The 72,089-nt window shown below is 37.9% G+C and overlaps 3 protein-coding genes and 1 non-coding gene across 7 annotated transcripts; 2 read left to right on the forward strand and 2 right to left on the reverse strand.

Annotated features, from left to right (window-relative positions):
* Positions 1-10,137: 10,137 nt before the first annotated feature.
* LOC139725007 (exosome complex component RRP45-like) lies at positions 10,138-23,111 on the forward strand. Its single transcript, XM_071636097.1, has 12 exons — positions 10,138-10,200; positions 11,929-12,023; positions 12,850-12,969; positions 13,390-13,492; positions 14,406-14,543; positions 15,386-15,468; positions 17,413-17,545; positions 18,928-19,016; positions 19,546-19,692; positions 20,306-20,500; positions 21,411-21,485; positions 22,967-23,111. The coding sequence occupies exons 1-12, from the start codon at positions 10,138-10,140 to the stop codon at positions 23,109-23,111; spliced, it is 1,386 nt and encodes a 461-aa protein (XP_071492198.1).
* Trnaf-gaa (transfer RNA phenylalanine (anticodon GAA)) lies at positions 13,911-13,983 on the reverse strand. Its single transcript has one exon. It is a non-coding gene; the product is annotated as a tRNA-Phe (tRNA).
* A 7,976-nt stretch (positions 23,112-31,087) lies between the features above and the next one.
* On the reverse strand, positions 31,088-40,063 carry LOC139725033 (high mobility group protein 1 homolog). 2 transcript variants are annotated; one of them, XM_071636122.1, is made up of 5 exons: positions 40,004-40,063; positions 34,116-34,337; positions 33,269-33,423; positions 32,806-32,980; positions 31,088-31,930 (listed from the first exon to the last, which is right to left on the reverse strand). In XM_071636122.1, the coding sequence occupies exons 2-5, from the start codon at positions 34,266-34,268 to the stop codon at positions 31,808-31,810; spliced, it is 606 nt and encodes a 201-aa protein (XP_071492223.1). In that variant the 5' UTR covers positions 34,269-34,337; positions 40,004-40,063; the 3' UTR covers positions 31,088-31,807. The 2 variants fall into 2 exon arrangements, with proteins under 2 accessions (XP_071492223.1, XP_071492224.1); XM_071636123.1 differs by lacking the exon at positions 40,004-40,063 and adding an exon at positions 39,695-39,714.
* Positions 40,064-46,503: 6,440 nt separating this feature from the next.
* On the forward strand, positions 46,504-71,295 carry LOC139725023 (histone deacetylase complex subunit SAP30L-like). Of its 3 annotated transcripts, none has more exons than XM_071636112.1 (5): positions 46,504-46,533; positions 67,926-68,183; positions 68,780-68,908; positions 69,320-69,418; positions 70,284-71,295. In XM_071636112.1, exons 2-5 carry the CDS (start codon positions 67,953-67,955, stop codon positions 70,398-70,400), a joined length of 576 nt encoding a protein of 191 aa, XP_071492213.1. In that variant the 5' UTR covers positions 46,504-46,533; positions 67,926-67,952; the 3' UTR covers positions 70,401-71,295. The 3 variants fall into 3 exon arrangements, with proteins under 3 accessions (XP_071492213.1, XP_071492211.1, XP_071492212.1); XM_071636110.1 differs by lacking the exon at positions 46,504-46,533 and adding an exon at positions 56,794-57,232; XM_071636111.1 differs by lacking the exon at positions 46,504-46,533 and adding an exon at positions 56,794-57,232 and having other exon boundaries at positions 67,929-68,183.
* Positions 71,296-72,089: the final 794 nt, after the last annotated feature.

Consider the following 72,089-nt stretch of genomic DNA (forward strand, 5'->3'; position numbering starts at 1 on the left):
TGAATGTGAATAAGTTTGAGTCTAACAGGGAGATTGCTCTATGAATCATAACGACATGATCATCTAAATATCACATAGTATAGTAGGCACATATTGTGAATCGAAATCTAACTTGCTTCAATTCGAAAGTCCTTCAATTTTTCCTTATTCGGATTTTTAATAATCCGGCCTCTTCAGTTCAGGCCCAGGTGCGTGCCGTGTCCCGCTATGCATGAATGCACAACAAACATGGTCACAACACAACACATCAGCTCATCAGGCACCCGGCAGCCGACGTAAGGCCGCCCACGCCGCTTCTTTCCCTTCCTGCAAGACACGGATGTTCGCTCCACTGTGTGAGACTCGGATACGGCCTTGCAATGAAGCGGGCTGACCGTTCAAGCGGTCTCCCGTAAGCTACACAGTGTCACACACAAATGCACGAGGGATGTAATGTCCAAATGCTATCTACCACATTATCATTATTTCGAGGTAACATACTCACCTCGTAAACGGGAGAAATCGGTCATTGTTTTGAGTTGACGCCGGGTGGACAGTCTACTGGGTTGTACGCTCTAAACACACAATCTGATCCTCCACAACTATCCCATCTAGTCAGTTATAAGCTCTATTTTGTCAGCGGATTCACGGTCACTCAACGTCTATATCCCTAAAATGTGAATGATGGTAGTAATTGACGGCCGATGTCATAATGTAGGCGGGAGACTACAGCCAACAAAGCAAGGCTGGTTTTGAAATGTAAACCGTCTACAACTTCTTATTTACATTTCGATATCAGAAAGAGGAGTTAACCTAAAAAATTATAATGCTGATGCAATGGTACTCTTCTTCTTCAAACCAGAACTATAAACCAGTCGACAAGTGTCTGCAAATACCCCCACTGCTAATTTACTCCCCCCCTTTCTACAATGTAGTCGTCCAATTTCAGCTGGATTGAAGTCATCATGCCTAATTTTATTTTTATTGACAGTATGATCGAGCCATGTACACGCGGAACGATGGGCATGGCGCTCTTGAACAAAAGCGCTCTCACGCTGTACTTGTTTATTGACAGTGGATATTAACTGCATCCATCAGTGATAAAGAGTTGATCGATTAGAGTAAAGTAGGCCTATATTCTATAAATGAATCAAACAGAAAAATATAACATCATAAAAAGTGAGAAAGTTCAGTCCATTCGGTGACTGTCGTAACATTTAATTTCACTACAGACATTAATTGACTTTTAATCATTTTGTGTGGAAATTAATACCTCACTTATGCTACTTAAAATTAAAGAAATGTAAAAAAAAAGAAGAAAGAAAATAGGGGTGAGCCCCCCTTTAAATTTGTTTACCAGAAAATTGCTCTGAAGTGTTTTTTTTTTTCTTTTCTTTTTTTTTGCTTCTCAGCCGATGATACCCGGAAGTGGCTTTTTTTTTTTTTTTTTTTTTGCTGCTTGTCAGCTGATTAAACCTGGAAGTGGCACTAGAAATATTTGATCCGCCCCTGCTATAACAGAACATATTTCTTGAGGATTGGGTCTGCTTTTCTCTGACACCAGTGTGTTTTCCCAAGCCAAGGAGACAGGGCACTGTAAGCCCGGACTGTAAGAAGAAAAATAAATCATATTCTACTTTTTTCTATCATTCTTTAAATATTTTCCTCCATTTATCCTTTGTACTGTTTTGTTCTCCCTTTATTTATCTTTAATTCAGAGGACATACATCTGTGTGAATGTGTGTGTGTGTGTGTGTGTGTGTGTGTGTGTGTGAGGGAGAGGGAGGGAGGGAGGAGGGGAGATAATCTGACATCTCTTTTGGAAGGTAACAAGATGGGATAAGGGAAGGGTTAGATTTAGGGCATACAATGTAAGTGGGCAGGGGATTTTTATGGGTTTTTTTTTTCTCTAAAGATGGATTTCGTAAAGGTATGTGTTTCTTTGTTGGTCATACCTATACCTTATCATGATAATTTAGTATCAAAATCATGGGAAATATTTTCAGCTATTTAAAGTAATAAGTTGATTGGTAGGCCTACATTCAAACAAAAATCCCTAATTGTTTGGTTTAATTTGTCAATACGCTCAAAGTGATTGCGTATATTTCATTTGCATCATGTGGAATCAGTAATTAAAAGCATTGTGTGTGTATGTGTGTGTGCCTGTGTGTGTATCATTTTTGTTCGTGGGGGGGGGGTGTGGTTTGAGTTTAGGTAGTAAAATATTATTCAAATACAATATACTTCCATTTTTTCTTCGGTCATTGGTATACTTTTGCCATTTAATTTGTTATATTGAAACATAAAAATGTATAATTATTTCAGTTACCTTTAAAAGAATCATTACCTTATGTTTGTGCAGCAACATCTAAGAGAATTGATGTATTCTTATTATTTGATTGGAAGTGAATAAATATCAATTGAAAAAAAAATAGTGGGGGATGACACGATTGTTATGCATTCAGAGGTATATGGATGAGAGCATAGCATGTTTCTACCGTATCCGTTTATAAATATTGAATCAGAGAAAAAGATAACAGAACAACTAAACTACAAAACGACTCGGAACAAAAAAAAAATGAATTTCATAAGAAATTAGTCAATGAAATCGACAGTTTAATCAGTTGAATCATGAGTACGTTAAATCTTCAACAATCAATCTGTAAACTGACATGACTCTGTGCGGATGACGTACAGGGCTTACACAGTCAAACCTGTATAGCGGCCACCTGTCTATAGCGACCACCTGCTTATAGACGCCACTGAAAAATCCCCCGCAAGTAATTGCTGTATTAAAGACCCTTTATATAGCGGTCACCTGCCTAACGCAGCCAGCGGCCACTCATTTTGTATCCCGTGTCGTAGGCCTATAATAACTGCGTATACAGTGGCCACAAAAACTTAGCTGAATTTAGCCATGAATACGTGATATAGCTTTTACGTTCATTGCGTGAATTCTACCGAGTCCTATATCAAAAGAATAGAAGTAGGCTATTAAAAGAAAATCTAAAATGAAGTAAATTAAAAAAAAATCCCCATATTATTTTAGCTCCGTATGCAAACTTATTTGCTGTTTTTTTTAAGAATAACATGCGATATTATTAATTGATATGGTACAATGCAAGTGTTGAAATGCAAAATGGCACCAACCTGTCTATAGTGACCACCTGTCTATAGTGCCCACTTTAGTCGTTTGCCGCTATTAGACAGGTTTGACTGTATATATTCTAATGTTTGAGATTTATATTTCTGTCTGCTGAGATTGGGGGAAGAGAATAATTTTACGTTCATTTATGGGAATGGAGGAAACATCGTTAATAGCACGAAAGCATCAGGATTGCTGAATGGGGCTATATACACACTCTATTCTAGGAGTTGGTTAACGGTGATGGGGATGAATGAATGAATGAATGAACAAATGAATGAATGAATGAATGATCTAATGAAAACATGACTAACGTATAATAGATTATCATAACATTGATCCATAGGCAATCACTCATTAGTCCTATGATAATGAATGAATCAGTCAATCAATCAATTAATGAACAAATGAATGAATTAATAAATTGATAAAAAACAAAGAAAGCAACATAATATTACAAAGACGTGGTTGCAATATTAGGGCAAGCAATGTATGGACAATGTGATTTGCGAGCCACGCGGGTGGTGTTTAATTACCTCATAGAAACGTTGATAATTCATTTAGTTATTAAGTCATGGGCGTCACCAGGGGGGGTGCGTTGGGTGCGAACGCACCCCCCTTCAGATCCTTTAAAAAAAAAAATCAGTCTGCGAACGACCTCAACGCCGGACGCTAAATAATTATTCTTTTCTATTTTTTTATATATTTGACACCAGGGACACACACACACACACACACACACACAAAGAAGAAAATCGTCGGCAAAAACAATTCGCACCCCTGGTTCTGGCAGCACTGATTTTATACATATCTATTAGTATTCTACAGTGTTTACTATTTATCGACCGTACTGTATATCCGTGCGATACGGAGCACTTATACACGTTTGCACGTACGTGTGCTACTTACAAGTATGTAGGGTCTATGTATACGTTACTTCTGACCAATCCATATTGCCAGCCCAAGAGCGAGCCTTAGCCTCATTTAAAAAAAAAATGAAAAAAAAATGGAGGGGCAAGCATATCACTTTGCCCATCCCCCCCCCCCCCTCCATAATTCCAGAGACGAGAAGATTTTCTTTTTTTTTGACAGAAAAACAAAATGTTACCCCCAAAAAAATATTGGAGGGGCAAGCATATTTTAATCCCCCCCCATAATTAATAATTCCCGTAATGAGAGAAGATTTTCTTGCTTTTGAAAGAAAACAAAAATGTTGCCCCCATAAAAATATTGGAAGGCAAGCGCACCATTTGCCCCACTCCACAATATTATAATCATAATTCCCGCTATGAAAAGATTTTCTTGCTTTTTTGTTAGAATTTAAGAAATCTGTCCAATTATTTCACCCCAAAGCAGTGGCGTAACTACGGATGGGGGGGGGGGGGATGCGCCCCCTCCCAATCCGCTGGTAAAAAAAAAAAAAAGAATACCGAAATAGTAGTTTAAGTGTTAGTAAACTGCTTTTTGAATGAAAGGGTGATCAAGAAATAAGATATTTTTTCTTTGATTTCTTTTAACCATAATTAAATAGGTATATAGTGTGAAACATTGTTTAAAAAACCCTAACCCGACAAAAGATTGTGATTTAGCGTGATTCCTGGTTGGCATTCTGCATATTATAAGCAGTGTACTCAGTACATCCGAACGAAGAGTCGCTACAATGTTGCGCAATGTGATGTAGAATGTACACCTTTGTACCTCACGCTTCGTTACATCAAAGGTAGATCATCGATTTTGCAGTGTTGCTTTACATACTAAATGTCTTGCATTGCCAATAAAAAGACTTGACCTGGGCTAATTCCTAACTTTTCCATGTATATAATACACACACACACAAACAAACACGAACAATTAGTTTAGGGAATGCTCTAAAGTGCAGATTTTGGACATCCTTTCCACGACGCCACCTCGCTGGTCATAGCTCCCCCAGTCATGAACATAAACCCACACCCTTGACTACAGTGGCGGATCCGGGGGGAGGGGCGCACCGGGCATTCCCCCCCCCCCCTTTAATTTCCAAAGCGAAAAAATATATGTATATAGCTACAAACGGCAGTTTGGGGACTGTAAAATGTCAAAGTTTTCAAGCTCGCTCGCTCCGTTCGCTCGCATTTAATGTTTATGCCATTCTTCTGATGTTGCTGCCAGTAATTGCCTGCAGTTTCGCCCGGTGCGCCCCCCCCCCCCCCCTTAATTTCCAAAGCGAAAAAATATGGCTAAGAACGGCAGTTTTTGGACTGTAAAATGCAAAATTTTCAAGCTCGCTCTCTTCGCTCGCTCGCATTTAATCGTTATGTAATTTACCTGATGTTGCTGCCAGTAATTGCCAGCAGTTCCGCCCGGTGCCCCTCCCCCTTAATTTCCAAGACGAAAAAATATGGCTAAGAACGGCAGTTTTTGGACTGTAAAATGTAAAATTTTCAAGCTCGCTCGTTCCGCTCGCTCGAATGTAATCATTATGCTCTCCTGATATTGCTGCCATTATTTGCCAGCAGATGCGCCCCCTTAAATTCTAAAGCGAAGAAATATAGCTACAAACGGCAGTTTGTTTGTTTTTTACTGTAAAATGTCAAAATTTTCAAGCTCGCTCGCTCGCTCGCATTTAATTGTTGCTGCCAGTAATTGCCAGCAGTTAGGCCCGGTGCGCCCCCCCCCCTTATTTCCAAAGCGAAAAAATATGGCTACAAATGGCAGTTTGGGGACTGTAAAATGTCAAAATTTTCAAGCTCGCTTTCTTCGCTCGCTCGCATTTAATTGTTATGCCATTCACCTGATGTTGCTGCCAGTAATTGCCAGCAGTGGCGCCCGGTGCGGTGCGCCCGCCCCCCTTAATTTCCAAAGCAAAAAAAAATATGGCTACAAACGGCATTTTTTTTACTGTAAAATGTCAAAATTTTCAAGCTTGCATTTAATTGTTATGCAATTCTCCTGATGTTGCTGCCAGTAATTACCGGCAGTTGCGCCCGTAGCGCCCCCACCCCTCCTTTATTTCCAAAGCGAAAAAATATGGCTCCAAATGGCAGTTTTTGGACTGTAAAATGTCAAAATTTTCAAGCTCGCTCTCTTCGCCCGCTCGCATTTAATTGTTATGCCATTCACCTGATGTTGCTGCCAGTAATTGCCAGCAGTTGCGCCCGGTGCGCCCCCTCCCCCCTTAATTTCCAAAGCAAAAAAATATGGCTACAAACGGCAGTTTTTGGACTGTAAAATGACAAAATTTTCAAGCTCGCTCGCTCGCTCGCATTTAATTATTATGCAATTTTCCTGATGTTGCTGCCAGTAATTACCGGCAGTTACGCCCGTTGCGCCCCCACCCCTCCTTTATTTCCAAAGCGAAAAAATATGGCTCCAAATGGCAGTTTTGGGACTGTAAAATGTCAAAATTTTCAAGCTCGCTCTCTTCGCCCGCTCGCATTTAATTGTTATGCCATTCACCTGATGTTGCTGCCAGTAACTGCCAGCAGTTGCGCCCGGTGCGCTCCCCCCCCCCCCTTAATTTCCAAAGCAAAAAAAAATATGGCTATACAAACGGCAGTTTTTGGACTGTAAAATGTCAAAATTTTCAAGCTCGCATTTAATTGTTATGCAATTCTCCTGATGTTGCTGCCAGTAATTACCGGCAGTTGCGCCCGTTGCGCCCCCCACCCCTCCTTTATTTCCAAAGCGACAAAATATGGCTCCAAATGGCAGTTTTTGGACTGTAAAATGTCAAAATTTTCAAGCTCGCTCGCTCGCTCGCATTTAATTGTTACGCAATCCTCCTGATGTTGGTGCCAGTAATTGCCAGCAGTTAGGCCCGGTGCGCCCCCCCCCCCTCCTTTATTTCCAAAGCGAAAAAATATGGCTACAAATGGCAGTTTTGGGACTGTAAAATGTCAAAATTTTCAAGCTCGCTTTCTTCGCTCGCTCGCATTTAATTGTTATGCCATTCACCTGATGTTGCTGCCAGTAAAAATTGCCAGCAGTTGCGAACGGTGCGCCCCCCCCCCCTTAATTTCCAAAGCAAAAAAAAAAAAAAAAAAAAAAAATATGGCTACAAACGGCAGTTTGTGGACTGTAAAATGTCAAAATTTTCAAGCTTGCATTTAATTGTTATGCAATTCTCCTGATGTTGCTGCCAGTAATTACCGGCAGTTGCGCCCGTTGCGCCCCCACCCCTCCTTTATTTCCAAAGCGAAAAAACATGGCTCCAAATGGCAGTTTTTGGACTGTAAAATGTCAAAATTTTCAAGCTCGCTCTCTTCGCCCGCTCGCATTTAATTGTTATGCCATTCACCTGATGTTGCTGCCAGTAATTGCCAGCAGTTGCGCCCGGTGCGCCCCCCCCCCCCCTTAATTTCCAAAGCAAAGAAATATGGCTACAAACGGCAGTTTTGGGACTGTAAAATGACAAAATTTTCAAGCTCGCTCGCTCGCTCGCTCGCATTTAATTATTATGCAATTTTCCTGATGTTGCTGCCAGTAATTACCGGCAGTTACGCCCGTTGCGCCCCCACCCCTCCTTTATTTCCAAAGCGAAAAAATATGGCTCCAAATGGCAGTTTTGGGACTGTAAAATGTCAAAATTTTCAAGCTCGCTCTCTTCGCCCGCTCGCATTTAATTGTTATGCCATTCACCTGATGTTGCTGCCAGTAACTGCCAGCAGTTGCGCCCGGTGCGCCCCCCCCCCCCTTAATTTCCAAAGCAAAAAAAAAATATGGCTATACAAACGGCAGTTTTTGGACTGTAAAATGTCAAAATTTTCAAGCTCGCATTTAATTGTTATGCAATTCTCCTGATGTTGCTGCCAGTAATTACCGGCAGTTGCGCCCGTTGCGCCCCCCCCCCCACCCCTCCTTTATTTCCAAAGCGAAAAAATATGGCCCCAAATGGCAGTTTTTGGACTGTAAAATGTCAAAATTTCCAAGCTCGCTCTCTTTGCTCGCTCGCATTTAATCATTATGCCATTCTCCTGATGTTACTGCCAGTAATTGCCAGCAGTTGCGCCCGGTACGCCCCCCCCCCCCCTTAATTTACAAAGCACAAAAATATGGCTACAAACGGCAGTTTTGGGACTGTAAAATGTCAAAATTTTCAAGCTCACTCGCTCCGCTCGCTCGCATGTAGTCGTTATGCCATTCTCCTCAGTGATATCGTTACCAGTAATTTGTCGTTTCACACCGTCATTCCATAATCCATTTATAGGGGGTACAACCCCCTCCGGCACTTCCACACCCTCCCCCACCCTTGCTCGCTCCCTCGCATACTAACCCCCCTCCCCCCCCCCCCCCCCCCCCCCCCCCAAGATGAAATCCTAGCTACGCCGGTGCCCTTTCCCCGCTTGGTTTCCCTAAAAAAACACACACAGTAAAAGTCTAGGGATTGCGAGCTTCCTATATTCCAAATGTCTGTCCAAAAAATCTCGTAAACATTTTAGTGTCAAAACGCACCCCCCTTGAAAAAATGCTGGTGACGCCCCTGTTAAGCTTGGTTTGTTTGCCGCTGTTGTTTGTTTCTTTGTTTCGACCTGGCAGTCAATTATGTATATTTCACTGTAAAAGTAGGAAATTACACGATCGAGTCTGTAATCTGCATGGATGTATCAAAGAAACGTGATTTTTATTTTAATATCGAGGCCTTGACTTTCGTCACGTTGTGGAAAATCTATCCTGAAACATTTTTGCGTTGCTTAGTTATCACTAAATATAAGGTGCTAACCTTTCTTCCTTCTTTGTTTGTTTGTTTGCTATGTCCCTAATTTCTACAGTAAGTTATCACATGCTTATCAGCTGGGGCAACATATCTTAAATCGACGGCAGTCTCTGTAGCTATACATAAAAATATTTTTTTTTTGTGAAGTTTTCTTTCTTCAGATCTCAAAATGCCTATTAATTATATAGAGATACGAAGTATTGGAACAGTGCATTTGTCATATTTACAGAGTGAATTCTGCTACAATTTTCTCCCATCCAGATCTTTAGGCCTTCATCATCGGAGGGCTGGCTATCTGTCCAATGCTGAAAATATAAATATCATATACAAGAATGTATCTATTCATATGTTTTCATTCATTCATTTCTACTTTTAGCAAAACATATCATCAAAAAATATGCATATTCTCATTGTGTCAAATAAACACAATATAAGAAATTGTTGTTGTAAAACAAGGGTGCGGGATATAGGGCCTATTATCTGCTATTCATTATAGTGTCCATGGACCCGAGATTGCGTATTGACGTGGTGTGATGAAGCGATTAATCAGTGATAGGGCATACTGATAGGTTTGGAAACCATCGAGTTTAAAGTGACCATAGAGTTTTGGTTGAGACCTAATTGAGACCTAACTTCAGGTTTCTAACATTTTTGGATGAGATAATGGAAAACTACTTATGAAATATGAAAGAACATGTAATTCCAAAAATGATTCATAGTTTATTAAGAAAATTGGTTTTGAAATGGCTGAGATATGCAAACAGAGCGATCCGAATAAAAGGTGGAACCCACCTTTTATCGTGATCGCTTTGTTTCACTTGTTTTTGGATGTCTCAGCCATTCCAAAACCGAATTTTATCAAATAAACTTTAAATTCCTCTTAGAATGGTATGCTCTGTACTATTTCATAAGTGGTTTCTTGGTATCTCGCAAAAAGTTAAAAACCCAGTCCTCATCTCCACCAATACTAGTATTCTACCATTGCTGGATTTTTTTTTTTTTTTTTTTTTTTTTGGGGGGGGTACTTTTTATTTCTATTTTTTTTTCTCATTTCTAAAATGAAATCCTTCACAGTATACTTTTGTTTATCCTTTAAATCATTTAAAAATTTTATCGTAGTTAATTCAGGGCATTTTTTTATTGATTAAGCCCTACTCTCTTAATTTTTTTTTTTTTACATTGTAATTTGTAAAGCCGTCTGACAAACTCTGATCTGGATCATCCACACACCATATCGATACACGTACACACAAACATAATACACACACCTGCCTATTTTGCACACGTGAGTGCGTCAACGCATGGGACACACACTACCACCATGGCTACACCGCTGTCGAATTTAGAGCGTGACTTTATTTTAAAAGCCATCGAAGACTCACGGGTAAGCATATAACAACAATTTACTCTATTGAGTCGAAATGATATATTTTAGCAAAGGATCCTTATTAAGTTTAATGCATTATGATAATACACGTCAATGTAATGAACTCGAAGTTTGGCAAGAGACCACACTCACAGTCCCACATGTTCACGTTTATGTTTGTGCAGTTTCCCATTGCTGTCACTCGTGTTGTCTGTTTGTTACAGTAATAAATTTTATGTTTGTTTGTTTGTTCATTTCCATCTGAGAAGATGGCTGGATAACCCATATTCAGCTATGCTAAGCTGGTCTTCCATGGGGTCCAGTTGGATGTGAGGCGGGACCGCTTGGGTAACCGCAGCAGCGACCCCATACGGACAAATACGTACCGTAAAACAGCGCCCCGCGATGGGGTTACACTTGGGTGGTTGTTGGTCACTCACTGTTGCGTGTTGGTCTTTTTCTTTTTTAATAATTCAAAGGGCCACTAAAATTTACTAATTAATAGTAAGAAGGAAAGGAACCAAATGTGAACGAATTAGAACAGAACTTGTTTGATTTGATTTGAATTAGATGAATTAATAGAGACCACAGAATAGCACAGGCACAAAGCAGCAATCCTTCATTACATCCAAGAGCAAAGCAACTAGGTTTAGATTTCTATCTTCTCAATCTCTCTCCGCGCAATAAACACTGGTCAGCGCACCCCCTGTCCGGTTGGCCCCTACAAGGCCTAATAACTTAACCGCACCAGCGACCCCAACCCGTCTGGTTACAGCGCCCCGCACCGGGTTACTACTAATTAAGGGCAGTTGGACGTGGACAGTACCCAAGAAGAAGAAGAAGAAAGCTGATTTTGCTACAACACGCATTTCCCATAGACACTTGCCCGAGCCTTTCGAGTATACTCGGAACTTGTCCTCAACAGGTTTAAGTGGCATTGTATGATGTTTGAATATAAATTGACTTGAGAAGTTTATGGAACTAAGCTAAAAATGTAGTTGTTTTTAATCTGTTAGTTAACTAGGGGAACCTATATAGAAAGCAATGTAAATTTACAAAATAGAGGACATAAATCAGCATTTGCTCCAGTTGATCACTAAATAATAATTTTTTACTGGTCGTACCTATTGATCGATACTGGTACCGGTACACAGTTTGTTTTTTTAAGTGAGCTAATGAAGGAAAATTTTTTTCACCTTCAGATCATAGAATTCAGGACAGGAGTATCATTATCTTGTCAGCTGTCATGTGACATTAGTTGATTCAAATTGGATCATGCCTTGTTGCTGGGGATTTATGATTAATTTTGATAGTCAATTTTTTTAGCAATTGCTTAATGCTTTTCATAAGGGTGTGCTTTGTGTTCGTGGGGCATATACGAGAGTACAAGGTAAATGACACTGTAGAGCCAGCTGAGCCATTGTTGCATTTATAAATCAATTTCAATGCTCTAAACTAGTTCTGATCTTTGAAACATAAATTGGGAATCAACATTATGAGAATGTGGAGGTAGTGGAATGGTGAAAACATAATTCTAGATTAGATGAAGTTACTTACCTGAAGTGCATGACCATTAATAGTTGGTCATTTTGGAGTCCTTTGGGAATATCTAAATGATCAGCTGTGTAATGTCACGTGACTGTGATGTCATGTTCCATAATTCTTCCATTTTTTTAGTGTTCTTTAGAACTCTTAGAAAAGGGCACATAACAATCTTTGATGAATGTGATTATATTTTGTTCACAGCGACTTGATGGGAGGAAACCCTACGACTACAGGCAGCTCAAGATTGAATTTGGCGTAGAGCGAGGATGCTGCATGGTTCACATGGGTGACACAAGGTATTCTTGTGTTTTTCCAATCAAGTTTGTTATTCTAAATCATCATAAAATCAAAACTTTGATTCAGAGATAATGAAAATTAAAATGTGAACTAAACTAGGATCACCCAGATTCAGCTGCAGAAATGCAATGCAGCTGTTCTTCTTTGGGATCCCCTGTTCACAATATCAGCTTGTGTACAATGTATGCTGAGATCTCAAGAAGATGGCAATGATATGACAATGATGCCCCAACAAACAAGCAAATGATACCATGAGGTAACACTGGAAGAACAGATACAAATCACAAAGCTGCATTGTACTTGTCGCTGTCAAAGAGGTTAAAAAATAGTATGTTGGTCAAAATGCTTGTCCAGCAGTGACTGAACAGATCATAGAGTTGCAGCATTATTGTGAAATCTGTTTTCTACATTCGATGTCAGGTTATGTTATTGTTTTCTTAGTCTTTCATCTTTGCTACCCTGTTGAGCCTTTGTTTGTCACAGTAGCATGATATATCCACAAGAAAGATGAAATTTTATAATTTGTACTGATTGTAGCTTTTAGTATAACAAAAACAATTCTCTTATGAACTGCAGGATTACAAAATTTGTTTGTAGGGGATCATTTCCAACAAGCCTCTTGTGTGCTTTCTATGATCCCTCCATTCAAAATGTATAAATGTTCTAAGGCAATTGTATTTTGATATTTGAAGATGTTATGTTTTGATATGGAAATAAATGAATGAAAAATGGTACTCTGATTTGTGTGTATTTGGTATGATTTTTGTCACAGGCAAGTAGATTGAAAGTTTCGTCTAGAAATTAATTTTCTTGAAACTCCAACAGAATTCTAGCTCAGGTGTCGAGTGAGGTGGTTGAACCGAAGGGAAGCCGACCCAGTGAAGGTCAACTCTTTGTGAACCTTGAACTCTCGCCCATGGCCTCCCCAACATTTGAAGCAGGAAGGTAATGTCCAGTGGTCCATATGATTAGTCCACTGTTTGCATTGTAGTGGCCATACATACTGTAGAATTGAAAGCAATCACATTGCACACTACTGCAAAACCTGAAACGTTTGCAGCTTGAAGCTTCGTGAATTGGAGCCAATGGCATTTTTCACAGCATGAAACTTTCAGGAATTGCTGACCACAGCGGTATACAGCATTGTATCAGCAATCAATACATGAAATTTGCATTGTTCATTTTCGTTCATGTAATGTAAGAGAACCTCAGTTCTTTAAACAAAATAGTCTCCAGACTGATTGATGATCATTTGTTAAACATATGTTTGTGTTTTACTAGAAATTTTATAGATAGATTACAACTACATGTTGTGACTGCTTGGTCTTGTATTGAGTTTGTTGTGTCAATTTTTTTGCGTGACAGATTGTCTGATCATGGTGTGGAGCTGAATCGGTTGTTGGAGAGAACAATTAAAGACTCCCGAGCCGTAGACCTGGAATCTTTGTGCATCGTGGCAGGAGAAAGGGTAACCTAGCTAGATAGTATATCATTAGTATTATTTCAATATCATTTTCATAATCATCATTCAACAATATTTGGTTCAGAGCTTCAAGTTACTACCTGCTTGTCCTCCAAATATTTTTTCATTCATCTTCAAAGTTTATTTAAAAAGTGCACTGATAACTAAAAATAATAATTGAATAAATAGCTAAAAATTAAAATATCTAAAGATAAAAAACTTAATGAAATTGAAATAGATAAAAATCGTGACAAAGAATGAATAATAAATTTTTCAAGGAAGTAGTATATTGATTGTGTAGATGCTATATTATAACAAAATCAAACATCGCAACTGATTGACAAATTGCCCTACATCGACGTAAATAGTACTGAAATGATCAATGTCTTAGTAGTTGCCATGATAAAAGAAATCATGGGCGTACATACTCGAGCAGGATTCGAACCTACGACCTCCTGATCTTCGGACAGGCGTCATCTCCACTAGACCACCGAGCTTCCGCCCAACAGCAAGTGTTGGTTCCAATCCTTATAGCATACAGTAGGTACTGCATAATTATTCGTAATAATTCAAATAATTATGCAAATCAGGAGGTCATAGTTTCGAATCTTGCTCGAGTATGTACGCCCATGATTTTTTTTATCATGGCTACTACTAAGACACTGATCAATTCAGTGCTTATTTACGTCGATGTAGGACAATTTGTCAATCAGTTGCAATGACAAACATCTTGACGGAAGAATTTCATGAATTTCAAAAATCAAATATTATTTGAATTTCTCTGATATTTATTATTCATTTTATTTATGATTTATGAATTGATTAATTCATTTATTCATGTGTTTGCTTATCATTTGATGCATTGTTTGATTTCCTTTTAACTGCTCCTTGTTGGCATTTTCTGGGTACTCTCTATCAGGTGTGGCAAATCAGACTGGATGTGCACGTCTTGAACTTTGATGGCAGCATACTGGACTGTGCCAGCGTGGCTGCAATAGCTGCACTCTCTCACTTCCGCAGGCCAGATGTGACGGTGATAGGAGAAAATGTTACCATTGTGAGTGCACTTTGTAATTGTTCCATCAATACATTTGCTGTTTTATTGTTACTCAACGTAGCATTTAGAGTTTTACTGATAATTACATGTGTGAAGTTTCCCCCGTTGATATGGATATTTGTTACTTTGCCTTAATTGTCATATAAAGTGAAGAAAAAAACTGAAATACTTTCATTCTTCAGGAACATTGTCTTGGCAAATGAATTTCAACTTTCCTGGTGTAAATGTAGATAACATTTTATGTTTTGGAATAGAATGTGATATGATTTTCAGTGTTTTGACAGTTTTAGCTGTTGCTAACAATTTTGACAGTTTTAGCTCTTAATTTGCTAAAGTTTGAGTGATATTTAAAAGTAATTATTGGATCAGGACTTTGTAGCTATAATTTCAAAATCGCATAATTCATAGAATAGAAAAACAAAACCAAACAGAGCAAAAATACTAGCCAGTTATAACAAGGTGTTAATTCATTTAATCCCGAAACACAAATTGATAGAACAGTTTGCTTTGATGCATGATTGACTAAAGGAATGTAGCGTCTCAATCCTGAGGAATAGTATCTTGTGATGGGTTGTGTTGGACTCTGTACAGACTGAAACAAATAATAGACCATATAAAAAGTTTGCTTGAGAGGATTTTCAGAGATTACTTTTGTCCGTAAGTATGTTTGTATATGGCATACAGGGTCAAATGATTCATAACCATCATCAAATCTTTTTCTCAAAATTTCTCTTTATCTCTATTTTCCTCTCTATCTCCATCTCTTCATCTATCCATCAATCTATCTATCTATCTATCTATCTATCTATCTATCTATCTTTCTATCTACCTCTGACCCCCAGCATTCACCCCTCGACAGGGACCCTGTACCTCTCAATATCCACCATATGCCTGTCTGTGTCACGTTTGCATTCTACCATCAAGGGTGAGTGAAAAGTGGAGGCACTAAGAGTAGTGTCTGTTTTTTGTATGTCTTGTGGGTCTCACCTCCAAGGCAAAGGTATATATGCAACTAAGATTAGTTCAACCAAGTCGAATGCTCTTCAACTATGTGTACATGCTACACCATGAATTTGCATATGACTTTGTTAGGACATCAGGCCTCGAATTAACCGACGGCCATCGACGGCCATGGCCGTCGGTGCCCCTCTCGTTGGCCGCAATGCCTTTTGTTTTTTGATCAAAGTTACGGCCAAAAAAAATGTGCCCTTTTTCTTGGGGCCGTGGTGCCCTTTTAGAATGAAAGTTATTATTTATGACGTATGATATGCCCTTTCTCAAAGTCTCTTTAATAAGCTTGAACAACTTTCCTGATCTCAAATATCATACCTTCAGTTCACTCGCGTCCCGATATATCTGATTCAAACTCAAAGTATCTTTCTGAGGTACGAGACGACGTGTACGTACATGTACGCCCGACCGGCTTTTACCGTCCCGACTGCCTCCGCAGCGCAGCGGCCGCGAGTATGTACTAGCTAGGCAGCGCATATTCAGATAGAGTAGTAAAGAGTGAACACCAAGTTCACCAAGAAAAAAGAAGAATCCCACGATGCCAAGGTGTGCCAGCCAGACTGGGAATGGGGAGGGGTGGAGAGAGAGAGAGAGAGACCAATCAACAGAAGAAACCGCGCGTACTGGCGCATTCTTGGAGGTCATGAACTGTCTGTCACAGACTAATCATAGCAATCTACACGCGCACGCAAATTCCTTTGCCTTGTGGTTTTGCCAGCCAGCTGTCGGAATGTGCTTTGAAGTTTCATGGCAGCCTGGCCTGGCTGGCCTGAAAGGGTGTCGAGTTTCAATCAATACCTACTGTTGTTTTATTCCTGTTTTAAAAAAATGTCGTTTCACCTGATAGAAACGCGGAGATCGGGAATGTGTTACAGCTGTAGGGAAGAGGTTTTTGTTGTGTGTTGCACTTTGTGTGTGTGTGTGTGTGCGTGGTGTTTGTTTGTTTGTTTTTCTCGGTTTGTTTTTCTTCTTTCTTTTTTCATAAACACCAAACATGCCCTTTCCAATGTGGCCTTGGTGCCCCTCTGACTGACTTAAGTGCCCTGGCCTCTTGGAAAAAGTGCCCTTTTCTAAATGGCCTTGCCCCTCCAAAATCCTGTTTCGAGGCCTGGGACATGTTATTCCAAGACCTGAATATCATATTTGTCTGTTCGTAGAAGCAAGCACACTCTTTAAGGATCCACTCGTCAAAGTTACTAGGAAGATATAATCAACTGTCGGCCTTGAGAGTGGAAAATTACGCCAGAATCTGCTCTGATTAATCTTTTTTGCATTTCCCATTTACCCCTGATATATTGTGGTGATCTTAGTATAACACATCAATGAAAGTTTGAGGAAAATTGAACTTGTAATCTGTTAAAAGGTTATGAATTTTTATGGTTCCTGTGCTGCCATCAGTTGATAAGAAGTCTATGACAGTCTGTGAGGTCATTGTAGGATAAGGCTATCAAGCAGATCATAGAGAGAATTCCACATGATTGCATTTAAAAAAAAAAATGGAAATCACTTATTCCTCTGACTTTTAACCAACATATCAATTTATAGATGAAAAGGTAGGTATTTCAAGAGTATTAGAGGCTTCTAAGCTAGGAGTATGTAAGAGTGTTTGACTTGCATCTAACACAGTGGAACACTTGGTACCACACTTGAGTGCAACAGAGAGTTACCGTGCCCACACCCACAATGTGCATAGACTTTTACACAAAGATCTTTGTGAATGCTTCATCCTAAATGTTAGTAGCCATGCATTCAAACAAATTGCTTACAGCAGTTGGTGAACATATTTCAAAGCTGCTGCACATCTTCAGGGCTTCTTCACTCACTCAGAGCCATCCGACTGTGATTTGGTTTTTGACAGGACGTATCTGTTGGTAGACCCGACAGAGAAGGAGGAGGCGGTCATGGAGGGTACTGTGGTGATTGGGATGAACGTCCACCGCGAGCTGTGCACCATGCAGGTCACCGGTAGCATGCTGCTTCTCAAGGAACAGGTGCAGTTTTTGGGAACCGGAGAACGGTCCCCCCCCCAAAAAAAAAAAACCAACAACAACAACAACAACAATAATGATAATAATAAGAGATAAATAAATAAATAAATAAACAAGCAAACAAACAACCCCCTTAAAAACAAACAAACAAACAAAAAGCTTTTAACTGTCACAAATGACATCAGTGTCTGGATGACTCTGGTATCATAGAGATTTATCGTTAATGAAATTAGACTTGTTGATGTGCTTTAGTCATGACATGTTTCAAAATAGACATTCCTGAGTCAATAAAGAAGGAAAGCTTATAGTCTGTGTAAGTGGTAATCTTACGAGGAGCTTGCAAGTTTTACCTTGGGAGTTTCAGATCCACTCTATGCTGCATCTACCAGATACAGAATGTTTTCATTTCATCAAAAAATTCTTTGCTGGGTTTACACCATGTGGTGGAAAGTTGCATATTTCTCACCTAGAAAGCTATTTCTGATCGGTGCATTATCCTGAATGCACTCCAGGACTGCTTTGCAACTGCCCATGTAGTGTTAATTGTGAATTGAAATCCAGAGTCCTACTTATTTGACAACAGTCTGTCTTTCAGAGGAACATTAGAATGTGCTGTCTGAGACAGAACTTTATTCAAATGTTCCAACAAAAAAAGTGATTATATTTTCTGGAGAGCATGATAAATATACAAGTGTCTTAAGTTGTGTGTTTGCCCACATTAGTTTTATTTGACTATTCTTTTTGTAGTGTTTCATATCAGCAAAGAAACACATTTTGAGGACAAGACAATTTGCACTTTTATGGTCCTTTCCTACAGTAGATCATTAATTGATCAAATAAAATAGATTTTGCTCAAGAGGTTTCTTGAAGTGTAAGTCAAAAAGGAGAGATAAAGATTTTAAGCTCTCCACAGGATGTTGATATGTACAATATCCTGATGGTATCACTAATCTCATTTTGTTCAAAGTATGTACTGATCTATCAATATTTGTTAATTTTCATCCATGAGTCCTCTGTGGAATTTGCATTCCCTCAATGTTGGTATTCATTTTTGATCTTCCTCAACAGGAGACAAGTGTAATTAAAATAGAAATTTTGCAGGTTGTGATAAAATTCCTGGAGTAAACACATGAGCACGTTTATCAAACTGGAAGATGCCTTGTAAAGACATTCAAGTAACAAGGTAAAGTCCATCCATCAGAAGTTCTTACAAAAGTTTGATGTGTGCATTGTGGTTATCTGCTTTTCTGTTCAAAAGTTAGAGGCTTCAACAGCCAGCTATGTAGATTACTATCATAATAGCTATTGGCAAGGATAATACTATAAGCTTTGCAGGATACCAATATTTATGTGACAATGATGTTTGATGTTTGTAACCCATGCAGATATTAAGGTGCTGCAAGATCGCTGTTGTGAAGGTATCTGAACTCACTGACATCATCAAGCAAGCATTGGAGAATGACACAAGGGCAAGGTAGCGTGAACTCTAGAAATTTTGTGTAGCGATTACTGTTAAGTCTATTTATCTACATAGGAAAGTACCGAGTGTGGGGGTGCACCTTAAATGTGAGCACACAAATATTGCGTCTAGTCCTCAAATGGGTAGAATGCTAGCTAGCCAAGTTGCAATGACAAATATTGAATTCACACTGGTGGGCGGAAGCTCAGTAGTCTTGTTGATACGACACCTGGGTAGTAATTGGGAGACTGTTGGTTGGAGTCCAACCCAAGTATGTATGCCCATGATTTTTTTTTGTCATAGCTATTACTTTAACACTAAGTAATCTGTGCTTGTTTGTGTTGGTGAAGAGCAGTTTGTCAATCAGTTGCAATAAAACCAACTAACTTGATGCAAGAATTCGTACAAATTTAAACATAAGTAATCTCGGTGTAGAGCAAATCTGCCAGTCACGTAATCATGGTTAAATTAAGTGTACATAATCAAGGTTGGTGTGAGTTATCTCTTTTCATTCCCTTGTACTCTGCAACGGTCATGCCACCAGAGCTGAGGGTAAGAAGTGCGGCTTTGCTGAGAATCACCCAAAGAACTTGATAACAGCCAAAATCATTGCCGAGCAGCTGGTGGACACCTCCGGGCTAGAGGAAGAGGTCAATGACCTCATGGAGTCAGAGGAAGCAGTGGAGCATGTGTATCCTTTCCATGTACAGGGATAGCCTTGGGTTGCAGAATTTGGCCAGTTATGTCTGATAACTCATTTAGATTTGTTTGGAAAACCATCAGAAAGCAGAGATTATGCTACCAAGAGAGGGAAATTGTACACAAGGTGAAAACTTGGATACCTAAGTCATTGGAGCTTCAAATTCATCAAGGTTTCAATTTTTCATGTAAAAAGAAAACAACTGAAAATCAGTTCACAATGAAGACGAATTTCTGCTTCAGTTAGGCATGGCTAGGTTTGGTTCAAAGGGACTCAGTCAAGATGTAGGTAAAATTCATTCAATTTTCTTTCATTCTATATAAGTATTGTTTTATATTAATCTTATACATGCAGCTGTGGGAAGGAGAAGAAAAAGAAATAAAAATGGAAATGTCATTACAGTATCCTACCGATTACCTAATTTGCTGTCATCGTTTGCAGAAATTTAGTTGATGATTAGATCTCACAGAATATATTCATAATTGGTCAGGCAGAATGCTTGAACTTTTTGTTATGAACCAAAAGATACGAGAGAAAAAATGGAAGGTAGACCTAAGTTGAGTCAAAATTCCTTAACAGACTGCTCCCAATGTATGCCGCACAGAGGTAGCAAACCAGCAGTGAAGGAACCTGGGTTGGCACAGATTGGGGAAGGGCTCACCAACTCCTGGATGGACGAGGATCAAGACGAGGAGGAGGACGAGGAAGCTGAAGAAGAGGAGGAGGAGGAGGAGGAGGAGGAGGAGGAGGAGGAGAATGGTGACAAGGCTGGGGAGGAAGACCTGGAGGGAGAGGCTGGGTCCGAGGAGGATGACAGCGTTCCCATAGCAACAAAAACAAGCTGCAGGAGAAAAGGTAGAATGTTAGCATCTGCAGAATGATAATAAAACTAATACAGTCCCATGTGTATCAGTATTGAATAGATACATTTGATATAATGTCTGTCTTGTGAAGTTCAAATAGTGTTTTCTAGATCCCCGCAATCTCGTGAGCTGATTGTTATTTGCATGGGTATCATGCGAATTGTATGTTGTCCTCCCTTTCTTAAGTTTCTTAGAATCTTTTCATTAACAATTTCCTTGTCTCTCAATTTGTAGATACTCTTTTATCTCGTAGTTTGCTCAATGACAGTACCTGCTGACCCCCCGTGCTGCAAAAGCATCCCAGAGACATGGCTACTACAGTGCACTCCCGTTATAATGAACACGGTTATAACGAAATTCCGGTTACAACGAAGTAAAAATTCAGGCCGCAACATTATTCACTCTTTGTATTTTTATTGTTTATTTGTTCGGTCATAACGAAATTTCGATATAACAAAAGAAAACTGCCGGTCCTGAGGACTTCGTTATAACGGGAGTTATAAATGAGTTTCTCTCAGAGTCCAATGGAGCTTGTGACAGAACCACTAACTTAACATATCAAGCAACACATTTGTAGAGTTCCTACTGTTGGAATATCACTGATGAGTTGGTCCTTGAGGCGATTCTGTATAACCTAGTCATGTGACATAGAGCTTTGTTAACCTGCGTAGGACGGTTTGATTTTGCTACAATGTGCATTTCCCATAGACGCTCACCCGGGTGTACTTGGGACTTGTCCTCAACTGGTTAATAGCTGATGTTTGAATGGTAGTGTGGTAAAATGAGCATTAAATTGATTTTCCTGTCTCACTTTCACTGTCCTCGTACAGAGGAGTCTGTCTCCAGGGGATCAGATGGGGAGAGTGAGGAGGAGGAGACAGTCACCCTTGGAGGTGGGGAGCTGGAACCACTCCCAAACAGGTGAGGGGTACATTTATATGTGTTGCCATGGTAACCACTGAAGGGGAAGTTTCTATCAGCAGGTAACCAAAGTTAGCATTGAAAAAACAGTGATAGGTAATAAACAAAGTGAATAATGTAAAAAGTGAAACTTGAGGCCCAGGAGAGACCACCATTCTTTCTTATTTTGGGGATAATGGTGGCTGTTTTCACTTTATAGTTCATCTTCTTGTGTAGTGTGTTATCTTGTGTAGTGTATCACCATGTGTAGCGTGTCATTTTGTGTAGTGTTATTTAGTAAAGTATTTCATGTAATTTTGTGTTATAATCTTGTGTAGTGTGCTGTGAGAACCTCAAACTAGGCACTTCAGTGCAGCTTTTTGTCTTGCTGTTTGCACACACACACAAATGCAGGCACATGCACACATAATATAGGGCCTACAGATGATATTCGAGGTAGTGGAATATACAATATTATTAGGACATGACAGAATATAGCGTATTCAATGTTTTTATGTGTCTGTGTGTACATGTATTCAATGTATTTACAGAGAGAGGGGGAGGGGTGGGGGAACAGAGAGATCTGATAGGGAAGACCAAATAATTTTGAGAAATTATTATGATGTTGGATTTCTGTAGAACTAAAGGGGACCTCCGGATGGTTTTCAGACTTTTACATTTGAACGACTATAAATCAGTTAAACTGAGTACAGAGTGTCAGAATTTATAGTGATTGGGATGAGGAATGAGAATGTTTTCAAAATTTATACCAAATTGCAATGAACAAGGATGATGACATGGCAGCCTCACCATAAGAATGCATGAGTTGGGGCTTACGGAAGCAGAACAAAAGAAGAAGGCATGCATAGATTCTTCGCAGGTGAACTTGTTGAGCAAGTGGTATTGTATTGGAATTGCATTGCTACGTTTCTGAAATATATGAGGCTCTGATGTCATCAACACTGTTCAGTGTAATTTGTTTAAGATTTTCAATTTATTGGTTTCTCTGCTCAAGGACCACAACAAATTCCACGAATCTATACATGGAGCTGTTGATTTATGTACTACATGATGTGAAGTTATGAAAATAGTCCGGAATGTCCCTTTAAGATATGCAAGACAATACTGTAAAAGCTGTTATTTTTGCAAGGGTTTGATTTTTTGAAATCATTGTTGAGCCAAAATTTAAGATCATGCGAAAATATTGTGAATGGACAGCATTAGTGCACTTACAATATACTCTATGTCAAATCGCAAAAATGACATCTCATGAAAATGTCTGTAACCTCCTCATTCACGAAAATATCTGTACGCAAAAATTACTGCTTTTACAGTACTTTACATCATGTAGTTTATTGAGAAGTATTAAAAATATGGCATGTTGTTCACAGAAGTGGTGATAAGTAGCTGTACATGACATCACAGTCACATGACCAAATGTTCCCCTTTGAACCAATCGTAAATGATGTCACATTTTCGTTCTCCTGCCTGTCGCCCAAAAGGAACAAGTCAAAATTGCCATCAGGTGACCTGGACTTGACAGCGGCGCTGAAAAAACCCAAGGTCGAAAAGTCATCGGCAAAACCCAGTGGGAAGATGGGGAAGAAGAAGTGGAAAAAAGGACGGAACATCAAAGATGGGACATGAAGAGCCAGATTATAGAGAACTCTGAAATATTTATATGACACTTATCCTGGATCCAAGGGTGAAACTTCCTCGTGCACTTACCTCTGTATGGAGTCCGGGTCACAGTGCTTAGATAAATGCATATATTTTTAGATGTACAGACTATTTTGGAAGTTTTACTGGCCAAGAATCCAGATTACAAAACCTGAGAATGGTCAGGACATCAATAGTGCCGTAGATCAAGTTTTCTCCCTGTGAAATTTGGGGGAATACAGCATCGAAGATTCCCTCTTGGACTTTCAGGGCATGGTTGAGTCCATTGCAGCCAGTGTGAAGGGTTATAAAGAACAAAGAAAGGGAGATGACAACAGTTTTCTCTCTCCTCTTGATGTGAGGTTTCAGGAAGGTGTTATTAACTCTTTACTTGCTACGTTTGCACGCCCTACTCAGTCGACGGCGTGCCAACTTCGCATATTCTGCTCAAATGCACAAACCCACCCAAACCGATCAATAAACCGCCAAATCCCACAGTACAGTGAAAGTGTTTCGTGCAATTCCATTCCTGTCACATGTAGCTTGCATTTTATGTGGTGCTTGGCTATAAGGTGGTGTTCCCTACTGGCTTTGCGAGTAAATTCTGAAATTTCTGTGACTGTTTTGTGTGCAAGAGTTATTCCTGTACAATAATGTAGCTACTGTTCATTTGAAAGGAACACTATCATAGATTTGTCATACAATCTACATCAAAGCAAAGCTTGGCATGTTCTCTACAACTGTATTACATGTCCAGGGTAAAAAAAAAATTATTTAAGTTAATAGATTTTAAAAAAACAGAATGTTTCCCCAAAGCATGACTACGTTGCTGTCTCAGAATAATGTGGCACACAGTGGGTTTACACCATGGCACATAAAGAGTTAAGCCCAAGTTACGCAGTCGCATACGTTGAGTTATGTCTGCCACGGATAGACATGGATAAGTGGATGCAGCACAGTTGCAGGCATCCGCAGGGAAGTTTAATAGTAGATGTAACTGTCCGTAACTGATCCGTAGTGAAATGCAAAATTATGGCGCCAAGCCTGCGAAATTTTAACATTTTCAAAATTTTGCAGGAAATCGCCATGGATCCAGACTTACGCAAGTAACCAAAACTAAACGTTAACTCTCCGTAAGTGAAGGTAATTATCTGTAGCTTGGACGCAGACCATTCGGGAAAATTTTTCCTTCCAGGAAGGGATGCGTGGGAGCCTCGCTGTGATTGACTGGGGCATTTCAGCTGAACGTGTCTATAGCAAACCAATGTCATACTCCTTAAATGAATGACATCCCATTGTAGTGTTAATCTCAGATTGCATGTCCTGAACCAGTATGCTGTCGCTGTTACATTGTAGATTGAACTTACTTAATTGAACACTTGCCATGTTACCAAAAAGTTGCATCACGATGCTCAGCAAACCCCCAAACAACAACATAAAACAGGTTGTCATTCTTTCTTTAAAGGAGGTTGAAATGTCTATTTTCGTTTTTCGATATGTGGTCAATTCACCATATTTTCTACATGATGTTGAGAATACCAAGCATTCTAGATGAAGGGGGGGGGGGGGGGGGGGGGGGGGGGGGTATGGAGCACTTGTGGGATTGTCAAAGACAGCGCTTAACCCAAAAAAACAGCAACAGCAACCGAATAAACAAAGAGAGGCAAACTGTCATGTCATGATTTACTCGGGTAACTGCACTTTATAAACCTCCATTTCTATATTAGGTACAATGCATTGCATCAGAGTACATACTACCCCATTCCCTTACAGTTTGTGTATTAAAGTATAATTTCATGTGAAAGTGAAAGTACACTAAAGTGTGGAGCTACAAACAGTTAGGTCCCAATAATAGTCGGCAGGCTCTTGTAGTATCACAGGCATTTTGAGCCCTCACTTTTCAGAGTGCCCGCAAATTCTGTTATTCAATGCATATGTGACGATCAAGTCTCGATCAACCCAATACTGCAGAAATTTGTATGTTCTCATTTTTTATCATTGTTATATCCATTTGCTGCTGCAATCTTGATTGTCCCACATCCCAAGGTCTTGGATTAAGATTGGAGATTGACATTAAATGATATATCAGTCAATTGTAATAGATTTTCTTATTGCCTCACTGGATTCTTCTTTTCTAGTAGCATTATTTGAAAAATGATTGATAAAATTTAGTCTTAGAGCTTTTTGTTGAGTCAACATGTTCTGTGTGTACCTCTGTCATGACTGGGCAAATACTGTAAAAGTGGATATTTTTGCACAACTTATTTTTCGCGTTCGGCCGGATAAGAAGAGTTTTGCATGTTTTTAATTCTGTGGAATCAAGACATCGACTACTGGAACATACGGCAAACAAAGATATTTGCGTGCTTTTATTTTTTGTGCTAGTGTCTGGTTGCACAAAATGTACAAAAATTTCAACATTGCGAAAATTTTCACTTTTACAGTAGTGTGAGAATGTTTCTGCATCAAGATACTCTCCCCTGTGCTGTGTGTATATGCCATTGCACTGTGTATAGAATAACACTTACCTTTATCTGAGATTATGTCCCACATAAGTATGTTTGACCAATGGGATCACTTAAATTTGGAACATGTGACCAAGAGATGTTTTTCTCCCAACATCCATGCTGTGGAACATGTACTTTCACATGTTTGATATACTTCTTCTTTAGCACTTTTTATTACACCTGCGATTGCAATCAATAAAGGTATCACTCAGGTATCTATCGGCCAGGGCCAAGTCCCGTAGATGCACCAGCAAGTTCTTGTTATTGTCTTCGATCTAATGTGAGTCTCGTTCATTCGACTGCCGCGGGCCACGGTTGTACCGCCTGTGTTGTAATATTCAGCACGATTATAAAATAAAAATCTGCATGGTTGATGGAATATGTTTTTATCAAGTCTCAAGTTTGTCAATTGATGTTGGATATAAAGCAAATAATCATCTCCTCTTTCTCAGGCAATGGATACAATCTAAAATTACCTCATTGATCCTTGGGGTGTCTATCAGCCCTCACCTTTGACTCGGCCTGATAGACACCTCGTGGACCTCAGTGATGTTAGATTGTACTATCGCCTTTGCAGTTGATTATTTGCTTATTATTCGTATCCTGCAATTTTTACAAATACTTGTACCTGACTGGATGATTAATGGGTCACATATTCAACAGATTCCGTGCAAGATTACCTGACTTTTGGAAGGGAAGAAATGAAATGAAACAACAAAATAAAACCTCACACAATGTTCAAGTTGTCTTCGAGTAAAACTACCAGGGTATTGAAGTATAATTGTAAATTGGGAGAGATTTTTTTTATAGGAAAAAAATTTATTTATAAATGAGGGGGGGGGGGGGGAGGGTTCCAGAACTTTAAAGCTTTCATGTTTTATGGGAATAATGATAGTAGCAGCGACTACATACGAAAAATTTAATGATATGATGATGACATGGTCTCATAAGCTTCCATTGATGGAATCACAAAATTATGTCTTAATGTCTCTTTTTTATTCTTGAAATTCAAAAGGAAAATTATTGGAACCTATGCAAATTTTTGCGGCATTGCACAAACCTGGCGATGGCATTTTTAGGGAGAGGTCACACACACATGTATAATGGACCTAATACATGTATGATTTTGATATTTTTGTGCACAATCTACTCGAGAGTAGATAGTTGTGTGTGATTTGACTTTATTTGTCTTAGTATGGTATGGTATGGTATGGTATTGCACCTCAAAGAGGATTATAGTTTTATGAGCACTGTGATGCAAGTTCTCTTGTCTCTCAGTTGTTGTTGTTTTTTTTCTTCAGCAATGTCCAAGACAGCTGATAAATTTGTGCCAAAGTGAGCTGGTAGTTGCAGTAGAAGTTCTTCATACTCTGCATTTTTGTATTTGTAACTTTGTTAAATGCAAATCTTCAAGTGTATTCATTTCCGTGATGAAGCGTGTTTTTTTATTTTCTTTTATACCTACACAAGATACCAAATATGAAATACACTAAACTGGTACAACATGAACATCACTTACATGAAACTGCAAATCCAGCGACTCCAAACCCAAGCATGTTTGTATGCCAGTAGTCGAAATCAATAAAACATATACAATTGTAAATAAAAGATTTAAAAAAAAGCATCTCTTAACCCACTGAGGACAGTTTGATTTTGCTACAACATGCATTTCCCATAGATGCCTGCCCAAGCATACTCGGGACTCGTCTTCAACGGGTTAAACTGGAGATTCTCCTGCCTGGACCCCCTATCAGTCTAGAGAATGATCACACAAACGTGGGCACAATATAATGTACATGTATATACTAGGTGTTACAAAAAACATTTCCCACTTTTGATCCTTTATACAGTTTAAAAAAACTATATGTCAGACAACACTGACATTAATATGAGCAACAGCTAAAAAGTGTAAAATTTTGTTGGAGGTAATTTAAAAATTATAGCATAAATCAGTTTCATTAAATTCAAGATTTATTTTTCAGTCAGGTTTCCGATTTTACTCTATTTTCCACCCTCTGTACAAAACTTTAACTTTGCACAGGAGTCAATTGGTGTGTATGGGAGTGTGTAGTTGACACCCAGACAATGGTCCTGAACAATGGCCATGATTTGAATGCTCTAAAATTTATTCATGAGGAATTCCACTATCACTGCTAGTCTTTATTCATTCTGAAATGTGGTGTATGCAGGCACATGGAAACATGTGCTTTCTTTTTTCATGTGCATGCATTTCACCCTTTGCCATGAATTCAGACTAGCAGTGCCCCCCCCCCCCCCCCCAGCCATCATGAATAATTAATTAAGCATTCATGTGCCTTGGAGCAGAGCTCTGAACAGGTGGTATCCATGTCCATTGTTCAGGGTCATTGTAAGCACACACTCACATACACATCATTAGTTCCTGTGTTAAGTTCAAGTTTTGTACAGAGGGTTAAAATTTGACCAAAATCTGGAACCTTACTTTGAAATTAATCTTGAATTTTCATGAAACTAATATAAGCTTTCATATTCAAATCACGTCCAACAAAATTGTACACCATTCAGCTATTACTCATATCAATGACAGTTTTCTCTGATATATACTTTTCGAACTATGAAGGATCAAAAGTGGAAATGTTTTTTTTTTTTTTTTTTTTTGTAACACCTAGTATGTGCAGTGCACATCACAAGCACAAAGTGCCACATCCTTTTTATTTGTAGGCGAGATCTGCAGAAGGCCAGGCCAAAATAAGGGCCCTGAAAGCTCTTGGGTTACAGATGCATGCACACTTTTAGGTGCTTTCTTAGCCTTTATTTACATACCAAAATTAAAGTTGGTGGGAGAAAGCTAAATCTTATGGAAATGCGGGAGAAAATATGTTTTAAGCAGATTTTGCCAAAATGGTCTCATAAAGCAGAACAAAGTTGCACTGCATCTTTCTATTATAGAATCATGGCTGATTGCTTATAATATACCAGGTATATTTATGTACTTGTATGATTTGAATCTTTTCTGACTTTCATTATGATGCTCATCCTTTTCTGTGTGTATGCGTACATAATTATACATATATATAGCTAATTTTTATAGTATACCACATTTCAGACTATATATATATTTGTGACTGAGGAATGGCTGCTGGCAAACGTTGCAGTATGTTCACTTTGCCTTTAATTCTACTGAGCTTTTGACCTAATTACGGGTCTTTTTCAAGGGCTTGGGACGTAAACAAAATATATACATATATATATATATATATATATATATATATATATATATATATATATATATACATATATATATATAATATATAAATAGTGAGAAGGGGTCTCGACCATGTAGTGTAGCTCCTTCATTTAAATTCAAAACAGAGTGAGAACTGTGTGCATATATAAACATGTATATATATCACATAATATATATGCACACACACACACACACACATACATAAATACAATGTACATACACAGAAATTGGAAACCAGTAAGTTCAGAGAGGGTTCTCAAATTTTGTTTTGACATTTTTTATTTCAAACCATTACTATAGACTTAAAAGTACGCAAAATTACAACAGCTACAATTGTTTTGTTGGTGTTTTTTTCTTATTTCTTTTTCAAATCCTCAACAAGTTATCTACATGGATAATGCCTGAAATGCCATTCGTAAGACAAACTTTTACCTGTGGCTTAACCGACATGGGTCGGGCCCTCAAACAGCAATGCATGCCGACCTGTTAAAACTTTTCCTAGGTTCATAAAGGCTACAAAGACAACAGAACAAAAAAAAAGAATTGGCCTCCATTCATCACATATCTGAACCATGAAAAACAAACACAAACAAACAAACAAAAAAATGAACATTAGGCCGGACATACACAAAGTATAGGCAGTTGTAGTGCCCGCGAACTTGGATGAGGTCGTACAGCAAAGTTTGCAGAACTCTCGGCAGACAGTACAGAGAATGTAGGTGCTGTGCAACCACAAGACAAAATGCAAAATGCACCGAAGGACAGGCATGGGACTATGAATACATTTATGAGACAGGAAAACAACATGGTCACTCGTCTTATCTTGAAAATAAAAGAATAAAAAACAATAATAAAAGTGATTGTCTTTGCCCCCTAGTTACTGCTGTAAGAGAAATATGTTGTGTTGAGTCAAAATTTCTGTGCTACTCAGCAGCTCTTTTCAAACAAAGTCCATTGTGAAATATGCCGGATGCTGCTTGACTGATCGTTCGTATGCAGCAATTCCTAAACTGTACCACACAATGCAGTCTTGCATTGGTTGATATTTCCTGGCATAATAATCCTTGCCGAGTTTAGCGACATACTAAGAAAAGATGTCAACAACACTGGAAACAGCAAAACAGAAGAAAAAACAGAAAAGAATGCATTCTGGTAATTGACCCCACCCTAACATAAGTTTCTAGCGTGTGATAGTCTTATAAAACTGGAGCTGTAAAACAGGTTAAAATTCAGACATTTACAACCGATCGTTGACATAGAGAGCATGCTGAGATAATTTTGTGACATTGGAAACTGAAAACAAGTGTTTTCTTTGATTTATAATCCATCCAGACAGAAAAAAAAAAATTAAAGGGTACTTTTATTTTCATGCACTGAGTCTATATTGTATGTTTATAGCATCTTGGCAATTCTAACACGGGAACTTTCTTCCCACAGTTTTTTGAATGAAAGGTTTCTTTATAAAATATCAAAGCATGCTCTTTATGATCAACATTTTTCCAATATTCACACTGTTTTCTTTTTTTTTATCCTTGTGGTAATTACAAGCTTTATACAATCAGCAAGAACTTGTTAAAAAGCATACACACATTTAAATAGCTATGGTACACGACAGCGCAGAGAAATCAACGGGTAACCACATGAAACAAAAGATACATAAAACCGAAATTATGAAAATATACTATCAATCATCTTGCCATGTTGCTTAACATCTATTTAAGTCAAAAGTGAAGAATGTTCAGCTCTCTGCATTGTTATGAAATAGTGAACAATACTTGTAAAATTGTCTCCTTATGTGGCGTTTCAATGCCACCTTTAATACTGCTTATAAGTTTATTACAGCAAGCACCTACTTATGCCGTGACTATTTCATCTCAAACAATTAACCAGAAGCCTTTAAAGAGAAAGTCAACACAACGAACAAGGGTAATCTCTCAATGAGGAAAAACCCTACGTGCAACCGCAATAGTCTTACATAAACCCTGGTTTTTGTTTGATTGAATTTTAAAGATGATCAATGTTTTCAACACTGAATCATATTATACAATGATCTGATGCTACCTTTAACACAAAATGGAATTCCATCATGTAATGCAAAGAACATTTTCTTGGAGAAACAGCAACTTTGTCAAACTCTGAATCACGATAATTACACCAAAGAGGTAATGATAAGTGTCTTGACCTGCATGCACAAGAAAAATAAGTGACATATGCATTTGAGCTTGTCACTAAACACCCCCCCCCCCCCCCCCTACTGCAGCATTCATGAGGATGAGCAGAAGTCTGCATTGTGATTGGAACAAGCTTTGATTTACATGAGAATTTAAGTGTGACATAAGTTAATGATGATCATCAACAGGTAACACTGAGAACAATTCTGGTGTTTCAAGCACAATTTACATATTTTATGGATGATAATAATACATAGCAATGAAAAACATTCTTGTGTTCCAAGCAGAATTCACAGTCTATTCAATTTACAAATCTTATGTCTGAAGAGAATGTCTGATAATTGTGAGAAAGAGAATGCAGTCTCTGCAAACAAATCCAACGGTTCATTTGTGTTTTCATATCAGGGTCTGATATTTTAGTCGACATGCTGTTTTTTGTGTCTCTGGAACATCAATTCTGGCGACAGTCAGTATCAACAAAAGCCAACACACCCTCTTCTCTCCTTCCCTCCTCCTTGCTTGACGCCATACTGAACTGCATAGAACAATCTAATTAGTAAACAATGGTCCTCTTAAGGTGCAGTTTGGAACAACAAAGGAAACAAAAGCACTTTTGTTATGTTCTGGAGAGAGTCACCAGTTAAGCTGACATTTTCACCAAGTTGGGATGGTGGTGAATTTTCTTCTTTTTTTTTCTTTTCTATTTCTCTTTTTTTTTTCTCTCGTCACCCCACGCATGCTGCTGGTCTGTCGCGAGGGGATTTTCTTGGGGCTTCCTTCTTAATCACTGTCATCGGAGCTCGAGTCGTCCGAGCTGGAATCGTCAGAAGAACTTGAGCTTGAAGATTCACGGCGAGCTTGCTGCTTGTTGTTTTTGGCCTTTGCCTTGTAATCAGCCATTTCCTAGGTAACAGAACAAACAAACAAAGCAATGCACAGATGAATCAAATTACTTTTTGAAGATGTCTTGCCATCTTGATACACATGGAAAGAAAGTTCCAAGTCAGTACAACCATAACCCACAACCAACTGGTAAATGTCATTTCATTGTGATTGGAATTAGCCTCTCATTAAAAGATTGGTCCCATTTCAAATCTCGTTCTCATAAAAGAACACCATACATTATAACCATGTCATACACAATATCATAACCATCATGTAAGGCAATAAGATACTAAGATAATAAGATTATAATTCATACAGGTATTACTGGTGCTGTTTCAAGTCCCAACATTTCACTACTTCTATATGCATAAAAGCAGTACATCTAAACATGTCATCTAGGAGGCTTGCACCTCATGTTGCCAGGTGATGTTGTTACATTAACTATTTGATACGAAATCATGGCTCATTGACGGTAAAATCCTGTAATCAATGAAATCAAAAATCAATCGACCTTGCTGTACCTGATATCTTTGCCTTTCAAACAAAAAACCATGTAAATTTTCAGGCCGAGTATGCGAGACATGCAGTAAAATCATAGTCGTTCAGCATTGACTTTCTCTATGAGTACTTTCAGCATGTATGCCCGTACAAATTGAAAAAAAATAAACAAAAGGTAATTGGTGTCTGTGTGTGTAGGGGTGTTATTTGTATGAATGCATGAAATGTAATGCAAAAACAAAGCTCATCACAAAATGATGAAACGCTGACAGTGAATTTAGATGCATCATTTTCTCAACAAACACAATGCATAATAATCTTTTCAGTCCCATAAACTTGTGTTCATGTTGGTACTCCTAAGAAAGTCTGCACAGTCTTCGTGGCAGTCATCTTACCTTGAGGTACCGTTCCTTGTCCTTTCCTGCTGCCCGCTCATACTGGACCTTGTCGGCAGAGGTCATGTTCCTCCACTTGACCGCCAGTTCCTTGGCGATGTCCCCAACTGACCAGTCTGGGTGGATGGCCTTGATGCCCCCACGCTTCTCACCGCTGAAGATGAAGAAGGCTGACCTGCAGCAGCAAAACAGCAAGATTAAAATTATAAATTATGTAGCTGTGACCAATATCAGTGTTACACAAATACACTTGAAAACTTTGGAATTCCATATTCATCTCTTCTATTAGTCTGATTTTCATAAAATTTATTTGCTTGGCTGCTTGATTTCATTAGTATTTGACTTCACTCCTTTAATGCACATCAATATGAATATGGCATGGACTTTTTCTTAGACAGGGTAGCACAGCATTCTCCCCTCATCACTAATCAGTCAAACTTTTGGGGGATGATCAAACACTTACAGATTCCTCTTGGGTGCGCCGGGGTCCTTCCTGCGGCGTCTCCTCTTGTTCTTCTCGCCCTTGGGGGGCTTGTACGTGGACATCTCTCGGTCGTAACGGATCTTGTCCCGCTCCGAGCGTTCGTGGAAGATCCTCTTGCCCTTATCATCCATGCTCTATATTGGTGCAATGACAGCGTGCAAAGAAAATGGTAGTTGGCTTTTTTTCATCGTCATTGTATCCCCCCCCCCCCCCCCCCCACGGCACACACAAACTATATTGATGCTTTCGAGGTGTGTTAAGGGCAGTGACCACTTCAATAAGATTGCAAGAAAGACTAACGACGCTTCATCATAAAAATATACACAAAAATCATATACTGAGTGGCCAGGGTATCACAAAAAATTATCACTTAGTGTTCTGTCCAAATACATTTATACCATCCATAAAAAAGAAAAAAAAATGACTGGATAAGCGGTAAACTAGAATTCGAATTAGCTAGTTTGAGAAGTGGACTAAACTCGCAATTGTGAGCAGAGTGTTGGACTTGAGCTTGGCGTCGGGCTAAACTTGGTGTTTAGAACATGACAAGAAAATGAGGTATGATATTTCCTGGGAACGACCTATAAATTAGTTTATATGAAATTCAATGATACTGCACTCATTACATAAAGAAATTTTTTTGGAAATACAGTGTATTGATCAGTAAAATTATTTCAATTATTTTCTATTTTTGAGCAGATTTAATTTCAAATACACTAACTAAAATTGATAGAAATGGATTCATCAGGGTTTATTTTTTCTTCTTTTGCATTTATATTTACAAATAATGTTTTAAATGATGTCTGATTGATTTCAGAACTCCTACCTTCCACCTGGCAGCGCAGTCCTTGGAGAACTCTGCAAAGACGACCTGCTCATTTGGGTGGTTCTTGGCGTGCTCGGCACGCGACTCCTGCACGAAGAAGGCGTATGCCGACATGCGACCACGCGGCCTCTTACTGTCCTTGTTCTTTCCCATGGTGATCTGTTCCTCAAACTAATTTGCGTTGGCCAAAGAAGGAGAGTCTGGATAGCCCTATGTAGTTCACTGGGAGAAACGACAAAATACACATAATATTGATTAAGAAATTTGCAGATATACATTGTACGTCAGGACCATCTTATTTCTTTTACAAGGAAATTGTGGTTGGCAGCTTTGCGTCACTTGAATGACTGGACTTGTTCCAGATTTCATATTTTACATCCCTCAAGAAACAATTTCTTGCAGAGAAACATTATTTACAAAGGGGGAGGGGCTAGGATTGTTTTCTACTCTTTTTTTTTTCGGTGACAATTCTTTTTTTTTTTTGTTTCACTTAGATCACCACAAACTGCATGTTTGGGAGATGGACATGTCTTACCTTCAAAAAAAAAAAGGGTTTTAAAAGATGTTTTTAAATCATCAAAGAACTGGGTCAAGGGTTGTTGTTTCTTGCTCTATGAAAAATTAGTTGACCTTTGACCGTGGATCTGTAAGATTCACCATTTCCATTGGACTTGTGTCTACAGGCAGTCACTTGTGGTCTGACTCTGGTTATTTTTGTTAAACAAGGATGCATTTTTGCATGTGCATATTTTGCATATGTGCATTTTTGCATTTGGTGATAAGCACAATCAGGGTATGCAATCATGACTTTCTCACTTTAAAAAATTGTAACTTCTAAAAGAATGCACCAACTGACTTAAAAATTCACATTCAGCATGCCAAGACATCAGTAATCACATGTGGTAAGACAATAGCTAATTTCTTCTCTTTTACTATTAATTATTAAAGATTAATCACCAAAAAGTCCCCCAACACCCACGTAATGCGTCAAAAAAAGCGTTTTACAACTTACGTAAAATCAAGATTCGAGGTCCATATTTTAAGTCTACCCCTATGTGTTTGGTATCAAATTAATGGATTTTTTCCTGGCATTGCTTGCATGTAATAAAAAACAGTGGTTCTTTCAGCTGGAGAAAGTTATGAGGTCTGAAGTCCCGTCCTGGTAGGAGTGTAATGCTGGCTTATTTTTGTGACATTGTGACCTTTTAACCCATGCTGTACAGCTATACATGGAGAAACAGCTTATTTTTCTGCTTTTCCTGAAAGTACTGAAGACACACTACAATATAGTGCGCTGTTTGCCAATAAATGTTCAGTCAGTTTTGAGTTTTGAGCCATTTTCAAATGCTGAGGAAAATAAGTGCAGCCGTTTTTCAGTATTTTCGGTGAGGTATATCCTAATTTGACTACTTTCTTTTCCCCTTATTGAATATCCTTGTTTTATTAGCCATGAATTGTACATATGTAGAAATCTATTGTGTGAAAATTTTAGCAAATTTGAGCAATAGGAACTTATTTTTTTATATTTTTACAAATTGCTGATTACAAAAAAGACCGATCCACGCCCATGTTATACTGCATGAAGGTCATATGATAAGTGTTCAGTGTTCATATTTCAATGCTTGTTCAATTTCTAAAGATATCATAAGCAAAAACATAGTATTTTGGCTTAATATGTCATTGTTTGAGTGTCACAGCTTGGATATCAACTCAAGTCATCATAAATCTCACATTCATTCTTCTATCTGTTTACAAATATGAGAATTGATCCTAACACTGTGCGCACATTCAAGGTCAAACTGTACAGATAATTTTTTGATGAAAAATATCATATCTTCCAAAGTACCAGCCCTAATTTCATAAAAATTTGTAATAATGGCCACTACATGTCTGTTACCTATTCCTGAAAGTTTCGCCTCTTCACTCTTTGGCAAAAGTGAAATATGATAAAATATGTAAAAGTGGTTTTATTTGAATTCAAAATAATGCCTACAAAATTGATCATCCATTTCGAGAAGTGAAAATATGAAATTCATTCATATTTTGTGATATGTCATGGCTATGTGCTGGTGGTGAATGAAAGGGATATTTATCAGGAATATCTAACAGCAATATCAAATGAAAAAAACATTCTCCTTTTTTTTAATGAATTTTTCCAATATATTAGTCATTTCAATGTAATTCGACACCCCTAATTAAAATGCTAATTTATGCGCAGTTTAATGCAAAATTCTGACTCTTTCTTTACATGAAATGAAAATTTGAACACTCAGCTACAACAAACAGCAAAAAAGAATTTTCACCAAGTTTTTTCATTTTCCCCTGTTACACAATTGCATACCCTGATTGACCATTTGCATTGTGTTTTAAGGATGCCCTTGACCTTTTGACCTCTGATTTGTGCCTTCTCAGGGAAAGTTCTTTGACCTCATATCTTGTGACCTTTGTCCAAATTCATCCAGATATGGTAATCACACCCAACATGCAACTGTTTAAGATGCAATTTTGGTGTGAATTTGGTGATCTTGTAGCTTTCAGAACCTACTATGTGGTCAGAGCATTTAGGGCAAGTTCGCTGACCTTTCAGACCTTTGACCCCAATTCAACCAGAAGACAAAAAGTCATCAAAATTTGACCACACATCCCTCCATCCAAACTCAAACAAAATTTGCTGCCAGTGAAGCACACACAAGAGATGTGAAGTGCCAATCGGGGAAAAAACAAACTTTTTGCAAGATACTGAAGAATCCACTTTATGACATTTCAAAGAGCATACAATTCCAGGAGGAATTCAGAGTTCATTGGATAAAAATTGGTTTTGAAATGGCCGAGATATCCAGAATCAAAGTAAAACAAAGGGATCCTTAAAAAAATGGCGGGTGCCACCTTTCATTAGGATGTCTTTGTTTTGGATATCTCTGCCATTTGAAAATCAATTTTCATTGAATAAACTTTGAATTCCTCTTAGCATTGTATGCTCTTTCATACTTCATAATAGGTTTCTCATTATCTCAAAAAAATCATCAAAAATCGTTGGAAACCTATAGCCCCACCTCCATCGAAATTGTACTATCCCTTTAAATTGCCTTGTGATGCATTTCTGCTGACACTGCACAAAGGAAGACTAATGAATTAGTCACAGTACTAGAAAAATCATAACAAACTTTGAAAATTTGATAAACTTTCACTGTTCATAGGAGCTCCATATTGCCAGTGGACAAAAATAGTCCCCCCCCCCCCCCCCCCCCCTTGGGGGGATTTTGGTATTTACATATAATTATGACAAAAAAAATCCCTGTATGGTTATTAAATGCATGTAAAATCAGCAACAATGTAGCTTGACTACAAAAAACTCAACAATTACTACACATAAAAAATTACTGGTACACTTGCAGAGCTACACTGTTTTCAATTTCATGACAAATGCCCCAAATGTGTCAAAATTGATTTTAAAAAATCATACCCGGTACTGGAGAAATCAGTACATTATGAGTAACAAAAGGAAATCAACCCATCTAATTTGCATATGGCTGCAACAAATTATCACTTTTCCATGAAAACATGTGAAAATTCTTTTTCTGTATCTTTCCTGTTATGAGCATGATGTTGTGTCGTATTGTTGTTTGCTTTTACTGTACATATTCATCAAATCTGATTTAAACTTGGGAGTGGTGAAACGCTTCAAATTTTTTGGCCCCAAAAAACTAAAACTGTCTGTAAACCTACAGAGACGCATAAATTTGTTCTCAACTACCCTTGCATATATTCTAAATCACGTAAAAAAGACAAGTGTCGTTTCTTTGGACCCAAATCTATCAATTTGGGTTCTGCAGACTTATCAAACATGGAAATCAATTGATTCACATAATCACTTCCTGTGAAATCCAGTAAATTATAATGATTTATACCGACCAACATGACACAATTAGAAAAAAAAAGGGCACTAAATATATCAGAGAACATGATGAAATATCAAAACACAAAATAAATCAAATGGAGGATGTGGTACAACTTTGTATGTTATCAACCACACACAACTCACAAGCAAATAAAATTTGTACTGATTATAACTGTGCTGGTGCAAATAACATTTGATGTTGCTTCAATTTCTCCCAGAGATGTTTAATAAACACATTTATGGAAAAACGTTCAAACTAAAGTCAGGCATGCAAATTCAATATTCTTTCACTTGGAATAAGACGATAAAAATAAATTTCATGTGCACAATTTGCGCAACGTTAACTTATCAATCTTATTTGAAAATGTTGTGTTGCACATTTACGAGTGTTGCCATTGCACTGCATTGTTATGGTTTTGGAGCAGTTTGAAATGTCAGTGAAAAAATCCTAACCATTATCAGAATGTGACATTAACCGAGTTGAGACTAACGCCACTTCCATTCCCGCGCCACACAGACAGGTGGTCCTGGCAATGATAAATTTTCCCCGGTCCCACGCATTGTGATTCGAATCGAGGGAACCCCATTCAGCTCACAACGCTTCGCTGCCCGCTCAACTTTCCCGGTTTCCGACGCCAAGCTGGGCCTAGAATCCCTCCTTTGTGCAGACCTGAGCACGCACTACATGCTGAACAGTGGGCGAACCCCGTTTATGCAAATGAGGTGACTGACACCCTCTTCAAAAAGTCCGGCAAATCCCCCAAAATTACGACGAAAAAGAACATTTCCGAAGGCCCATATGTACGTAGGACGTGTCATTTGTTGATATGCAACTATGGTTATCAATGATATTTTGCCACAGAATGTTACTTGTAATGGCATGGGCCGCGTGTTTTCGCATGGGATGTGGATAGCGTCAGGCTTCTGACAGCCATATGCATAATACAGCGTACATAATACTGTGCATACAGAGAACGCATGATGCAGGCACGTACAGCAGCCTATGCGCATTGCGTGCTGTCTGAACGAAGCACAACCCCAGGCATTAGGGGCGAAAAAATGGAGGAAATCACGCGTCCACATTCTTGACACGAGAAGACATGATACACCACGGATTTCCATCCCCGTGATCTCAAACAGAAAGGAAAAATGAGACAAATGTGGTACCGAAATGTTCCGTATATTACTGCGGACAGTTTAGTACATGTTTCAATGGGTTTGTATATGAAACGGAGAAGTATATAGGCAGCATATACAGAGCGTTTGTAAGGAATCAAACGTATGTCTATGGAACAAGATGGCAGCAGCGGCGGGGTCAAACAAAGCCTCAAAAAACAACATCGAAAACGTCACCTTCGATTTCATGAATGAAAGTGCCATTCATTTTTGACGTTCGAACTAAAGTAAGAATGGAAATTGAAAATTAGACTCTGCAAGTCACAGTTTGAACTTCATATTTGTGATGTCCATAGGTTTTCTATGTGAAAACTCGAATGAACGGGCTACTATATAGAGAGTTTTTAGTGCAGAAATCAACGACATTGCCATCACCCGTACAGACTGCATTGAGCACAGCACTTCAAGCGCGGCAGTCGACGCAACACAAACCACATGGGTCTATTAAAAGTGCTCCAACGAGCAAACAACAAAAGTGGTATTGATGATACCTTATAAATCTTACCGCACATATGTTCCTTATAAGTCAATGAATTTTCGTCAATGATCATTCACCGGAAAGTGAGATATTAACGAGTTTTCAAGTTGATGCAAAACAGGTCCCTACAAATCAGGCTCGAACTGATTTCGGCATTGTCCAGCACGCGATCCAATGGGAAGAAACTCGGCGATAGAAATCACGTAACACGCATGAAAAACAACTTTAATTTTGATCAAGATCCACGAAAAGTTAGAAAATAGTGTCCTCAAAATACCATGTGCTTCTGCAATTTTTTCTTGCACAAAGAAAGAAAGAGCGATTTTAAAGACTTACCTTGCGGTCCTGACTGCACGTAAAGCTATGGACGGCTTTGAGATGTGCTGTATAGTTCGGCTGTCTCGCTATGCAGAAAAGACGCGCAACAATATACCCACGCCAAAGCGACAAGGATCAAGGCGAAGTCATATGCATGCTGATTGGCCAATTTAAAGAAGGAGCCAATGTTTGACCAATCATGACGCATTATAAAGGAGCAGAGCAGACCAAGTAATTTATGCCGTCTGCTACAAATCATGTGATAGCGAAACGTGCAGCGGGAATATTATTTAGCCTACTTCACACAGCAAAAACTTTTCTTCGGCGAGATTCATCCATGATCATGAGGAGAAGTTCAATAGCCTGAATCAATTGCCACAAACTGAATAAAACTCACAATATTAGAGATGTTATGGGTCATAAAGTCTGCAAACAGGGCGCATATTGGGGGAAGCAAAGCTATGACACAACAGCGTGTCATAACAAATATATTATTTGGGCTAAATGTAACAATATACAAGAGTCACCATGGTCACGATGTTGCAAAATAAGAGGAACACTATACTCCCCCCTCCCCATTGAATACCCCCCCCCCCCCCCTCTTTTTTCCGTGTCTCTTCGGGGAGGTGCCCCACACCCTTCTGGTCTGTTTCTCTCCTATTACGTTTTGCATAGAAAGTTGATTCAGGGAGGTGGGAAGGGACTCCCTGGTTGATTTCAAGATCTCATGATAATCATGTCTGATGATGAAATGAAGAGAATTAATCTAGAGAGAAAGGACTTTATATTCTAGTACAGAATATAGGTACCTACTAACAAAAACATTGTACATTTCATTTAATTCATTCTATCTTACCACGGATAAAAATGCCCAATCAGCAAAAGCTGTTTATCAATGGGGCAGTGAATCGTTAAATATGAATCATGTTAACACGATAAGATATTAGATAAAACAAACAAAAACATCAACAGAGTGAAAAGCTGACATGATCATTTTCGTAACAGAAATCTACACAATTATTCCTAATTACAGAGTGTACAACAAATATAACAAAATATAAATAAATGATACCGGTCAAAAAAAAAAATAGGCCTATATCTCTATACAAAACACATGTTATAATATAATACTAACTAAAAACCTAATCAGACTTGAAACCCGGACTGGAATCTAATAGAAGAAGTTTACTATCAAAATCCAAAATTGTCAACTTGCTTTAGCTTGCCCCCCCCCCCCCCCCATTTCTCCCCAAGAGAACTGAGGAAAGGGGGAAAAGATACTGTAAGCGAGAAGATTAGTAAGAAGTGAGGAAAAGAAGAATCGGCTGAGAGTATAGTGACGGGGGGGGGGGGGGTGGGGGACAGGGAGAAGCGTCTTTTAAGAATGATTTATCTATAATACACTCGAAAAAAATATGACACTTGGCTAACTGATATAATATCTATTCACCGAAGAATAAAGTCAAGGACGAGAACATTATTTTATAACTTTGTTTCCTCTTTAGGTGCAAAATGAAAATGCCGAGATCGTAACTCATTGCTTTGTGCCTTATGACCTCAGACCTGATGTTTAATGCATATATTTGTGTCCTTAGTTGTCTTATCTTATCTCTCATGAATTACCTTTAAATGTATGGTTACAGGGAAACCAAGAGCAAAACTTCACACATGCTTAACTTCATCGTCACTAAAAACGAAGTTGAGTGATGCCAGAGTACACATCATTTGACAAAAGATATATTGTTATCACCATCATCCGATATGGGAAACGTGCACTGTGCAGGAATGTTTATTGAAATTAAGAGAGAAAGTGAACAAAATGATGTTCCTCTTGTGAATCCCAGAAGTGGAGTCATTATGTGCAATGTTGGGCGATATGTGAAGATATACAATGTATATTGGTATATTTTGACTCCGTCTTTTGTACAACGGGTTTACCTTATGCAATAGGACCACACGGCCCTCAAGGTTCGCAAAGAATTAAATACTATTCTTTGCTGTTTAAATGTCATTCATTTGTGACCAATAAATACTCATTTTACTAAACATTATATATCATAACGTGATTTTGAAGTTCCATTCAAGAGTTGGGATTGACCACAATGGATCCGTTATAGCTATTGGTGGAACAATGCATCCGTCTGGCAATAAAAGCCTGGTTACAATTTATTCTTTTGTTATTGTGTTTGTTTCAAATGCGATCAACTACCAGGCATGCTCATCAACCCACACAATCATGGATAAACGCACAGGGACCCTTTATAGCCCATACTGTATAAAAAAGAAAGAAAATGTCCTAATGATTCTGACGCGCATGTTTAGTTTGCTATATGACGATTCCTGCTACATTCTTTGTTATCCGACGACCATATTATCATCATTATTACCAACGCCTTAACTAAGAATGTATACTTAAGAATAAGAAAACGTGCAGCTTCGCAGTGGGAACACTTGGAAATTATTTATGTATACTTTTGGTAGATAATGACCCACACCCTTTTATTTTGTTTTGGTTTAGTTTTTAAACTCAAGTGATATTAGCGAAAACGTATCACACAGTATACAGTGCAATGATGATAACATTATAGTATTGTACACCCATACACACGCATGTATTATATAATTATAATCACATTATACCGGTATAGGTATACAAACACATAGTAGCACATAAAGAGAGAGAGGGGGAGGGAGAAGGGAGATGTTGGAAAGAGATGAAACAACTAAAGTTAGCTTGTCGCATTTCAAGACATGTTTCTTCAGTTTGGATTTTAAGCTATGATAATAATATCATCATAATTGTATAACCTCACGTTTTTCAAATTTCCCACACGGCGTTTGAAGATATAGATGCACTTTGCGCATGACATGCGAATGGCGGATCTATGGGATGATGGTAGAGGCCCAGCAGTATAGCCATGTATTTTCCGCTCTCCTCCCCGGTGCACACTCATTGGTCCGCATCAGAAATCAATTAAACCAGAGAGGTGGTACTCCATCATGCAACATGCAACAAAAAAAAAAACAACAAAAGACCAAACACGCGTTTACCGTATACATGTAGACGTGTTATACATATTTATATATATTATGTGGTATATATATATATATATATATATATATATATGTATATATATATATATATATATATATATATATATATGTATATATACATATATATATATATATATATATATATATATATATATATATATATTAATAAAAGTTCGAACGTTTTGAATATGATTTCTGCTCGCCTGTATCAGGGAGGTGGGAACGATTCCCACCTCCCTGCCTATATATGCAGTTTCTCCTGTTTTGGTTCAGTTATCTTCGTTATTGTACTATAGGGCTACTTTGTTAGTTGTCTGTCTGTTTGTTTGTTTGTTTGCTTGTCGTTGTTGGGTGGTCTTTTGTTTTGTTTTGTTTTTTTGTTCTTGTCGTCTTACCGTATAGTTATTGTTGCTCCTTGGGGGGCAGTAACGCTCATTAGAAGCGTAATAAGTATAGTACTGGTGTAAGCATATATAAAGTACATAATAACGTTTATAAAAAAATCATAAACGATCATCATCTCTGATGTGAAACGAATGTTGTGCCCATGCATCTTCTAACCGGGCATGCACACAAAACCATTCATTATAAGTCTATATACACTAATAGTATTGTTTTGATTTTGATTTTTTTTTTTTTGGGGGGGGGGGGTTGTTTTAGGACTTCTTCTTTTTTTTCGTTTCCTTGGTAGAGTGTGTATGATTGTCGTTCGACCAGAGAGGGTATAAGTTGCTGAGAGTATACTAGTATACTATAACCACCTCCCTGATTCGATGAATCAGCATGCACTGTGAATGTAAATCAAGAGATTTGGTATAACCTTTTTTGCAGAGTAGGCGGGCGGTTCGGTAAAGAGTATGATTACTATACTCAAGATAATAAACTTTCGCCAAAACGGCTTTGGGCACTGCAGTCCGGCGCTATTTCCTGCCGCCGTTTTCAAATTTGGAGGATGGATCGCGGACCCAGACCCAAGTACAACGGTACTGAAGTGGCGGGGAGTTTGTTGTCGAGCCGCCGACAGTCGCGTGGTGTGTTGCGTGTTGTTTAGCACTAATTATTCTCAGGTCAAGGCTTGCAGATAAATGACGATAATTATGCACTCACGCGTCAGTTCAAGCACAGTTTGCGAGTTTTTCAATTTCATAACCCTTGTGCATGGATATCGCATGCTACTTTCAATTAACCACTATAAATGTCGGCATGTCAATTTGATTTGCCAATTCTATCGATTATCATGCAGTATACGATGATCCCATCAAACAAACAAAAAAAAAGAAGAAGAAAACTTAGTAGTGAAGTTACACCGTTAGTGCAGAGCATGCATAATTGTTCTGTAACACGAATCTCATAATTTAAACAATGTATGCCATTACCAGCATCCAAATGACCCATTTGAATTGTAAGGAGACTATTGACGCCAAGCAATCATTTGTTTTTATATAATGGTGTTTTGGGGGTTATTAAAGTATTTTCAGTGCCAAAAAAAAAGTCCACCCCACCAGTGGTGGATCGGGGGGGGGGGGGGCACAACCGGCGCACGCCCCCCTTTATTTTTCGTTAAAAGCAAAAGAAACTAAAAAAAAAAATGAAATGAAACCCGGAAGTGGCACCAGAAATTTTAGTTGCCCCCCCCCCTTTACAGAATTCCTGGATCTGCCCCTGCCCCACTGTAAACAATAAGCTATAACAGGGGCTGATCCAGGAATTCTGTAAAGAGGGGGTGCCTTTACAAAAATTAAAGGGGGACGCACGCATCCCTCCCCAATTTTTCTTTTTATTTCTTTTGTTTTATCAAAAAATAAAAGGGGTGCGCACCTGGTGCACTCCCCCCTGGATCCGCCACTGTATAACTATATTCAATTATACAAAGCGTAAAAGTCCCCAATGAAATGCAATTATAGGTTTATATGTATATACATATATAGATATACAAAGCATAAAAGTATATAGGCCTATATATCTAAATCGACAATTTAAGGCGTTGGCGTTCCATGCCAAAGACCCAGATTTGATTCCCGGCAGAGACCAATAAATTCAACTCTTGCTGCAATGCACTTTTCTGAAAAGGGGGAACAGTGAGAGGAATGATGACGTCAAAGCTACGCACCGATTTCTCCTCCCTTTCTCATATCTCACAATATACTGTATATATATATATGATTATATATATATATATATATATATATATATAATTATATATATATATATATATATATATATATATATATATGTGTGTGTGTGTGTGTGTGTGTAATTTATACAATGCACATTTCCCAAGCAACTTTTTGTTTCTCAGTTGGCACTTTAAGTGCTTTACCTGCGTTTTCCAAGCCCGCAACATTATCTAGGAGTGCCTGCCTCTTGGAATTCCTGTGTGCAAACAAAGGATGAATTTGAGTATAAACAAGGAACCATTGCCTAAAACTATATTCCTCACGAGGGGATGTTATGGTAACTCTGCAATTCATAATAACCAATGCTAATTTGTTGGCTTTGCATGGCTACTATATAGGCCTACATTCTGTAACCGACCACGGTTGATCACAGTGGCTAGTCTTAAAGTTCTTCATATTTGTTATGTGCTTGTAAATCTGTAAATAAACTGTATTATAATGTAAATAACACAGTCTACAAGAATCTTCAGCTTATTGAAGCGGGAGGCAGACTTAACCAGAAGAAGAAGAAGAAGAAGAAGAAGAAGAAGAAGAAGAAGAAGAAGAAGAAGAAATAGTGCTGCAATGGGTGATGGTATACCAATGATTGCAGAAAGTGCATATCAATTAATTGTAAAGTTTCATTTACGATAAAAATGTCCACACGATGGTGGTTGTGATGATGATGCCGTGAATGGTGATGATGATGATGGTTGAAGCAAAAAAAAGTATTGTAGAATACTAAAAGTATCATACATGGTGTTACTGTATATAGTTATGATAAAATTAGTGTCATGTGCCCTTATCTAAATACAAACTATGTAGATGAAAAATAACATGATGCAGTAATGGTTGCAGGCAAAATGAAATTTTCCGAATGGCTTGAAAGAGACTAGAGGCTGACAAAAAAAAACAAAAAAAAACAGACAGAGAGAAAAAAAAAAGAGGAAAACACCTAATATCGCGATGTGTTTGCGTAGGCAACACACCGGGGGCGGCGAAACCCTTTGCTTCAAGGGGAATCTCCGGGCTGGCCGCCCGGTCTGTGATCCGTGAGGTCTAGCATTCTCGAATCCAGGTGCGTGCGCTGCTAGACTACTGTACTAGTATTGTGTACTTACCAGTACCACTCCGCAAGCGCGTAAACTGGCATGCAGTTTACAACATTACAGTAACTGTTGTACTGTATACTAATACTCGTGATACACTGTGTGTACGATCGCGATCCTACTACTACGAACGTCGAGCGTGACTGACCTCTAACGTGTTTGTAGTACACGACGAACTATATATGAGTACAGTATACGACTGTATGCCAACTCGACAGCTATTATATTGGTAAGTGAATATGATTCTATGATTGGAAATTGGATTCGTTGAGTAAAGTTAATGAGATTTCGTATGAAGTGCTCCCCGATTACGGTCTGTGTTTATCTTTCGAGCGAGAAATCGCCTCGCGAACTAGACGTGCCTTGTCACAGTGACTATCTTGGACTCGGAGTCGGAGGCTGCAGCTGACAACGTGATTACTGTCTGTAGTCTATCCTTTGCTACACAAAAATAAAGATCGTAGTGAGTGGTTGTATACAACAACGCCCTGGCCCTGCAGCAGCCCGGCTAGAAAGCCTTATAATTTATGTAGTTGAAGCTCAATTGAAGTACTGCAGACAGTATCAATAATGGGATGAATAACGTCGTGCCCGAAAAATGTTTCTGCCTTGCTTAGTTATGATGATGTGTGAGGGTTTCCCCATGTGTGAGTAGTGTCATGATTTCATGTTGCCAGTTGGTCAAGTTGTAACCCCGTCGCGGGGCGCTGTAACACAGTAAGTATTTGTCCGTATGGGGTCGCTGCTGCAGTTAGTCAAGTTGTAACAATGCTAACTGTTTAGTGTTGACTGTTAGTAACTTATGTCAGTCTTGAGAAAGACAGACTCGTGTCGGAGTCTGACTGCGACTGGACCGGAGAATGATGGTGTCGGTGGTAAATGTGTCACTCAGTCTAACCATGGAGCTACAAATGAAATCTCCATATGTATTGTGAGTCCATGCTCTAGCTAAAGTCATGTACGATGTAGAATCTACATGTACATTGTATTGCTATTAAAATTGTGGGGAACACTTCGAATTGCATAGACACTGTGACTGGGTCTAGCACAAGCTAACCTGCATGTACTCGAGTGTAAACGTACTACCAGTTCATGAGTTGTAAGCAACGTGCAGCAGTCACCATACTTTTTTTTTTGGCTCGTATACTACATCAGTACATGTACACAGTCAGTAGGCCCTATGTCATGTTGTATGCTTTTTTCGCCGCACACTATACGACTCATGACCCTACTTACGAAAACTGTGGATCTGAAATAAATCACAATAGCCTCAGAATAAACCACTTGTTTATTGCAGATCCAAAGTCTGTCAGTCGTATAGACGTGAGTCGTATAGTGTTCGACGGGCTTTACTGTATTAAACAGCACAATACAGACCAGTATCATAAAAACATGTGATAGTGTATTGCACTTGTCCTAATGCCATAGGCATTTGAGCAACTTAAAAGTGTTCCTTCACTTTATATACTCATACAAAATTGGAAAGGTAAGTGATTTGATTTAGTTGCCCTGCCCTTATCATGTGGAGCAAGTGGCATGTACACCATACTAGGTTTGTGGCATCCTGTGGCTGTGTAGCCAAACTAGACGTCGTGCGGAGCCAAAACAGTGACTGGGCTGTGTTAGTGGCTGAGTAGCTGTGCAATGAGTATTGTGGTACATTGTATGTCACATGCATGTTGAGCTTCATAGAAAAATGTGATCTCAGCTGAAATCAGGAATGATATCGTGGTATTGTAATGTCAGCTACACAATGAGCTGAACTGATGATAACTTCCATTTAAGTCCGTGTTGTGATGGTGATCCTGCTTGACGTTAGTTTTGAACTTTGGAAATGCTACCCATTGTATAGCCCGACCAGACGCCATACAGTCCGCATGGTGAGGAGCGTGTTTTTACAGCAACTGGGCTGTGTATACATAGTTACCCATTGTATCATATAATATATGTTTTTAGTGTACCAGGGTTACCAAATACCAGAGTACAAATTCTTAGCAAGTGACAAATGTGCCACTTCTCTATTGGTAGCATGTTGTTATTTTGGAAATGAAAAGTAAAATTTGTCACTGTTGGTCTTCAACAATCCTAATTTAAAAGTTTGGCCAAGTACTATATACCTTGACAGACATGAAATGCCAACATCCTATTGGAAATTATAGAAATCTGTATTATATATTTTTCTATGTCAAAATTAGACCTGTGATAGAATTCAATTTAATCCAGAATTTCATTTCCCTGTACACCTATTGTTTAAGAGGAGCAGAGTACATTATTTTATCAAGCATATTATCAAGGAATGGTTTGCCTTGTAATTTGGAGAATGCACATTTGTGCTATGCTAATATACTTTGTATTTTGAAATCACATCAAATGTAACATGGTTTGTCCACCATGACCTTTAATAGCAAAGTCATTTGACATGATTTAAGTTAGTTACCCGTACTGTGAAATTAGAAACTTTTTACAGTTGCATCATATTATCTATTTTTACACTGGGTCGATTTCAGCAGAAATCACAAGTTTGCTTATAAATGTCTGGACAAGAGTATTTCCATACATATTTCAATATGAATCCCAGCCTCATGATAGATTAGGAGAGCAAAATTCTGGAAATTCTATAGCATGAAATAATTCAGGTTTACACTACATACAGCAGACACTTATCCCCCCCCCCCAAAAAAAAAAACAAAAAACAAAAAACAAAAAACAAAAAACAAAAAAAAACAAAAAAAAATGTTTTTACATAAGTACTGTAATAGTTCTCAGGTCCAGTCTTGAAGATCTGTAGTTTACTTGATGTTATGACTTTTCATACCTCATTGTAATGTGAGTACAGTGTATTCACTTCATCATACGTATGGTACATGAATGTATATTGCACAGTCATTTCAAACTGCAATTACACACTTTGATCAAGCTTGCTTGAAAAGAGTAAAAGCAAGCAAACAGAAGAGTGGACATTTTTGTGAACATTGGACCTAGAATAGGAAAGTTATGCTTGTAATTTTACACATTTTCATAAAAACAGTGGTGAGCAACCAATCAATGTGCAAATTAGATGAGTTGATGATGTAAAGTTTTCATTTAAGATTCTATAGCTCTGCACACACAGAGTTTGTATCTTCACTTGATTTCCTATTTTGAGATGAGAGTGGATGGGGAAACTAGTATCCTATGCATTGATTCTTTTTATTTCATTGCTGTAATCTAGCAATGATGAATTTTTTGGGGAAAGGGCTAAGGGTTGCAGTGTTTAAATTATCAACAAAAAACAAATTTACTGCATTTTTGTTCATTAACCAAAGGCAGTATTGTGAGGTCAGGTACAGATGTCTTGCAGCTACAATGTTTCACATAAATGTTATTGGGAAATTTGCCAATATTTATGGACAACATTTGAATCTGAAGAATGTCAAATTTTAAATGTCTGATTTTTCTCTGTGCATGGTGGTAAATTGCTGTACAAGCAATTTTTCCTTTTTTCCCTTTGCACATGTAGCTGTAGCTGTATATTGCAAGCTCACAACAATATTAACTTCATTTATTTACTTAAAGGTCAAACACTTTGTTCGAGGTTGTTTTTCCAAGCTTTCCCCCACTTACACATCTCAAGGTTTACATCAGTGGAGACAATATCCATAGGAAATAGGTTGTGACCTCACTGTGGTATTCTAAACAGGCTTTCTTTGATGTACAGTTGAAAAGTACAACATGTACATATGTGTCAATTGCTTGAATAATTTTGCTGTATTACTATGTATCATAATACTAATAGCAAAGTACAGCTGTATGTGACATGTTACCAAAATTAGAACTCTATCTTGTAACATTGCAGTACATGTATATCAAATGAGGGTGCTCTACCGATGAAACTTTTGTGAAAAAAAAAGAGCATTGTAAAAAGAAATTGAACTAAATTTTACTCTCATATTTTGAATGACACTCAGTGGTGCCTGAGCCGAGGCAAAAGTAGATTTGTTTCAAATGTATAACATCCGCACCCTGTTGTGCAGTGCAGGGCAGCATGTGATGGTGTTCAGGATGTATGCGTGTCTTAATCTTTTTATGTTTAAAGAAATACATGGTAATCATTGCATATTTATAAGAACTGCAGTGTTTGCATCTCAGTAGTCCGCAGGTTTTTGCTCATGACACACTTTTATGATGCCTCTTTACATTGGCAAATATTGAATTAAGAAATTGTAGTTTTAGGGGAGTTTTATGTTTGTTTGTTTGTTTGTTTGCTTGCTTGCTTGCCCTCAAAACCTCCAGAACAGTTTTTTTTTTTTTTTTTTTTTGGTAAGTAGTGTTTATGCCTTGTTCATTATGGTAGAGCATGCAGAAGCTCCAAGAATGTGCAGGGTGTAAATGAGATTACAACCATATGCCAGTTATACAATCATAAAGCCTGAATGCACCCAAAATAGGGATTTTTTGAATTTTTGATTTTTTTTTTTTTTTGTGCTGCTAATATGAATGTATATTCAACTTTCTCATTGATGTCTACTTTACTGTGTAGAGAGAATCATTGTTGAGAGATCATCTTGCTCAAGTACACAAATGTGTTTGTGCCAGCTCAGCTTGGACTTGAACCAGGGGCCCATTTTTTTATTATTGAAAGTGTAGTGAGCAATCCATTAATCTAGACCACAGCACCTTGGCAGTCAAACAGCTGTTTTATAGCGTGATGACTTGAAGAAGTTAAAGACGCTTACCCTATTGCATTTTCAAGCTGTTCACTGTGGTATCACCATCATTGAAGAACAAACAAAAGAAATAAAATGTACCAAAGTTGTTGCACATGTACACGTATAATGTGCTGGCAGCTGTTAAGTTAAGACATTTAAATTTTTATTTTGAATTAAGATCTTTAATGCACAGTGCTGGTACATGTGCAGTGTATGCGCTCTGTAGGCTGAAAGCTATTCTCAAGAGTATCACAAATTTAAAATGCTGTTTATGGTGTTCATAATTGTGTTGCGAACAGGAGTGAAGGAGTTAACTGGCAGTCTCAGTCACTGCATTTACAGGCAAGAGGGTCAAGGATGGATTGGACATTACTCAGTAACAGAGCTGCAGAGAGGGAATATTTATCAGTGAACTAGACCTTGAAGGAGACTGAATAGATACAGATTGTATGTGTGTATTCTATACCAATTATCAAAGTATCTATGTGAATCTTCTTAATTGACAAGAATCAGTAATTGAACCACAGTACGGGTTGTAATCCGCATTTGTCGCTTTGTAGAAAAACTGTCTGCCATTTGTCTCAATAAACTGATGAAATTGTTATATTCTTTTGTCTTTTTGTCATCATTTGTAATAAAACTTTTCTTGTAACCACCATCATGATCCCAGTTTTTGTTCACAGACTTTCTGAAATTCTGATCAAAGGCTTTCTCAAATATCCTTGTAATTACATTTCTTTACATTTTTTTCATTAGTCCCTCCAATTACTTTCATGGGTGCCAGTCCTTGATCATGACTTCTGTATACACTTTCACAATTGCACAATTGCACTTTTCATCATTCTTCATCATTACATTTTCCATATCTTCTGGTGGACACTTTCATAACAATTACTTTCATTATAATTGTCTTGTCTTGACTACTCTCGTAAATATGAGTTGTTGTCAATGTTATTGTAAACTGCCACACCTCATGTCAACAACAAAAATACACTGATTAATTGGACAGTGAACATTTCTTTCACCTGTTGAGGACAAGTCCCGGGTATGCTCGGGCAGATGTCTATGGGAAATGCGTGTTGTAGCAAAATCAGTCTGTCCTCGACGGGTAAATATCAGCAAGCAGCTAATAAGAAAGTTCAAGAACTTTAGATTATTCAAATTAGCTGCTGAAACATCACATGTACAGATTAAATGAGGCAGTGATGTCCCTTGGCCTTGCGAGTCTTCCATGGTCTGTCACCAAATATTTCACTAAAATGAAGTTAAGTAAAATACCCTGTGTTCCTTTTCATTCATGGGAATGAAAGATTTCTGCAATTATTGCAATTTCATGCAAGGATTGTTCAGAAGCAGGATGACATGAGGGGAAAAAAGTATATTATGAAATTTAATCCCAAGAAGATGATCAGGGGCATTTCATCTTTCCTGTCCTTTCTAAGATTATGCTCTGAGCGATGGAGGATGAGAAAGGGAGTAGTGAGGAAACACACGTATATTAGAAAAATTGCAAATTATATTAGAGAAGTAGGAAATCATACCAGCTTTCATTGGCACATTTACTAGTACAACATATCTGACAGATTTCACCTAGTACATTTTGAGAGGAGAAAAGAAAAATAATGATAAGGCAGGCAAAAGATATAGATCGTTGAAAATCCAACAGGTATAAGGGGAAAATGCCATTTGACAGTGATTTGCATGTCAAAGAGTTTAACACATTTGCTTGTGAACATAATGTAAGTTATACAATAGCTTAACTTTAATTCAAGAAAAAGCAGGCAAAAGATGAACAGAAAAAAGAGCAAGTTTATTGAAGCCATGCAAAAATCTGATCTGAAAATAAGTTATAAGATGTCAAAATTTCACTTCTTGTCATGGAACAGTCAAGTACAGGTACATCTATAACATACATAAATTATATGAAATTATTGTTGATTGTTTGTGGGTTTTTTTTCCTCATAGCTCTTCCATGGCTTTCTACTTAAAGGACAAGTTCACCTTCATAAACATAAGGATTGAGAGAATGTAGCAATATTAGTAGAACACATTATTGAAAGTTTGAAGAAAATCAGACAATCCGTTCAAGAGTTATGAATTTTTGAAGTTTTTGTGTAGTACCCGCTGGATGAGAAGACTACTGCAGTGTATGAATAACTTAGATGTCACATGCGTACAACAATATAAGGAAAATATAAAGAGAATTTCACAAAATTCCATTGTCTGAAAAAAGTACAAATTCCCCTGACTCGTTACCGATAAATGTTATGGGTAATATTACTCCCCCTGCCTTTAGAAAGAGGCAAGTCAATTGCTCTTTTATTATGCGAAAAAAGTGAAAATATGTTGAATTTTCTTTTATATTTTCTTTATACTGTTGTACGCATATGACTCACAAGCTGTAGTAGTCTCCTCATCCAGCGGTTCCAACACAAAAATGTAAAAAAATTCATAACTTTTGCATCGATTGTCCAATTTTCCTCAAACTTTCACTGATGTGTTCTACTAATATTGTTGCATTTTCTCAATCCTTATGTTTATGAAGGTGAACTTGTCCTTTAATGTAAAAACAGCAAATACAGCCACTTAGAAAGGGAAAATCCATACACTTTAGAGTGAACTGAAGCAAATACATCAACAAAAGTTTCATCCAAGTGAGACATTTATCAGAAGAGTTCAAGTCAGAGAATTTTCAGTATACAGCTAATGTGTAGTTCTGCATATTATTTTCACAAAATTGCCGTACCACTGTATTGGTTGGTCAATGATAGTTCAGTTAAAATGATGTTCAAAGCTGATAACTAGCTGTTGCTAAGAATTAAAGTCATGGAATTTTCAGCGTACAGTTTAAGGGATAGTACAGTATTGGTGGAGATGAGAATTGGGCTTTTAACTTTTTGCGAGATACCAAGAAGATACTTATGATATAGTACAGGGCATACCATTGTAAGAGGAATTCAAAGTTTATTTGATGAAAATCAGGTTTGGAATGACTGAAACATCCAAAAACAAAGTAAAACAAAGCGATCGTAATAAAGTGTGGGTCCCACACTTTATTAGAATCACTCTTTTTTGGATATCAGCCATTTCAAAACCAATTTTCATCAAATAAATGTTGAATTCCTCATAGAATTACATGCTCTTTCATATTTCATAAGAGGTTTCTCATTATCTTACCAAAAAATGTTAGAAACCTGAAATTAGGTCTCAACCAAAACTATACGATCTTTTTAGTATGTAATTCTACATAATTATTATTTTCACAAAATTGCCTCATTGGTTGGTCAATGATAGTTCTGTAAAAATGATGTTCTATGCTCATTATTTGCTATTGCAACCCAATTACCCTCAGAATGAGTGCTAGAAGTTACTCTCCTATAATCATTACAAATCATGATTCATTTCATTGAAATAAAGGAATCTTGGTGAAGATGTGCCTGCAGGTCGGTAGGAGAATTGTGCAACAATGGCAACACCATTTTGTCTATAGATGTGACTGACCAAACGCACTTGTACATATGAAAATAGTTTACACATTTCTTATAAAAATGTCCTAATAGTAATGACATTTGTTTGGGGTTTTTTTAAGTAGCTTGAACACAGCATAGGGCTTTTACTTGACAATATTTCCAGCACTGCTTATGCAGTATACTCCCTATTCATTTGCACATACATGCAAGTTATGTGTGAGCTGATCACCAGAACACTCAGCTAAAGAATTTATAGAAATTCTATGACATTGGTGATCAGCTTTCATTCAAATCATTCCTAACACTAACCCTGGTTTGCGACTTTTAAGTACATTGTCAGTATAGCATCTTGAGATGATGGTCACTGAGAGGGTTAATAGGAGTGAGCCCACTGAAATTGTCCCCCTAAACTGTGATGATGATGATAATCTCTTCATCTTAAATTTAATATCTGAAAATTGGATCATGATCACTGCAGCTTTTGAAGCATGTCAAACTGCTGCCGTAATTGTTTTTCTTTTAATGTCTATACTTAATGAACCTTTCAATTATTTTATATTATATTCTATAATCTTATAAGGCATTTTTGAACATAAAGTGTAATTTCCACTTCAGGTGTACAGTATAAGTGTCTTAGATCTTTTGATGTTATATAACACTCTTATCTTACCTTATATTTCGTATTGTAATATTCTGTGGGCAACGTCAAAGAGTTTGACAGATAATATCCTTTTGTTGCAAAAGAAAGCTGTTCGCATATGTACAGGGTCTAGTTTCCTAGAACATGCAGACCCATTGTTCTTGAAATTAAAATGTTTAAAAGTACCGTTGGTAGATGATATACATTTCCTACAGACTGCCCTCTTCATGTTTCGTTCTAAGCAAGACCTATTACCTGTCTCTATTTCGCCAATGTTTCAACTTAACAGTGCAGCTCACTCGTATCCCACGAGACAAGCATCAGATATACATTTAGTGAATCCCGGTACTGCACTAGCCTATAAATCAGTCAGACATAGCGGTCCTGATGTCTGGAATGCGCTACCTCAGCATGTTCGTAATTTACAAAAAATAGTTACTTTCAAAAGGTCGATCAAACATATTCTATTATCAGCTTCACGCTGAACTCCTGGATACTATTAACTATTAAACTTGCTGTGATCATATATTTCCCCTGAAATCAACATTTGAATGGGATTTATGAGAAATTTAATCAATTTAATCAGTATAATTTGCTTATAATGACTTGACACTTTAAACTTTTTCTTGCTCTCTCTTGTCAATGTCCGACAGGACAAATAGGCACCACACATGCATTTCTTCTTTCCCCCTCATGTTCCCATGCTCTCTTTGTAAATACCCCCCCCCCCAACTCCTATCAAGTATCATTTAAACTATTTGCAAGAATATTATAGATTGTGTGCGCGGGGGTTGCAACGATTTTCAAGCTTTAAGCTTATGTTGCAATTCCTTTGCGTGTTCGTTACCTTAAATAATGTAGCTCTCTTAGTGGAGTTGTATACTATCCTGTAACTGCTTCTTATCAATGTATACTTATTGTATATATTCTGTCTTGGCTATATGAGATGTACTTGTATACATTTGTATGCATTCCTATTTTGTGAACACGCATGAAATCTTGAATAAATAAATAAATAAATAAATAAATCTATACAATGAACATCTTCTTGGTCAGAAACAATTACTTAAGCACTTTCAAGATAGATTAGAAGTGCTGAAAACTGAAAGCAAACAGCTTTTTAGATTGCAACTTGCCACTCATTTTATGTGATGCTTTCAATAACTTTGTTTTCATTTCACTGAAATTTTGCCCTTTCGTCTTCATCTGCTACTAGCCATGATGTGACGTCATGAATGTGACTGAGCATAATGTGATCGACCGCAGAGTCCCGTATTTCCCACACCCTCACCGATTGATGTGATGGTAGAGTGTACGTGTGGAGATATGACTGCGCCATGGGCAGGCGACTTCCACGGACCGCCAATGCGACATACACAAAGCGATACTGAATATCGAATCGGAGTGCTCAGTCGTCCGGCTGGGGCGTATGTACGTACGTCATAGGTGGGGATTGCTGTCAGTTCTGCGGCGTTCTGTGCTGCGTTTTACTGGGTAGGCATTGTATGCTGCCGTTGTGTAGCCTTTGTACGTGAAGTACGAGCGGGCTGCAATCGGGGCAAGCGAGTGACGTGAATGCTGGTTGTGTTCACTGGTTGTAGTGTGTGTGTGTGCGACATTTACGCGTGGTCTCCATGTTGGGTTCAGCATGGGAGTCTGTGGGTGACGCTTTCTCAATAGATTTTCCCCGTTTTTGGAATCATGCCGCAAACCTGTGTTGTTGGAGGTTGTACCAGGAATACTTGTTCACATCGCAATGTGACTTTCCTTCGATTTCCTTCAGACCATGGTTCGCGACGAGCGTGGATAAGATTCGTTCAGACAACGAGATCGGACTTCAAAATAACCAAGTGGTCTCGCATATGTTCCGCTCACTTCACGGAGAACAGCGTGGACACGTCCGTAAGCATGCAGCATCAATTCGGATTTCAATCTCGCTTCCGCCTCAAAGTCGGGGCTGTGCCTTCTGTGAAAGCACCAACAAATCCCAGCTACAAATACGACATGTCGAACTCTGTATCGGTTAAACCTGAATCTAGTTCTGAGTCAATGTGGACAAGCAGAACAAGCAAGAAGAAGAGCAAGCACGAGAAGAAAAAACTGAGCCAAAAGAAGGATTTGGGAACAAAGGTAAGTAGACTCGATCGGACACTGGCTCGGGTCTCGGCTCGAGCCTCGTTAGTCGCAGCCGCTAGTTCTGCGTGCAAGTAAAATTGTGAAGACACTGTCCGTACTGTCGCAATGAATCCGACTTCAGGGCGTCGATATACCGGTACACCCTGTAGACCGTTTTCCTGTCTGTAAGAGAAAATATGACGGCGATACACTAACACTCAAACGTGTAATTTTCTGAATTTGTCGTCACTCGTAGAGTACCGGTACATGTCTTTCGTGTGTCTGTAAGGAACATTCTTGGTATGTTTGGGAGTCGCAGCGCGGCCGGGTAGATACAATTTTTTCTGGATGTGAACTGAGCTGAGGCTGCTGAGGACAGAGCTGCTGAGCACTTCACATTTGTACACTTTCAGGCGCGGTGCGGCGCAGTATGCAAGGAGCACGTTTGTGTTGCAATAGGCATTTTTGTCTTCAGAGTCAAAAGTAGCAAATGAATGGAAACTCCCCCAAAATTACACAAATCTAAAAAGTGATCAATTTTGGTTGGATTTAAATTCCTGTTTAAGTACAATGTAGATCTGCTTACGTTACACTGTCAAAATGTTCAGTGATTTAGCTTTTTTTGTTTATAGATCTAAATTTGAGTTGCTAAATTCAATTGTACTATTTGTAGAACTAGAAGTGTAAACTGTAGTAAGTGGTTTGTTCAGTTAGAATCCAGTCTCTGTACGACTGTAGGTATCTACATTTGTATATTGACTGTGTAACATTTGTATGAATTCTCCTTATAGCATAAATAACATTTCATTGCTAGCGGTTGGGCCAGTATAACTGGCCGTATGTTCATGCAAATGAATGAGGTGATCTTGATGGATGTTTCCACACCCATGTCATGTGTATTACACATGTTAAACATTCAGAGATCAAGGAGGTTCACACTTTCAGGTGTTCATTTGTGCAGTTCTGGTAATTGATGCAGAGTTACCATGCATCGGGCATGGGCACAGCATGCTGTATATTTCCATTTAATTTTTGCCTTTTCATCATGAGGGCAAGTCCAAGATAAGGTCCCCTCAAAAGGCAAAATTTCATCTTTGCTCAATATTGACATATTTGGTATCATTTTGAAGCTTATGAGTTGAAGTTTTGATTTCCATGGAGGAAAAAATGATATTATGTAAATTTATGCAAATTTCAAGGGCTTCATTAGCATAAATGTAAAACACAGCGTTACGTATGGGACATTTATAAAAATTCATATTTATTCAAAGGAAAGCAAATTATATTTGATTGATATGTGGACATAAGAAATTCATCAAATAGTTTAACTTGGTATGAAAATTTAGGGATTATGCAAATGATTATGCAAATTAGCTCGTGTCCTATCATGAGATGTCCCATACGTAACAAAATGAGGTCATTTTTTTAGGTTTTTTCTGAAATTGCTAAGGTTATTTGAATGCCCTTTTGGAAAGTTCTAATTTATTGTTCAGATAAATTAAATACCATAGAAAAAAGAAAAAACAGTAAAAGAAATATTCTTTATTAGGCATTGAAATAATGTTACGTATGGGACAAATGCGTTACGTATGGGACATCCTCATTTGAATGCATGTAGCTAGCTGGGAAGGTCTCTCAGTACACAAATGGTCAATCATCCTGGAGAAAGCATCCCAACTTTGGAGCTACTTTTTGAGTTATAGACACTTGCAACAATACATGTACTTGACTGAACAATTTTCAGAAAGGAAGAGGGGAAGATGGCAAAATACACAATGAAAATCAGCATTAAAGGGATGGTATAGTTTTTGTAGAAATGGTGATTCAGTTTCCAACATTTTATGAGATGACTGGAAACCAATAATATGAATTACTAAAGAGCATACAATTCTAAGACTAGAGGAATTCAAAGTTAATTTGATGGAGATCCAATTTGAAACGGTTGTGATATATAAAAAAAATAAAGTAAAATTATTATTTTTTTTTTATTGCAAGTGATACACAAATTGTCCTCATTCAGTTTTCAATAGTAGCCACAACAAAATTCATGGGTATACATACTGAGGTGTGACTCAAATCAATGACCTGACTGCTAGACAGACATCATACATCTACTCGATTACTGGAATTCCACGCAGCAGGTATTGCTTATCTATTAAAATTAATATTTCTTGTGTCAAGTTGTTTTTTATTGAAACTAAATGGCAAGCTGCTCTTCATCAATGGAAGTAAACACTTTTGAAACTATTCAATTTTTTAGTAGTAACTATCCTGATGAAAATAGGGCATACATACTCAGGTTGGTCATAAAAAAAAAATATAGAATATGATTGAATATGATTATGATGGTAAATGTTTGGGGGACGTTGTTCCCTTGACAATCTGGATCAGTATTTGAGTAATTTCAACTGATTCCACCTCAATAATTATGCAAAAATTTGTTTATGGGTATTTTGCAAAATTATTTTGCAAAATACCCATACACATGGTTCTTCACACACTAAACGAATGGGGGACAAAGGGCATGCATACTCAGGTTGGTCATAAAAATATAAAAATATGATTGAATATGACTATGATGATGAATATCTGGGGAATATTGTTTCCTTGACAATCTGGATCAGTATTTGAGTAGTTTCAACTGATTTCACTTCCATAATTATGCAATATACCCATAAACATGGTTCTCCACACACTAAATGAATGGGGGACAAAGTGTCCCATACGTAACACGTCATGTCTGTCTTTGATTAGAACCTGTAATTAGAGCTTTTTGCCTAATGACATGAAACTTACCTGTGATAATCTTGAGTGTTGTGACTTTCATCACAGTGAGTTACAAGTTGTAGAATGAAATACTTTCAGAGAGTTTTGAGGTTGAAAAAAATGTTCAAAAAAACAAAATTTTTCTGGTCCCATACGTAACGGCACATATTTTCTCTTCTAGAATATAATTGTCAAGGTCATTTTTCTCAATTTTTTACATGATTATACTTCTCCTAGATATCAATCACCATGGTAAAGTTCAATATGATCAAAGGCCATTAACACTATTTTTCAGGTCATAAAAGTCTCTGAATGTCCCATACGTAACGCGCGTGTTATCTTGGACTTGCCCATGACTAAACCTTTGTCACTTATCAATAAAAATTCATTTTCAGAGCTTACAACTACATTTTGTAGGTCTACATTTCTTTTACCAACATGTAACAGTTATTGAGAAAATCTACAAAACTGGTACCGTTAGTTAAAAACAGAGATAGTAATTATCACTCTGTTTTTCGTGTACAACCAAATAGAGCTCGCACTGTGCATAGGCACAGCCTTGTCGACATGTCTTTTACGAAAATGAAAAAGTGCTGCCCCCGTTTGAGTTTTTACAGTCCAGTAGGTGTACATTATAATTCTATGCAGTAGGGAAAATTGTGGATATGGAACGTGTACAAGTGGAGCTACATTTAAGTACAGGATTTACAGTTTATCTATGCTATGTAAGTTATAGAACACCATTTATAGTTGTAAACATGTCAGATTAAGAATTGTTCCATTTTTCACACTCATTCATTGTAGATTTTAATATCTGCATTTTTATGCCTCCGCCACGAAGTGGTGCCGGAAGCATTATGTTTTCGGGTTGTCCGTACGTACGTGTCCGTACGTCCGTCCGCATTCGTTTACGCGATAACTTGAGTAATATTGACTGGAATTTTACCAAACTTGGTCCAAGTATAAAGTATGATGGGGCAATTAGTTGATTAGATTTTGGCTGAAATCGGCCGAAGGTCAAAGGTCAAGGTCAAATCATGAAATTGTATCTGTTTACGCGATAACTCAAGACTGGATCAAGCAAATTTCACCAAACTTTGTCTGAGGATGATGTATGATGGGACAATTATTTGATTAGTTTTTGAGTGAAATTGGACAGAGGTCAAAGGTCAAAGATCAAGGTCAAATCCTAAAATTTGACTGTTTACGTGATTACTCAAAACTGGATGAAGCAGCTTTCACCAAATTTGGTCCAAGGATGATGTATGATAGGGCAATTAGTTGTATTGATTTTAGTGACATTGGCAAGAGGTCAAAGGTCAAGGTCAAATGCTGTAAATATTGCTATTTCCCCATATCCATGCAATGTCCGAAGGTATTTTTTTTTAAACTTAGTGTAGGCATGTACTACTGCGTAAAGATTCTCCAGAGAGAGTTTCATGTCATAAGGTCAAAGTTCAAAAGGTCAAAGGTTAGGTGAGAATGTTACAATTTCACTTTCTTGCAAATGGTTCAATGTATATCTTCATGGAACTTGGTACATATCTGTACACATGTACTGACTGGCAGGGATTATCTAGGAATGTAGGGGTCATGGGTCATTAGTCAGGGGTCAAAGGTCAAGGTCAGCTCCTCAAAATTTTACTATTTCCCTCATTAACTAGTATATGCAATGCTTGCATTATCATTTTTAAAACTTGATATATACATGTATTACCTATTGTAGAGTCTCTCAAAGGTCAAAGGTCATGGGTCAAAGGCCAGGTTTAAATGCAAAAAAAAAAATATATTTTATACTGTAATTACACTCTTTCTTCATACCTTGAAAATTACTCAACGTATAAACTTACAAAAGGGTCGGTCAGAAGTCAAGTAAAAATCCTCACTTCCCCAAATGCGTGTACCTGCACTCTTAGACAATTATAGCAAACCTAGTTCAAGGAATGTGAACATTCAAGATATTTCTGACAAACATGACATTTCAATATTTTGTCAGTCATCACACATTGTGAAGACATTGTACCATACACCTATTGGGAGAATCATGCATTATGGCGGAGGCATCAGTCGCCATAGCGACATTTCTAGTTATTATTATTGTTTTTTTTTTTAGGTACATGTAAAGTTGCGTCTACAGAAAACAGAGTCTGTTGTGCACAGCTCTGTGATCACTTACAATTGCTTAAAAGTAATATTAACACTCATTCATTTGTGTTCCAGTAACTAGTGAAGTTTTATCTCTTCACTCACAAAATCATACAGTAGAGGGGATCCCTGTGGAATTGCCTCCCCCCTCATATAAAAAACAAAACAAAACAACCCCCCCCCCCCAAAAAAAAAAAAAAAAAAAAAAAAAAAAAAGAGCATGCTCTTCAGAATTCCTGTGGGTTTTGGATGAAGAATTAAATTGGTCATACTTGGCATTTCCTTTCCATTTGTCTTAATAGTTGTTGTCTAAAATGCGTGTGAGGCCCATGTAAATCCCGTATGAAACAGCTTCATTTTTTACATGTCGCCTTTTTGCAAGTGAACAGTTGGGGAATACAGTACATGCAGCAGTTGGCTAGTCCCCTTTCATACAGGAACATGTACTTCATGTCAGTTTTCTGTGGTTTTCCTTAACAAGGAAGCCTAATACACTAAATGTATTGCATACAATGTCATAGTCAACAGTATGCTCAATGAATTAGTCATATTGAATAGTGTATCTGACTGACCAAGGGATGGTATTTTTGTTTTACACTCTATAATGTAGGCCTTAATTAAGAAGTAACAGCGGGATATAAATACAAATGTATTTTACATTTTTTGCCATGTTACTTGCATATTTTTTTAAACCAAAATTTACTTAATTTTGTGTCTGTTTTGCATTCTTTCTACTTCCTGAGCAAAGTATATATCAGATTTCATATCTATTCCCCAAATCATGTGCTATAGTTTTAGACTTTCATGCAAATGCATAATAATTAGGATAAAATTAGTACATTTTGTGCATGCAACTTTGTGCACAGGCAGTATGTGCATATGATGCATACAATGTACCAAGTAAGTACACTGTACAACATGTATGTCAATAACAAGTTAAGGGAATGTGTACTATTTTCATGAACTAACTCTATAGGAGGTACAACTTTGTAAGTCTTATGCTGTTTCATTGTGCTATGAAGTGAGAATAAGTGGAATTCTCCCAATATTTTCTTTATAAATGTTGTTGTGCCATTTGCGACACCAAGTACAAAGTGTAGTTGCATTGTTGTAGTCTTCCCAACCAGCCACATTTGCACACACAACTTAACCAAACCTGTAAAAAAGAAAAATACAGCTCTTGAACTGCTTGTCTATATTTCCTCAAATGGCATCATGATCAATGTGTTTCACTGAATTTTTTTTGCACTGACTGAATCCACATCTACATATTTGTATGTTTGGTGAAATTCCCCAATATTTGGCAATTTGTGGAAGTTTTCTGTATTTTGTGAATTCAACCTATGGGTCAAAAAATTATGCATCCTTGAATAGACTATCTACATTATATTGCCCCTCAATATTATGCATTTGTGTGTACTGTAGGGAGGGGAGAAATCAGACATGTGATTTTATCATTGCTGTACATGTATTTCATGCTTGTACTATAAAAGTGGTTTCTTTCGCGTGTATACTTTCGCAATTTCCATCGGTGCCTACTTTTTCATGTGTGTTTAAATTCGCGGTCGGCAAAATCTGTGATTTCACAGTCGGCAAAAACTGTTTTATTTTGCACATGAAAACCCAAACTATAATCCAATTATTCTTTTATTTATTAAATAGAAATTAAAATTAAATGCAGGCTTACCTGAAATCCCGTCTCTCGAGTACTTTATACAGTGTAACATGACATTGCGTGGTATCGCTGTGTGTGTGTTGACCATCAATACACTCGATGCGCGGAATCTGCGTGTGTGCATGTGCGTAATAGCGTTGTAACAAGCGGCGAGTTCAAAACATTTCCTTGCGTGGTTAATTTCACGCGACTTTTCAAAACATTTTGGCGTGATGTTAAATTCGCGGTTCGACCTCAAAGCGCAAAAATAAAACCACCACGAAAGAAACCACTTTTACAGTATTAGGATCATCTCCAACAAACCCTCATATGCTTTGATAATATCAGCATTCCATTATTCATGACTTTTGGTGGTAGCATTTGTCCAATGAACATTGCTTGAATTTTCTGTGCTCTCAAACTTTCAGGGTTCTACGTGTATACACAGCATTTGCCCAATTGCCTGGGGCAAGTGAAAATCAAAGTTGGCAAGTGTTTTGGAACAATAAGAAAAATGCTTGCCCAACTTGGGCAAGCAAAGAGTTTTGAAGCCACCTTTATTTCACTTATTCACCCCTACAAACCCACAATGTCAACCATACAGAGGCCCCAAAATAATGACAGATGTTAAGTAATGCAGCACATTTTACACTGCAATTTCATTACAGCAACTTTCCAACACTTACTTGAAAAAGCCCCAATGCTGTGTAACGCCAGCACAGGATCAAACCAAGTTGTTACTCCAATGTGTTTAGACATGCGAATCAATGTGTGCTGTTTATGCAAATGATTGTGTTTTATTAAGCCCTTGACTTACAATGTGCATGTACATGTGATTTTCTACATCATTTTCTAATATTTGGACTTTATGTTCAGGGAAGTGTTCTGCAACAATTTGATAATCTGCTTTTCCGACCGTAAAGTGTTCTGCAACAATTTGATAATCTGCTTGTCCGACCGGGCAAGTGGTAGAAGAAAAAGTTACAAATGTATGTAGCACCCTGACTTTAACTAGATATTTTCATTCCCAAGAAATTACTCTCATCTTAGTAAAATTCACAAAAATAAAAATACCACAAAATGTGTAATGCATTCTATTACTACTGTGAAAGTGGCAAGAGCACTAGATGAGACTGTGAAGTGTATTCCTACCCCGCCAGGAAACACGCTAGAATGTTCCCCTGGACACCCTGAGCAAGCATTTTCCTTTACCAGTCATGCTGAAAAGGCAAATGTCAACCTGAATTTGCCTTAGCAACAAACCCTACATTTTGTACTTGATCTTAGTGAAGCAGAGGAAAAAGCATTTGGCGTGAAAACAAATACAGGAAATGGCTCTCATGGCCTTTTGGATTATGTATTTTCTCTCTGTAAGAATGTCGATATTTTACATTCTACTCTTGAAACATTTGAAATTGCAAAAGGCTCTTCCATGAGTTCCACCCACTCTGCTTGTACTGTATGAAAGTGAATGACTGAATTCATTTTGTACACAAGGAGATGAGTTGGCTTCTTCCTGCCTTTTGAATAGGAATGTTGTAGAGTGGAGTTACAGTAGATGTAAATTGTACATAAGCTGAGATATGGCATTTCCAGATGAGAAAATATATACAGTGAGCAAGGAGGAAAATGTAGATGCTCACAATAAGTAATGTCAAAAAAGGAAACATGAAATGTTTAAGTAGACATTGGTCACAATCATGAAGTTAAGAGTCTTTAGTGACAGTTTGAATGTCAGGAGTGCATAGATCATCAAAATGAAATCAGTGAATATAATCAAAGTAGACATCTTATTTCCACAACTGTGGTTTCATCTGCAGACGCTGTGTATCCCTTGGTGTTTTCGGCATGAATGTTCTTAATTTCACAATTTCATACCCAACTCTGCTCTGAGGTCGACATGGGAATAGCATTTCACATGGTGTTCAAGACAAAGACTTACAAAGTCACTTTCTATTTTTCCCCCAACATTACAGAAAATGTATTTTCAGTCTTTTGAACACAAAATCTAGGAGTAAAAGCTCTATTATACTGTACAGTAAGTGGCCCAGTAATCACGTGACCTAAGATTGGAGTCTGTTACATATGTCAAAGCAGTCACATTTCCTTCTTTTTTCTGTTTCCGGTCAGGATATACCCATATTTTCTTTACTAGTTCTGTTCTTTAAAGGACAAGTTCACCTTGATATATACATGTACATGTGGATTTAGTGAATACAGTAAATTTGTTAGAACATATTAGTAACAGTTTGATGAAAATCGGACAATCCTTTCTAAAGTTAAGTTTTTGGAAGTTTCGTTGCTACCATTGCTGAATGAGAAGACTACTACACTTTATGATGTCACATGTGCAGAACAGTACAAAGAAAGTATAGAGAGAATTCCACAAAAATTTATTTCTTTAATTTTTTTTTTTTTTTAATACATATTCCCTCAACTAGTTAATGACATACTTTGTATGTTAAGGATGATATTATCCCCTCTGCCTTTTGAAAGAGGCAAGTCAAGTGCTCTTTTAATTTGCAAGAAAAGTGAAAATAATATGTTGATTTTTCTTTATATTTTCTTTATACCGTTCTATGAATGTGACATCACAAAAAAACTGTCTCCATATCCAGCGATGGCAGCACTGAAACTTCAAAAATTCATAACTTTTGAGCAGATTGTCTGATTTTCCTCAACCTTCCACTGTTACTGATGTTCTACATGTAGATACTAATATTGCTGCATTCACTTGTAATCCACACATACAATGTATATGAAGGTGAACTTGTCCTTCAGTTCTACTGTGCAGAAATTAATCCTTTTGGGATGAATCATAGCGTTGGGACAAGTTTTCATTCTTGGCTCTCTGCCAAGCTAATTGTCATATAAGTATTGCATTAAATGATCAGAGATAAATTTTGAATGTGGTTGAAGGCTCTAGTATGCATAAAATGCAAGCTTGTAATACTAGAATTAAATAAGGTAATATATCTGGGTTCATGTACATGTAATCTTTAGGAAAATGTTTGTTTTGGGTGGGTCTTTTTGTTTAATTTTGTTTTCCTTACATAATATTGATTAAGTACAAAAATTGTAATCCTATTAATCTATACCCCGGTACATATTTTTTGTGTTTTTTTTTACGATGGTGTTAGTAAGATGTGAGAGAGAGAGTTAGTGTACCGTGAGAGAGAGAATTAGAGTACACATATGTTTTGCAAACGTGTACTGGTAACAATACACATGGGATGTTGTGAGGGAGCACAAAGTGATAGTGAAACAGTTTAGTGCTGATGGGTACAAAATGGTTTTTAATTCATTGAATGTGACATTTAATAGTGTACAACTGAACTATATATTAGCATTTTTATAAACTGTGCTGTATAAAAATGTTGAGCATCTGCATGTCATTACACTGTACGAAGAACTACAACAGTTAGCACAATATTTGTACATGTACAGTACATACAGTGAACAATGTATACATGTACAGCTGTATGTCAACCAGAATGATTATGGGTGTGCAGTAGCTATTCTGTTTAATTTTGTCACTCTTGGCTTTACAGTCACTAACCAGAATAAAATAACTGTAAAATTATCTGCATTTGATGAAGTAGATTACTGTGTGGCATTATGTTCCAGCAATTGCTGTAGACATGTGATATGTGTTTGTATTTCAGAAAGCTAGCAAATGCAGGTCATGAAACATTTTATCGTTGATACAGAGATTAACTAATGAAGCCCAATCATGTGTTTGTTATATAGTCACCCCCCCCCCTTTCTTGCTCTTGCTCTCTCTTTAATCTGCCATTGGGGTGATGCAGTGACATTACAATGTATAATACAATGACAAGCAATGTCATTGATCAAATCTAGGCAGATGTTCGTACATAAATTATAATCTGATTAGTCGTCATTGAACCTGTGTCCTTCTCCCTGTATGTGATGTCTTGAAATGGTTTTGACTACGAGTGGAAATTTCACAGCAAGTATTCTCGTTTGGATTTCTCTTGTTGTCAAGCCTAAAAGGATTCTTGGTCAAATTCAGTATGGTTATATGCTGTCAACATGAATAGTTCTCTTATGACTTCATGAGATAATAGTCCTGTTTTCTTTCTCTTCCTCTCTTTATTTCTCCTCTTTCTCCCAATGATACAGAAGAGGAGTAGAACATCTGCCTTGGCGATGAAGAACAACAGCCTAAATTCCTCGACGTCGAAGCTGTCGTCGTCGCAGCGCAAGATGAACGGCTTCAGCACCACAGAAGACGACAGTCGGGACTCTGGTCATGGTCAGATCTGTTGCCTGGTGGACGATGGCCAGCGCTGCTCCCGGCCGGCGGGCAACGCCTGCTACAGCAAGCGCATCGCCAAGACAGTGCAGCAACGAAAACTGAAGCTTACCATTGATCACAGCGTGAGTGCTGAATTGTGGAATACTTTTCCATATACATGTGAGAGTAATGAGAAGTGGTGTGAGACTTGTGTTTCGTAGTAAACTACTGTACTGAACCCTGTGGTGATCATTCAACTGTAGATGTTTTAGTAACAAAATAATTGATAGATATAAGTTGTAAGTGATATACTGATACTTCTTGTGGTAGGGGAAGGGGAACAAGTCAAATATACCTTGCACGCACATGCAGTGTTGCTACATGATAAGAACACCTTCAATGTTTTGCCTATTTATTGCACTCATTTTTGATTATCAGTTTTGATATCCTGGACAAAAGTAGGACATGCACACACACACACACCCTAGCACAAGAAAGGAGGGGGGGGGGGAATAGCCAGGATATTAGAACTCGATATGTGATCTAATCATATCATTTTTTGGCACAAAGATTATGATTCAATTATTTCATACCGCTTATTTTTATGTCATTGTTGATTCATGAGAGTGATCCATGTCCTTGTCCATATCATTATGGAATCCCAAGTAGACAATCGCACTATCTACAATACATGCTTGTGTATATAGATATAAGAGTTTGGTATTATCGTCATGCATAGGTTCGACACATCTACATCTGCGACTACCACAAGTCGATAATTCAGAGTGTGCGGAGCACTAAGAAAAAGAAGCGAGGGAGTGACGAAGACGGTGGGATATCTCCAGACCACGACATGGATGTGCCCGAGGTAGGCTTGCAGACTCTTGGGTATCTCCTCCATAGAATGTTAAGATGTTCACCTAGTTCCTCTAAAATTCCTCGCTGTTATTCTGCTCAGAATCAAGTGAGTTGGGAAACTAAATGCCTGATTTCAAATGAAGAAGTGAAGTTTGGCAAGCAGAGGCTGATGACGCACTCGACATGATCCGTGGATCATAGAATTTCAAGAGTTCAAATTTATATTTGCCGATAGCAATGTAGTGTCTCATATCCTGAAAAATTCTCCTGACTGAGCTCTCATGTATGGGAAAAAAGAAATATTATTCAAATGCTAGTAAAATAGTTGGCAGATTGTATTAGTTTGATTGAAATAATAATATGAGAATTCAAGCCACATTTGACAAAAATAATTATTACTACTGCTGTTTGTCTCTCTAAGGTCGATCTCTTCCACCTGCAAGTCAACACCCTGCGGAGATATAAGCGTCACTTTAAGATCCAGACCAAACCAGGATTGAACAAGGCCCAGCTTGCTGATGTAAGTTTCTTTCCTTGTACATGATTGTCTTGCATGGCCTTTGGTGATTCCCTAGGTCATTCAGCTATCACAGTGCATGAGTGGAAGTCATAAGGTTTCAGATGAGAATCTTGACTTTCAGTCTTTACCTTGCTTCATTTTACTTCGCTCCTTGAAATTTGTTTTTGCATACCTGCATTTGCATGAGATTATCCATACAAATTTCACCTGGAATACAATTGAGAAGCACTTCTTAACTTTTTTTCCCCCATCTATAATGGAGGTGGGTGTGCAAAGACTGAAGGGCTTTCCATCTGTTCATCATAAATGTTTGTTTTTCATGCAAGACTGTCTTTTGACAAATGAATATCTCACCATTACTCCAGTTGTGCTCGAACTACGAACAGAAATGCACTGTGATTTCTTCAAGTTACTGGTATGTTGCTGTCCGAGGTCTTTTTTCTATTAAAGGTCAAAGATAATTCCAGGTCACATGACAAGGTTGTCCTGTAGAACTCTTTTGTGACCAATAACTTTGCAGCCATTGCTAGAATTGTTGCCAAACTTAATAAGTCATAGATGCACAGGGGGAATATTTATGATAGGGTGCTGTTCATGGTCTCATGCAAAGGTCAAGTGGTGGAAATGCTGAGAGCACTTTTGATTGGAATTCAGATGAACTAGCAATGATTTAAGAAAATAAAATTTTTATTTACTGTATTATTGTAATTGATGCCTCCGTTCCCTTGGGGGCCATAGCCATTGCTATCAATATTGATCATTACTGTTAAAAAAACAAAAACACAAAAACAAAACAAAACAGAATAAGAAGATACACAAGGACTGGGTAGTTACAAGATTGTCTCTTTTTCTTTATCATCTCCAGATGGTAGCGCGACACTTTCGGACTATTCCCGTCAGAGAAAAGGACGCCCTCACATACTTCATCTACATGGTGAAGAACAACAAGAGTCGCTTTGACCAGAAGCACGATCACAGCTAAGGCTGGATTCTCCCTGTCCACGGGTGGCGCGATCGCAATGCAAAAATTCTTTCTTAATAACTCGTTCTCCAGGATGACTTTTGCCAACATTGTTTGTTATGGACATGGATGCGGAGAGACTGAAGCCATAGAAATTTTGTGGCAAGGGCCAACGACCAGAAACACTCGTCACAATGGTGGTGATCTTATTTTGCTGCTAGTTTTGAGGGAGAACGGACTTTTACCCTGAAAACTGGATTGTGCTGAAAAGAAATGGCAGGAACATTTGATGCCGATATGGACCATTGACAATTGACAATTGACAATTGCCTTCAGCATACTTGTAATACTGTTAAACCAGAAACATTTAAGGCATGAAACTTTTGCGAATTAGAGTCGACAGCCTTTTTAAACGGCATGATGAAACTTTCACAAATAACCTCTGGCATTCAATGCATTGAGTAGACAAACACTTCAGCGTGCATTTTACTTCTGTGAACCTTGGCTCCTTGCAATATGCATGAAAGTTTTATGCACAGGAAAATTTCTGGTTTTACAGTAAATTAAAGAGTAGAGTTTGTGAATTTATGCAGACTGAAGGGACCGGGAATGCCAAATATCTTCAGTTCATTGTAAACAATGTAAAGAAAAATTACGTAATGAATGAGATTCCGACATTTTTCATTGGTAGAGTGAAAATAGCTGTAACAATAAACGTATTGTCGTGTGGATATAGGCAGTTCTGGTTTGTAGTGTGTTAACACTATTACATTTTATTTCGATCAAAAGTGAAGAAGCGAGAAGGATCTTGCCGTTAGATTCGTAGCACATTTGAAATGGAATCATATTAGGGTGAAATACAAATGGGATAACTTTTGACAACATTTCAGAGAGATATGATGTCTTCTGTTATATTTTGGAGGGTTTTTTTTTTTAATGCAGTCCTGTTCAATGTGAGATCGTATCTGCATATACACTGTAACATGAACACATTTGTTTTTGTTTTTTTTTCAGAGAGATGTAATTTTCACATAGAAGCACTCAATTTGTAACATTCATGAATGTAAACTGTAAAGGAATTCATGAAGAACAGATGATGGTCCTACGTACATGCACAACATTGTGGGGGTTTTGGAATATTCACCAACACACTGTTGCATTAACATTTCATCATGTAAGCATGTCCCAACATTCCAGGTTTGTCACTTACATTAGGAGGAGAGAGATATGAAATATTCGTGCCATGAGATGACATGGAGATACCTTGAACTTGATGGTGCAGTGTACACACAATGTGGAATTGTCATGCGTGGTCCTCTTGTGAAAGATGCGCCTTAGCCAGGGGATTGCTGTTGGGCTGGTCTCAAAGGCCTACAGGTACATTGTGCAATGCCCCCAGTTGTAATGCCTGAAGTCCCCACCCCCAGTCTGGTGTTGGTGCACACACTCCATCTTTGTACACTCAACAGCTTGACATTGCTGAAAAACAACCAGAATGGAGGAAGGGGTAGAGCTTCTATTGATGTGTGAATCTTGAAACAATGTGTATGGGAGTTTAGTTGTGATTCCACATATGCAGTCAAACTGTACTTAGCATTTTCTGGCAGGGCACTGGACAGATTGACCATGTGCTTTGGGCTGTCCTTTATTTATTAGTCTCATTTTGAATTTTCGATCTTTTTTCATAACTGAAATTGCCCAATCAATTTT

This window comes from Diadema antillarum, unplaced genomic scaffold (genome assembly GCF_040938485.1).
Source record: "Diadema antillarum isolate AM-2024a unplaced genomic scaffold, OU_Dant_1.0 seq00000009_RagTag, whole genome shotgun sequence".
Classification (NCBI taxonomy): domain Eukaryota; kingdom Metazoa; phylum Echinodermata; class Echinoidea; order Diadematoida; family Diadematidae; genus Diadema; species Diadema antillarum.

What these genes read in the sequence shown, in the direction of transcription:
- LOC139725007 (XM_071636097.1), top strand. Translation starts at nt 10,138, where the DNA reads ATGGCTACACCGCTGTCGAATTTAGAGCGTGACTTTATTTTAAAAGCC. An exon ending in TGCTGCTTCTCAAGGAACAG is followed by an intron (nt 17,546 to 18,927) that starts GTGCAGTTTTTG and finishes TAACCCATGCAG; the next exon opens with ATATTAAGGTGCTGCAAGAT. An exon ending in GAGAATGACACAAGGGCAAG is followed by an intron (nt 19,017 to 19,545) that starts GTAGCGTGAACT and finishes TCATGCCACCAG; the next exon opens with AGCTGAGGGTAAGAAGTGCG.
- LOC139725033 (XM_071636122.1), bottom strand. Translation starts at nt 34,268, where the DNA reads ATGGGAAAGAACAAGGACAGTAAGAGGCCGCGTGGTCGCATGTCGGCA. An exon ending in ACTGCGCTGCCAGGTGGAAG is followed by an intron (nt 33,424 to 34,115) that starts GTAGGAGTTCTG and finishes GCACCAATATAG; the next exon opens with AGCATGGATGATAAGGGCAA. An exon ending in GGCGCACCCAAGAGGAATCT is followed by an intron (nt 32,981 to 33,268) that starts GTAAGTGTTTGA and finishes TTGCTGCTGCAG; the next exon opens with GTCAGCCTTCTTCATCTTCA.
- LOC139725023 (XM_071636110.1), top strand. Translation starts at nt 56,804, where the DNA reads ATGCCGCAAACCTGTGTTGTTGGAGGTTGTACCAGGAATACTTGTTCA. An exon ending in AGCTTACCATTGATCACAGC is followed by an intron (nt 68,184 to 68,779) that starts GTGAGTGCTGAA and finishes CGTCATGCATAG; the next exon opens with GTTCGACACATCTACATCTG. An exon ending in ACGACATGGATGTGCCCGAG is followed by an intron (nt 68,909 to 69,319) that starts GTAGGCTTGCAG and finishes TGTCTCTCTAAG; the next exon opens with GTCGATCTCTTCCACCTGCA.